This window comes from Macaca mulatta, chromosome 4, assembly GCF_049350105.2.
Source record: "Macaca mulatta isolate MMU2019108-1 chromosome 4, T2T-MMU8v2.0, whole genome shotgun sequence".
Classification (NCBI taxonomy): Eukaryota; Metazoa; Chordata; class Mammalia; order Primates; family Cercopithecidae; genus Macaca; species Macaca mulatta.
In genome coordinates, this window is record NC_133409.1 from 75,299,165 (window position 1) to 75,371,253 (window position 72,089).

General features: G+C 39.8%; 1 long non-coding RNA gene across 2 annotated transcripts; it reads right to left on the reverse strand.

The window, feature by feature from the left end:
* Positions 1-33,036: 33,036 nt before the first annotated feature.
* LOC144340655 (uncharacterized) lies at positions 33,037-44,436 on the reverse strand. 2 transcript variants are annotated; one of them, XR_013416900.1, is made up of 6 exons: positions 44,397-44,436; positions 41,735-41,801; positions 40,551-40,651; positions 39,208-39,316; positions 38,310-38,501; positions 33,037-33,338 (listed from the first exon to the last, which is right to left on the reverse strand). It is a non-coding gene; the product is annotated as an uncharacterized LOC144340655 (long non-coding RNA). The 2 variants fall into 2 exon arrangements; XR_013416901.1 differs by lacking the exon at positions 33,037-33,338 and adding an exon at positions 37,521-37,798.
* Positions 44,437-72,089: the final 27,653 nt, after the last annotated feature.

Consider the following 72,089-nt stretch of genomic DNA (forward strand, 5'->3'; position numbering starts at 1 on the left):
CAGACAGAGTCCATACGTGTAAACTTAAATATGTTTTATTTTCTCGATTAAAATCCCCCTGAGTTTTTTCTCTCTTTATTAGTGTTGCTTTGATGTATTTCCAAGCCAAAATGTGGGAAAGTCTAAAAGGCATAAAGGATATTGGACTTTTTTCCTTCGCTTTCTTTTTCTTCTTTATCACCACTTTTCAACTAATAAGCAGTTGACCAGACCTGATTGCTGGTAAGGCTGTGTCTCCCCGCTTGACCAGGTGCTCCGAATTCTCATAGGCATTTATCTGAGAAATGCCCATGTACCCTAAAATCTGGGTCACCGTGAGCATCCGTTCATGGAGTTGGTCAAAAGCATGCTCCTCTTCAATAATATTCAAGAGAGATGGTTAAGTCCGTACAGTTTAATTATAACATTCAGGATTTTTTTTTATTCTTTCTCAGCTCCTGAAGTCTTTCAAGTCTCTCTTAAAAGGCCCTCTACACAAAAGGTAACTTCATCCTGGAGAGAAAGAAACTCAGACTTGGCCATACCACTTCCACTTGGGCATTGATTAGATGTCTTTTTTTTTTTTTTTTTTTAACAAATTCAAAAAGAAAGGGGACACGATTTAAAACTAAAATAGAACCAGGCACATTGTACAAAGGATTATTTCAAGTAATTCTCCTTGAAACTATAACAAAGGAATGTTTCCTGGGGATTAAATGGACTGTCAGGTAATCAGAAAAGTTCTTTTAGGTTTTTCCTCAGGAAGAAAAAGAGCACTTTGGATGGATTTTGTTCCTGGCATTTTGTGACACTTTACAGCTTATTCCCTGGTGTCACACCGATTTATTTTATTATTCATGAGCTCCGTGAAGGAAGGAATGATCTTAGAGGTCCGCAGCTGGACCACACTAATAGATCCTTTTCCTATCCTCATCTACTGTTACTTTAATATGGATAAGATTGTTTTATTAATGAGAGCAAATGGGTTTCCTGAATATCAGCCTCTCCTTTGGTCACTCTGGAACCTGATATACTTGATTAATTTATTTTCAACTTTTTGAGCACCCACACTATTTTTGACACTGTACTTTTAAAAAATTTCAGACATAAATGAGCAAAAGCTGTACCTCCAGGAAGTTACATTCTAATGAAACAAGACTGACCTCCATTACTAATTGATGATGCCACAGTCAACTGTCAATTATTCATGTAAAGATTATCCATGACACACTGTGTAGAGCACCCATCGTGAATTTCTAAATCCCAGGCTTTTCCACCTCTCAACTACACAGACTTAGGGGTTGCCATGAGAATCACCTCACCACACTATACATTTAGTTACAGAGCAAAGGAAGCCGACTCCCTCAACCTCCTATAGATCGAAATTTTCATTTAGTAGGCAGGCATGGAGTACTTCAAATAAGGTGCTATGCTAAGCACTACAGAAACAGATGGATTAAGTGTGTATAAGGTGTACCAGATACCCATAGATAAGAGTAGCTAATTCTATCAGTGAAAAGAAACAGGAAAGGTTTCAACGGGAAGATGACACTTGATTTGAGTATTGAAAACCGAGAGTGTGTTGAGAGGCAGACAGAAAGAGAAGACATTCTCAGTGCAGCATAAGCAAAGGCATAGAATTCTGAAATAGTGCAATGCACTATGAAATCTGCAACGTTGGCCAAGCGCAGTGGCTCACGCCTGTAATCCCAGCACTTTGGGAGGCTGAGGCAGGTGGATCACCCGAGGTCGGGAGTTCGAGACCAGCCTGTCCAACATGGAGAAACCCCGTCTCTACTAAAAATACAAAATTAGCTGGGCGTGGTGGCACATGCCTGTAATCCCAGCTACTCGGGAGGCTGAGGCAGAAGAATTGCTTGAACCCGAGAGGTGGAGGTTGTATTGGGCCAAGATTGCACCATTGCACTCCAGCCTGGGCAACAAGAGTGAAACTCCGTCTCAAATAAAAAAAAAAAAAAAAAAGAAAGAAATCTGCAACGTTGTTTAGTGCGACCATGAGGCTGACAGGTGGGAGGAGGATAATGTGGTTTCTAACAAGACATGTAGCTGAAAAGATAAGCAGAGAAGTAGCCTCAACAGCACTTCAATACTTTTCTATTTGAAGGGAAAGGGAGGAATCTAATATGACCCCCTCTTCCCGTAGAATCTGACTTAGACAAAATACTAGTTAGGTGCCATCGCTAAGATTGGAAATATTGGACAAGAAACATTTTCAGGCAGAAGGTAATGAGTTCAGTTTTGGACATTTCTCTCACTTTCATGCTGAGAGTCATGAATGGGTTATAACACTTAATACCAACACCTGGGTTCCACGGTTAATTGCTGCTGAGCTAACAGTCAACTAAGACCAACAGATTATTCTCTCTCACACCTCCATTACCTGAGACAGGTCTCTGTATTCTGTGTGGTTTCTTTAGCCTAATGCTAAAGGGTGTACCAATTCAGACAGAAAAATAAATCCCAAAACCAAGGATTGGTTATCTATATTGTCCAATCTCATTTTTTTTTAATTTAATATACATATTCTTCAGTTTTGCCTTGACGCTGCATAGGCTATATTGTGAGACAACTTGTCAGGTCCAAAACACAGTCTCGCAATTCACCTTAAAATTGGCCTAGTTGACCACAGGGGGAAATAGTGCCAAAATGTCTAGCAAATGTCACCGGGAAGGTAATATATTCGTTCATCGATTAGTTCGTTCGTTCATTCAACAAATATATATCGAGGGCTTGCCACAAGCCAGGCCAGGAAACGCCACAGTGAACAAGGGAGGCTACTATGGGGTTTAGATTCTAGTGGGTGAACAGACCCCAGACAAGCGTTTTGTGCTGTGAAGAAATGAAATGGGGCGAGATAACTGGAGTTGATGGTAGATTCAGACATGCTGGTCAGGGAAGGATCCACTGAGTAGATGACATTGGACTGAGAGCCAGAAAATGAGGGGAAAAAAAAACAGAAGCCATGATTGGAGGAAAAAACACTCCAGAAAGAAGGACAGCAGGGAAACGAAGGCTGGAACCAGCCTGGTAGGTTCAAGAAACAGACAAAAACAACACAGTGTGGTTGGAGCACAGTCAGTAGAGGGCTAGGTGAAAGAAGCTGAAGGGGAAAACAAACCCAGCAGGTCATGGAGGGACACGTGGAGAGGAAGGAGGAAGTGCCTCAGTCACGTGACTTGGCCTCTCAGGAACTTTTCTTTCCTTCTGAAAACTGCAGTCGTAATATTTTTATCACTTGAGAAGAGTAAAGGAGATCGGGTAGGCAACGTGACTGGCACATAGGAAGTGCCTAACAAATGTGGGGTTCTGCCTCTCCTCTTCTTTAATAGCAGTCAAGGAAGACAATGTGGGCTGTGCAAGATTTAGAAAAATAAGGAGCCTTTTCTGGTCTTAACGTGTCAGGTTTTCTTCCATGCAGCTCTCATTTCTGGGGCTGACCTTCAGTGAGCCTGACTTTCAGGAACCCCAAGGGCCAGAGTCAAGGTTGCTGAGATGGATCAGGCCATGTGATGGTGAAAAATGTCCCCCTTCCAGCCAGGAGACTTTCAAATTAATTTCCTATGTCATCCTGGTATACGTGAGCCGAGGTCTCAAAAGATGAAAATAAAACAATAGCTAACTCTGCAAGATAAATGCTTTTAAAAGTCAACAATTACTTTGAGGTTCTTAGAGAAGGGTACTTTCAAATGCAGGTTCTTCTGCTTGAGCACCACCTATACCCTGTCTCCTGGGGCTTGGGGAACAGAGATGGCAAGAAATATGAAATATTCCTGACTTGTCAACTTCCCTCACCGAGCTACCTGGGATGGCCATCTAAGTAGGATCTTAAGATCTTTAAGAACCTATTTTCTTTCTAGCCACCTCCCCATCATCTCTCCATCTTTCTGACATCCCTAGAAGTCTAGCTCTGGCCCCACAGCTTCCAGCCCCTCTGCTTTTAACTTCTCCTGTCAAAAATAGAGACATTGCCTTTTCTCCATGGCCAATGCCTTACAATTTCATCTATTCCCATACATACAAGGAGCTCTCACCCAAGGGACAGATGTCAAAGTTTGCAGCCCTATGCTCTCTTGCTGCCTGCATTTTGGCCGGGCACCCCTGCTGAAGAAGAGGCTGGAAAAAAAAAATTAATAACTAACTCACTCACTGTCACAAGGGATTAGTGGATCAAAATGCTTGCTGGCTTTCTTTAAACATCGGCCAAAAAAAAAAAAAAAAGTCAATTTACATATAACCTTTATCTCCATTCTCATGAACACCCAAGTCTTGGTTTTGCTTTAAAATTTGCTCGGACCAGGTGCAGTGGCTCGCACCTGTAATCCCAGCACTTTGGGAAGCCAAGGCGGGCAGATCACGAGGTCAGGAGTTTGAGACCAGCCTGGCCAACATGGTAAAATTCCATCTCTACTAAAAATACAAAAATTAGCTGGGCGTGGTGGCAGGCACCTGTAATTCCAGCTCCCTGGGAGGCTGAGGCAGGAGAATCGCTTGGACCCAGGAGGCAGAGGTTGTAGTAAGCCAAGATCGTGCCACTGCACTCCTGCTTGGGCGACAAGAACAAGAGTCCATCTGAAAAAATAAATAAATAAATTGCTCAATAAAAGACTCTTGTGGGATTTCATTATACAAAGTTAATTGTTCTTCATAAAATCTCTTCAAAAATTGTGAGTAGTGCATGAAATGGTGTCCCCAAAAATATATATATACCCACATCCTAATATTTGGAAACTATGGATATGACCTTATTTGGAAAAAGAGTCTTTGCAGGTATAATTAAGTAACGGATCTTACGATATCATCCTGTGTAATCTGAGTGGACCCGAAATCCTGTAACAGACATCCTTAGGAGAGTGAGGCAAAGGGAGATTATGCAGAGACAGAAGACGCAGAGGCCGCGTGACCATGGAGCACTGGTGGGATGCTGCAGCCCCAAGCCAAGGCATGTCAGCAGCCACAGATGCTAGATGAGACCAAGAGTTGATTCTCCCTTCACACTCCTGGGGCAAGTGTGGCCCTGCCAACACCTCGATTTCAGACTTCTGGCCTCTAGAACTGTGAAAGAATAAACTTCTCTTCTTTTAGGCCATCCAGTTTGTGGTCTTCTTTTACAGCAGCCACAGAAACTAACACACTATGTTTAAAGGAAGCAGCTAAGATATCTATGATGATTTCTTATGGATGAGGTGCTTTATGGAATGGCACTTCCTGCCAGTGGACATCTAAACTTGGTCCTCAAAAGCACACACCCTAGCATCCAAACAATTATTCACCTTCGGACAAAGGAACGATGCTGCAGAAAGCCTAAGAAAGAAATCATTGTAATACACTTCAATCTCAGCCATCAGAAGACTGAGAAATTAGTCATTGAAAAGACCTGAGAACTAACTCATTAAATGCCAAAGCATTTCATTTTAACACTGTTGAAGAGATCCTTCCAAAATGAACCTTAAATTTGCCTGCTAATTAAAGATTAAATAAAATATAATTAAACTTTTCTTAATGAAAAAAATTGAATAAATTTAAAGTAAATATTTGTTGCTGTGATATGCCATGGATTGGCTATAGAGGTAACAGGTATTTATATGGTAAATGGCCCTTCCTTTCCCCATTATCTCACTGTCCCAGGTTTCTAAACTCTAGTAATTCACACTGATACCTTTGAAGGTGGTTGAACCACAACACCTCTCTCTTTCCCTCTCGTTCTTTTTTCCCCACCCCACCATCTTATACACCACACACACACACACACACACACACACACACGCATACACACACTCCATTCTTTCTATGAACCTATAATCAATTACTGGTATTCACAGAAAACCACTGAGTAGAAGGGAGTATACTGTGATACAATGTAGTCTGGTAGGTGATGTCTCAACTGTCAAATCCTATAGGTAAGGGCATATAACAAAAATACGGCTTGATTGTGCACACTGGCAATGACTGCTGTTATCTGCTAGGTTGTTTTGGTATACCTAAGAGCAGGAATAAAGTGGAGGAGAGCAATTGCCCTGTGTAGAGCAGAGGTGTCTAGGCAGAAGACTGCTGTCCATACACATCAGACAGAGACGTGCCCAGCCATCCCCTTGTTACAGTCCTGAAAGGAGGATTCAAATATTAAGTCTCATGAAAGCAGAGAAGAGATGAAGGACAACCCAGGCCTCATCTGTGGACAAAAACAGGGTCTGGACAGTCTGAGGATGAATAAAGAGGGAAAAACATCAACATGCAGAACAAAGGAGAAGGACCCACACCAGAGACACTCAGCAGAAGAGCAATACTTTGCAAATGATCTACTGCAGGCTCGTGAAAAATTTTAGAAAATTATTTTTGCACTAACGGAGTACAAATAAAACAGTCTTCTATGTACAGTAAAGAATAATACCAGCAAGAGGAATCTTAATGTTTAGAATAAAATAAAATAAATGGAACAAAAACTAATAGAGGTAAGAGAAAAGAGGGTATTTCAGCATTGACCATGATACTTACAGAAACCTGTTGGATAATGCTTCTGAAAAACTTGAATGAAAACAGCAAATACTAGTAGAATTATGAACCAAATGCATTTGTTTTTCCATGATGTTTGCTGCGTGCATAGCATGATGCCAGGCTGGAAAAACAGGAACACTCACAAACTTTGGAAGAAAGAAAACATAGTTTGTGTCCAAAATATAAAAATCAAAGAAGCATAAAATAAAAAGAAACCAAATGCATTACATATAATAATAGTTTAAATGGATTAAACTCCCCAATGGATTAAGAACTGACAGTTTAAGAAAAATGAGGAGAAGAAAAAAGCAGAAGAGAAAGACAGAAAGGAGGAAGGGAAGGTAACACAAAGCAAAGTGTCCCCCAAAGAAGTTAAAGAATAGGACAAGAGGTAGCAGGAACAAAAAAACTACTAAGAACTTTCAGAGGAACAATTCCATTTCCAAGAATCCACCTTAAGTAAGTTATTATTTATGGAATCATTGAGGAATCATTGAGGTTCACAAGGATCTAGAACTAGAAATACCATTTGACCCAGCCATCCCATTACTGGGTACATACCCAAAGGATTATAAATCATGCTGTTATAAAGACACATGCACATGTATGTTCATTGCGGCACTATTCACAATAGCAAAGACTTGGAACCAACCCAAATGTCTATCAATGACAGACTGGATTAAGAAAATGTGGCACATATACACCATGGAATACTATGCAGCCATAAAAAAAGGATGAGTTCATGTCCTTTGTAGGGACATGGATAAGCTGGAAACCATCATTCTCAGAAAACTATCACAAGAACAGAAAACCAAATACCGCATGTTCTCACTCATAGGTGGGAATTGAACAATGAGAACACTTGGACACAGGAAGGGGAACATCACACACCAGGGCCTGTCATGGGGTGGGGGTACGGGGGAGGGAAAGCATTAGGGGATATACCTAATGTAAATGACAAGTTAATGGGTACAGCACACCAACATGGCACATGCATACATATGTAACAAACCTGCACGTTGTGCACATGTACCCTAGAACTTAAAGCGTAATAAAAAATTTAAAAAATAAATAAATGAATGAATGAATAGGATGGCGTGGGAAAGAACAAAGAAGAAAAACTGAAGGAAGCTGAAAGAGGAGCAAGAGAGAAGACAGTTATAAACATGGTGCAAGACTTGATCCATTGTCGGCAGAAAGTGCCACGGGACAGTGTTAAATATTCAGTTTCACATTTGCAGCAATATCGACCTAGACCGTCTGTCCAGAGCATCGGTAAAGTCAGCAATGCCAGCAAAGGCCTTCTGTGAATAGGGTGTGTGTGTGTGTGTGTGTGAATAAGGAAACCTCTGGAGTCGGAATTTGAGTAAACAATGTTTGGAACAGTGCTAATATATTCTTTGTATTAACTTAGTAGAAGCAAGAGTTTGAAAATAAAGATGGCTATGGCAATGACAAAAAAAAGTTATTATTTATGAATTCAAAGAAAAAACTCTAAAAGAAGTCATTGGTTTCTATAACAGAGGGAAAATGAAAATAATCTAAATGACTAATAATTAATTAAATAAAATATTGCATATCCACAAACCAAGATACTATATAGCTATTAAAACTATGTTTTACACCAAAATAGAATAGTATCGGCATAAGAGTAGACATGTAGACCAATGAAATGGAATAGAGAACCCAGAAGTAAATCCACGTATTTTACAGCCAAGTGATCATCAACAAAGGTGCCAAGAACATACACTGGGGAAAGGGTGCCCTCTTTAATAAATGGTGCTGGGAAAACTGGCTATCCATATGCAGAAGAAAAAAACTAAGCCCCTAACTCTGACCATATATAAAAATCAATGCAAAATGGATTCAAAGACTTAAATGTAAGACCTAAAACTATAAAACTAGTAGAAGAGAACAGGGGAAAGGCTTCAGGACCTTGGCCTAGGCAAAGATTTTTTTACTAAAACCTCAAAAACACAGACAACAAAAACAAAAATAGACAAATTGGACTATATTAAACTAAAAGTTTCTGCACAGCAAAGGAAGCAATCCACAGAGTGAAGAGACAACCTATAGAATGGGAGAAAATATTTGCAAACTATTCATCCAACAAGGGCCTAATATCCAGAATATATAAGTAACTCAAACAACTCAACAGTAATCCCATTAAAAAATGAGCAAAGGACATGAATAGACATTTCTCAAAACAAGACATACAAATGGCCGACAGGTATATAGGAAAATGCTCAACATCACTAATTATCAGGGAAATGCAAAGCAAAACCACAATGAAATATCATCTCATTCCAGTTAGAATGGCTAGTATCAAAAAGACAAAAAACTAATAAATGCTAGTGAGGACACAGAGAAAAGAGAACTCATACACTGTTGGTGGGAATATAAATTAGTACCGCCATTATGGAAAGTAGTATGGAGATTTCTCAACAAACTGAAAATAGAAATACCATACAATCCAACAATCCCACTACTGGGTGTTTATCCAAAGGAAAGAAAATCAGTATATCAAAATGGGACTTGCACCTCTATGTTTATTGCAGCATTATTCACCATAGCCAAGATATGGAATAAACCAAGCGTTCATAAACAGATGAATAGATAAAGAAAAGGGGTCTATATAGACAGTGAAATATTATTCAACCATAAAAAAATGAAATCCTGGCATTTCCTGAAGCATGGATGGAATTGGAGGTCATTATGTTAAGTGAAATAAGCCAGGCACAGAAAAACAAATGTCACACATTCTCATTCATATATGGGAGCTTAAAAAAGTGTATTTTATGGAGTAGAGAGTCCAAAGATAGATACCAGAGGCTAGAAAATGCTGTGAGGAAGGGATGAAGAGGGGTTGCTTAATGGGTACAAGCATACGCTTAGATGGCAGGAGTAAGTTCTAGTGTTCAGTAGCACAATAGAGACTATAGGTGACAACGATGTATTGTATACTTCATCGTAGCTAGATTTGAAAAGTTTCCAACACAAATAAATAATAAATGTTTGACGTTACGGATATTTTCAATACCTTTATTTGGTCACTACACATTGTATGCATGTATCAAAATATCACTTGTATCCCGTAAATATGTAAAAATATTATGTATCAATCACAAACACTTTAAATACATTTTAAGTATAATTAGTGATGTAAGAAAATGCCCTTGATATATTTTACAGGGATTTAAAAACAGGCTACCCATCAGACTACCTTATATGATCTGATTTTTTTTTCAAAAAACAGTCTATTCCATAAACACCAAAAAGTGCAATCCCAGCAAATTACATGCATTCTTTGATACCTCTTTCCTTGCTGCATTTTCTGTTTCCTGCTCTGTTTGTTACCTGTACTTTTGTCAGCAAATAATTTTAAGTTGGCCTACATCTAAATCCTTTTAAAACTAAATACTGTCTTTACTTGTTTATTGGAGAAAATATGGAATACAATAGAAAAATGAAAGGAAGAAAATGTGCCTCCTGACCCGCTGCTCTCCTCTCAGGCCCATGAATGTTGGGGCCTCCAGCTACTCACCGACTCAAGAGAAAAGTGTGGACACCAGCCTGAGCCCTCTCCTCCCCCTGATACCACATCTCCAAGCCTCACTGCTTCTTCCTTCAAAATGTCTGGCATCTTTTCTCTTCCAGCATCACCGCTGTCACCACCCTGAGCCATCTCACCTCCATTGCCTCTACCTCCCGCCCTTCCCAGCCCAGTGCCTCCTTCCAACTCCAATCCCTCACCCTCATCTCCAAGGCCACATGCACTATAGAACTGGAGTGATCCTCAAAAGGAAATCAGACCACAGCCCTCCCTTGCTGAGACCCCTCCAGAGGCTCCTCGTGGCCCTGGGATAAATGCCACCAGACACCTCCTCCCCTCCATCAGGCCTGTCCTACAGTTCCCCTTTCTCTGAGCCCTTGGCTCTCTGGACTCCAGCACCCTAGCCCTGCCCCACCTCCCCTGTACCCAGCTCTCAGCCTCCCAGGGCTTTCACAGATATGCCACTCCTCTCCACATCCAACGTAACTCATATTTCAAATCCTAGATTGAATGCCACTTCTGCCTAGAGGCATGCTTTGACTCTACGGTCTAACAAGGTTCTTCCCCCAATTATTCCGTCTAAAAACACCATATTGTTTTTCTTCACAGCATTGATCATGCTTTTTCATTACTGATCTATGTGATTATTTGGGGAATATTGGTTTCCCCCTCCAGACTATGAGTTTTCTACAGACAAGACCTGGCCTTTTCCATTATCAACGTATACCCAGCACTTAGCACTGTGCTGAACACATAAAAATAATAATAGTGATAAAATTTATGTAGCATTTCTTATGCACCAAGCAGGTTTAAAAGACTTTAAACATGGTAACTCATTTAACCCTCACAACAGCCTCGTAGTGTAAATGACATTAGTTCCCATTTTACAGGTGAGAAAACTGAGGCAAAGAGAATTACATAATTTGTTCAAGGTCTTATTCATAATGAATGGTTGAGCCACACAGTTTGGCTGCAAACTCCACGCTCTTTATCATTACACTGTACTGTTCCTCATGCTCAATAATTTTTTTCAATAAATCCTGCCACCCTAAGGAACTACTGTTATTCCAATCTTTTTCCCATGCATACGAAGACAGAGAGTGCTTTTTTCCCATAGGGGTCGCATTCTGTACAACTTAGAGTTCCACTACTTTTAATTAATACTGTGTAAGTATCAGGATTTTAATGGTGACATATTATTCCATGGTACTAATCTAAATTTATTTCATCATTATCTTATTTTTTGAGCAGAGGGTACTTTTTCAATTTATTTCTATTTTATTGCTATGTTAAATGACTCTGTAATGACATCCTTAAACATAAATATTGTGCAATGCCTTTCAATAAATGCCATAAAGTCATTCAAAATATTTGAATTTCAAGGATTTTTGAGGTGTATTGACAAATTGCCTTCCCAAAACGATGTGGCAGGAGACCCATTTCCCCAGTTAGGCCAAATGAGGCCAGTAGAAGCATGAGTGTTCCCCAAAACACCTGTGGGCAGAAGGTATTTACAGCATATTTGGGGTTTCTCCAAATTTAGGTTCTGATTTGAATCCTATTAAAATTAACTTACATTCCTTGATTAACTGGTTTAAGGAAATGACAACATAAGAGTTTACACAGATAACTAAAGAACTGACTCTACACTAGTACTTGAATAGTACTTATGTTATTAATGATTATAGCTGCCATCTTTGGGGAGGGTTATCAATTTAGATTTAAACTAAAATTCAAGTTTAAAAGTATAATCCAAAATCTGATCTGTTATTCTTTCCTTTTTCCTGTAAAAAACAAAATATACATTTTTACCACCTGCTGCTAGTTCTATACTCTCTCTAAAATTAAGCATTTTTTAGAAAGAATTTCCAAAATAGAGACCCAAACAGAAAAACAAGCTGTGTATGTAGGCTAGACCACAGCAATGACACTAATAGAAAGGTATAATTAGACTGCATTTAGAGGGTCTACTTGCTTTTCTTCTGTATTTCTTTGCTTCTGCAAACAACATGAGGAATGTTCCTTGATTGCATTTAAGAAACTGCACCTTTTTATTGCATTGCATTCCTGATGGACTACAGTGACATCTTGGATCTGACAAGACAGACAGCATATCCCAGCATCAGAAAGTTTTAAGAAAGTCACCTAAATTCAATATATCTCATAGTAAGAGACAATATAAAAACCACAAATGGGCCGGGTGCGGTGACTCCCGCCTGTGAACCCAGCACTTTGGGAGGCTGAGGTGGGCGGATCACTTGAGGTCAGGAGTTCGAGACCTGCTGGGCCAACATGGTAAAACCCCGTCTCTACTAAAAATACAAAAATTAGCCAGACATGGTGGCATGCACTTATAATCCTAGCTGCTGGGGAGCTGTAGCATGAGAATCACTTGAACCCACGAGGCAGAGGTTGCAGCAGCCTGGGTGACAGAGCAAGATTCTGTCTCAAAATACACACACACACACACACACACACACACACACACACACAAATGGAGCAAATTGGAACATAATCAATTAGTGAGGAAGGAAAGAACCCAGAAAAGTTAAGAACTTGACTATTTAAAGGAAACATAAACCAGAAAAATGGAACACCATGAAAAATGGCATACCTGTTACATAACATGTTACTTATTTAAATAAAACTTAGTTGCACAAATGATGTTTTATTATTTGGAATGCTCAACAGCTAGGTTATAAATACCAATCCATTTATATGATGAAGAAATACATTACTTATAATACACATGGATTCTATCTATATAGACTTTGTAGGATTTCTAATCAATGAAATCTTGATAGTTTCTGAATTCTTAGAAAGATTTTATTTTAAATGTGCACACCAGCAAAAGAAGCTCCCTATCACCCCTTGACATATATTATGACTTCTCGTTCAACTACTCTGTCCAAATGGCAGCAACTTGCAAGTGAGTTGTACAAATAGAAGGTGCAGGTTAAATCATCCAGAATAGAATAAAGATCTGCTTTCTGGGTATGAAAAAGCACTATGTTTAAAAAAAAAAAAAAAAAAAAAAAAAAACTGTGTGTTAAGAATGATTAAAAAGTTGAATCCTTTTTTAAGAAAAAAAGTCTATATATGAAAGAGTTGTCAGCAGAAATTTGGAAAACCCTAGGAACTGAAGCCTAGAGAGATTTAACTGGATGCTTAAACTCTATGAGTCATAATGGATGTAGATAAATCCCCCGTGTCTATAACAGTCATTCAGGTAAAACCGTCTAAAAAAAAAAAAAAGGCGAGGACAAGGAAGAGATGAAGGGAAAGGAAAAGCCGTGGTCTCCCTGAGATCATATTTTAGTGCCTCTATTTCTGACCACGTAATTTTAAAAAGGGGTAGAATGTCAAGGCCCTGGGGAAAACGTGCTTGAAAAAGAAAGACTTCTGAGATGAGTGGGTGCCGCTGAACTCTGTATGGAGGTGGGAGCCAGAAAGTAAGGGCTGTGACTGTGGCTCTAATAACACCTGACCAAAGTATCTTGAAGCCTGCCACGCTGAGCCTGCTGCGAGTGTGAAATGCTAGAAATACTGACACAATAATTGCTTTACAGAGCTTGGAAACTCTGCAGGTGAATTAAAGTTGCAAACAGGAGTTTTTCTTTGACTAAGACAAGCAATAATTGATAACATGGACAATTAGTGAGTGATCTTGCTTAGGCACCTGCCTAAAAACTGTCATGGTGCTCAAACTGGGCTTTCAGATTACATAGTTTAATGTTTTCATTATTTTAACTACAAACATACGTTTTTCAGAAGAAATCTTATTCAGAAAACCATGATAGGTTCACTAATGAAAAAGAAAAAGGCCCAGTCAAGAACGGAAGACCCAGGCTGGGTGTAGAGGCTCATGACTGCAATCCCAGCATTTTGGGAGCCCGGGGCGAGTGGATCACTTGAAGCTAGGAGTTCAAAACCAGACTGGGCAACATGGCGAAACCATGCCTTTACTAAAAATACAAAAATTAGCCTGGCATGGTAGTGGGTGCCTGTAAGCCCAGCTACTAGGGAGGCTGAAGCAGGAGAATCACTTGAACCCAGGAGGCAAACGTTGCAGTGAGCCGAGATAACACCCCTGCACTCCAGCCTGGGCAACAGAGCGAGACTTTGTCTTAATTAATTAATTAATTAATTAATGGAAGACCCGGAGCTCATCCTCTTGGCCCCAACTAATTCAACAGTACCCAACTTTACTCCACAGAACACAGTTTGAAAACCACTAATCTGGTCCAGCACTTTCGTTTTGCGAATGAAGAAAAGTCAGAGAAAGACACGTTCAGTGCCGTGCCCAGGCCCACACAGGTAGAACCAGAGTTGGAAGTTAGTAACTCTAAGCCCTAGCTGAGTGTTTTTCCCTATAACACAATTCTGCTAACAAAGGTATTTCTTCATGTCTTGTTTCAGTTTCTATTTCTCTTCTTATTCATGTGTAGAGTATTCAATTCATATATGGGCAGTATTTTCAATATTTTAATATGGAAACTTCTTTTGAAAAATTTTAGGCAAATACATGACAAATTCTTTGAGTCGCAAACATTTCTGTAACAACTCACCTTGATACTTCATGGAAAAATCCATTGACGAGGTGCCACAGACACAGTGGCAAGAAGAAACTGTGGACCTCAGCAGGGCTTACCTTGCAAACCCAACCTATTTCAGTGTCCAAAATGGTCAAACTTAGTTACTGGGGAGAGTCCTCACTTAGCTAAAGAAATAAACATTTTTTTTCTAAAAGTATACAGTAAAGATAGTGGATTAATATCTTCAATATGCTGAGGGAAGAATAACTGACAACCAAGAGAACTGATACTCATCTGTTATGGTAAATGTGTTGCCTCCAAAATCCAGATGTTGCCACTGTGATGGTATTAAGAGGTGGGGCCTTTAAGAGGTAATTCGGCCATGAGAATTCTTTCCTCCTGAATGTTATTAAGGCCCTAATCAAAGAGGCTTCAGGCAATGTTCAGCTCTCTTGCCCTTTTGCCTTTAGCCACGTGAGACCCTATTTCTCCCCACCTAAGGATGCAGCCCTCACCAGGCAACTGAACTTGCTGGTACTTTGATCTTAGACTTCCCAGCTTCCAGAACTGTAAGAAACAAATTTCTGTCTTGTATAAATTACTCACCCTGTACTATTCTAATAGTACAAATGGACCAAGACATCATCCAAATTATCATTTAAAAGTTAAGACAGCTGGGTGTGGTGGCCCACACCTGTAATGCCAGCACTTTGAGAGGACAAAACAGGATGATTGCTTGAGGCCAGGAGTTCAAGACCAACCTGGGCAAAATAGTTAGACTTCCATCACTACAAACATAAGAAAATTAAAATTAATTACAAAAAAGAGTAAAAACAACATAAAGACGTTTTTAGACATATGAAGACTAGGGGAATGTACCACCCAAGAACCTTGTTTAAAAAAAAAGAATGAAAGAAAGAAGGAGGCTGGGCATAGTGGCTCATGCCTGTAATCCCAGCACTTTGGGAGGCTGAGGTGGGAGAATTGCTTGAGGCCCTGGGAAAGGAAAGGGAAAGGGAAAGGGAATTTAGCAAGAAAAAAAGCCAATGTCGAAAATGTAGTATAAAACTTTGCTTAAAAGTTAATAATTAAATTCAATAGTGGCCATATAAATAACAACTAATAACTCTACATGTGTGAAGCCTGTTATTGTAATTGACAGAAGGAAATAAAGAATAACTGCATCCTATGGTTAAGTAAGTACCTGTACGATTAAGAGTAATCACTAAACACCAGAAATGTACTTTGCAACCTTCAAATCATCTGAAGCAAAAGAAATATTAAAAACTGTATTAATACAAAAAAGGTAGGAAAAGGAGAAGGCAGGCAAAGAAAAAAGATAGTGAACAGGGAAACAGGAATAGGAAAGAGGAAAGAGGAGAGGAGAGGACAGGAGAGGAGAGGAGAGGAGAGGAGAACAAGGAATTCAGCAAGAAAAAAAGCAAACAGGAAAATAAGATGGTATAAATAAATTTGAATATACAAGTAATCATAAAGGTTGTACATGAATTAAGCTCATCAATCAAAGAGGATATTCTATAGATTTTTTTAAAACTGTGATCATATACTGCTTCTAAGAGATATACCTAGAGCAAAACCACACAGAAAAATAAAAATGAGGGACTATAAAAATATATCTCCCTCAAACACCACATGTTCTCACTCATAAGTGGGAGTTGAGAACACATGGACACAGGGAGGGGAACACCACACATCAGGGCCTGTCGGGGATGGGAGGCAAGGGGAGGGAGAGCATTAGGATAAATACCTAATGTATGCGGGACTTAAAACCTAGATGACTGGTTGATGGATGCAGCAAACCACCATGGCACCGTATACCTATGTAACAAACCTGCACGTTCTGCACATGTATCCCAGAACTTAAAGTATAATAACAAAAAATATATATATATACACACACACCCCTCAAATACCAGACAAAATAAAGTTGACATAGCAATGTTAATATCACACAAATAGATCTAAAGTCCAAAAATCACAAGGATAGTGTATAATAACAAATACATAGGGATAGTGTATAATAACAAAAGACGTAATTCAACATGAATATAATAAACATGAAATTATTGTACTTATCATAGCTTTAAAATATATAAAGAAAAATTAGTGAAATTACATGGAAATACTGATGAATGTATAATCACAGAGGGGGAATCAGTACCAGTTAGAATGTAGAAGTTTGGCACAGCAGAATTAACGAGCTTGATCTCATAACTATAAAGAGATTTCTACACCCAAAGACTATATTTTCTTTTTATAAACATGTAGAACATTTACCAATATTAACATGATACTAGGATTAGAAAGAATTTAAGTCATATATATAATCCCTACTGATAGTGATATAATTAAATTAGAAGTCAGTGTTGCAAAGTAACAAAAACATAACTAAAATACATGTTTGTATACCTTAAAATGAACTCTTATATAAAGTCTGAATTAATAAAAAATTACTACCTATTAAAACATGTACAAAGCTAATTTACTATTTAAAAATAAATTCAATAGCATTAAATTCATTTACTAGAAAACAGAAAGATTAAACCCAAGAAGCTAAAAAAAAAACTGAAAAGTAAATCGAAAGATATAAAAGCTAGAAAATAATAAGACTATAATAATTAAAGAAACAGAAACAAGATATACAAAGGATAACATAAATTCCAAAGCTGATTCTTTGAAAAGCTAACAAGCAGACAGATTGCTAGCAAGTCTGATCAAAAATAGAAGATGAAGGTAATACAAAAAGGAGACAAAAATATAGAGTAGATGTTAAGTATTATAGGAGAGCACTATGAACATTATGAAATAAATTTGATACTTAAAAGAAATAGACACATTTCTAGAAAATTTTAAATTTCTAAAATTGACCTCAGAAGGAACGGAAAAGGTGACAAAACAAATAATCATGGAAGAAATTGAATTGGTAATAAAAAGTTCCTCAAATCAAGACTCTGGAGCCAAAATACTTCGTAAGAGAATTTCCCTAACCTTTAAGAAGCAAAGAAACAAACAAAACTTTTATCATTCAGTAGATTCTGAAAACAGAAAAAGAGGGAAATTATCCAATTGATTTTATGAAGTTAATAAAATCAGAATATCAAAACTGGGTAAGTCAGTATAAGAAAAAAAGTTATGCAGCAATCCCTTTGGTAAGCATAAATGGAAAAACTGCAATAAAATATCAGAAAAATTAATTCCAGCAGTGTATAAAATAATTATTAACTTTTAAATATACACCATATTAAGAGCTTTTTAAAACTCATCGTTTCAATAGATGCAAACAAAGAAAGGTAACACAATTCAACCAATTGTCAACAATTGTTGACACACATGCTTAGCAAACTAAAAATAAGTAAGTTGTCTTTCTAGCAGATACACTTTACTGGGAAGTTACACAAGCATTATACCTAATGGTAAGACTTTAACACACATTTCTACCAAAATCAAAAATGATACAAAAGTGGTTATCACCACTTCCATCCACCATTATACTAAAGGTCGCAGAATTTTAGTAAAGCAATGAACTGTATCAAGTTTATTTACAGGTGATATGATTATCAGCCAGGCTCGGTGGCTCACACCAGTAATCCCAGCACTTTGGGACGCCAAGTTGTGTGGATCACCTGAGGTTGGGAGTTCAAGGCCAGCTTGGCCAACATGGTGAAACCCCATCTCTACTAAAAATACAAAAATTAGCCATGCGTGGTGGCGGGTGCCTGTAATCTCATCTAGTGTGGAGGCTGAAGCAGGAAAATTTCTTGAACCTGGAAGGCAGAGGTTGCAATGAGCCGAGATCTCACCACTGCACTCCAGCAAGGGCGACAGAGGGAAACTCTATCTCAAAAGAAAAAAAAATAAAATAAATCTGAAGAATTTCAAGATTAAATACATCAGTTATTTCTATCTTCCTCCAAATAAATCTATAAATTCAAAATTAAAGTACCAAGCAAGGTTTATCATGGAACACTATAGAAGATGCTTACATTTGTTTCTGGAGAAAACTGAAAGGCCTTAAATAGGCAAGAGAGTGTTGAAGGCTAACAAAGTTGGGAGACTTCCTTACCATATATCAAGAATTATTACAAAACCATAATGATTAGGAAACTTGGATATTTGTGTAGGAACAGACAAGTGATATTATGGAAAAGAATAAAAAGCCTACATAGAGAAACTTGCCTATGTGGAAACCGGATTATTGCAGAGGTGGCAGCACAACTCAATCAGGGAAGGATAAACTAGTTACTAAAAGGTACTGGGATAATTGATTACAACTGGAAGGATAACAAGTCAATCCACAGCTCATACTAAACACTAAGTTCAATTCAAGACGATTACAGATCTAAATGGGAAAAGCAAAACTCCAAAAAGTTTTAGAAGAAAATATAGAAATACACATATGTGGACTTGGAGTAGAAAAGAATTTCTTAGACAAGATAAAAAACATAAAATTAAAAAGAAAAGATTCATATCAGATCATATTGAAATAAAAATGTCAGTTCAACAAAAAACATAATAAATTTAAAAACGAGCTGCCCTCTGAGAGAAAATATTTGCAACATACAATTGACAAATAATTATAAATGAAAAAATATAAAGAACTCCTAAGAAAGTCTTTTCCAGAAAGAAAAAAAAAAAGGCAACCTAATGGAATGTGAGGAACAGTGAATAAGCAAATAATATGAAGAGTTAATTCATAGAAGAAGACAACCAAAAGTTCAATAAATATGTGTAATGATGCTAAACTCACTAGCAATCAGGGAGACATACATTAAAACAAGGTATTATTTCACACACATATAATTGGCAAACATTTTATAGTCGGAGAAACAAAATTCTGGTGAGAAAATGGAAAAATAAAGCTCTCCTATTCTATAAGTGAGAATGTATATTATCAATATTCAAAGAGCAATTTGAGCATATCTACATCCATGGCCCAGCAATTCCACTCCTATGGCTATTCCCTAAAACACTAGTTCCAAATCTTTCTTATCTCAGGAATCTTTTACATTCTTAAAAATTATTGAGAGTCCCAAAGAGCTTTTATTTGTGTGGGTTATATCTGATACTGCAATATCAGAAAATAGGAATGAGAAATTTTCAAATATTAATGAATTTGAAAATACCAGTAATATACCTATTACATGTTAAGATAAGTAACATTTTTATGAAAAATAACTATATTTTTCAAAACCAAAAAATTTAGTGAGATTTTTGCCAACCTCTTTAAATCTGGCTTAATTAAATATACCTGACTAGAGACCTACAAAGAGACTTAGACTCCCACACAATAATAATGGGAGACTTTAACACCCCACTGTCAACATTAGACAGATCAACGAGACAAAAAGTTAACAAGGATATCCAGGAATTGAATTCAGCTCTGCACCGAGTGGACCTAATAGACATCTACAGAATTCTCCACCCCAAATCAACAGAATAGACACTCTTCTCAGCACAACATCGTACTTATTCTAAAATTGACCACATAGTTGGAAGTAAAGCACTCCTCAACAAATATAAAAGAACAGAAATTATAATAAACTGTCTCTCAGACCACAGTGCAATCAAACTAGAACTCAGGACTAAGAAACTCACTCAAAACCGCTCAACTACATGGAAAGTGAACAACCTGCTCCTGAATGACTACTGGGTACATAACGAAATGAAGGCAGAAACACAGATGTTCTTTGAAACCAGTGAGAAAAAAGACACAACATATCAGAATCTCTGGGACACATTTAAAGTAGTGTGTAGAGGGAATTTTATAGCACTAAATGCCCACAAGAGAAAGCAGGAAAGATCTAAAATTGACACCCTAACATCACAATTAAAAGAACTAGAGAAGCAAGAGCAAACACATTCAAAAGCTAGCAGAAGGCAAGAAATGACGAAGATCAGAGCAGAACTGAAGGAGATAGAGACACAAAAAAACCCTTCAAGAAATCAATGAATCCAGGATCTGGTGTTTTGAAAAGATCAACAAAATTGATAGACCACTAGCAAGACTAATAAAGAAGAAAAGAGAGAAGAATCAAACAGATGCAATAAAAAATGATAAACGGGATATCACCACCAATCCCACAGACATACAAACTAACATCAGAGAATACTATAAACACCTCTACGCAAATAAACTAGAAAATCTAGAAGAAATGGATAAATTCCTAGACACATACACTCTCCCAAGACTAAACCAGGAAGAAGTTGAATCCCTGAATAGACCGATAACAGGCTCTGAAATTAAGGCAATAATTAATAGCTTACAACCAAAAACAGTTCAGGACCAGACGGATTCATAGCCGAATTCTACCAGAGGTACAAGGAGGAGCTGGTACCATTTCTTCTGAAACTATTCCAATCAATAGAAAAAGAGGGAATCCTCTCTAACTCATTTTATGAGGCCAGCATCATCCTGATACCAAAGCATGGCAGAGACACAACAAAAGAAGAGAATTTTAGACCAATATCCCTGATGAACACTGATGCAAAAATCCTCAATAAAATACTGGCAAACCGAATCCAGCAGCACATCAAAAAGCTTATCCACCATGATGAAGTGGGCTTCATCCCCTGGATGCAAGGCTGGTTCAACATATGCAAATTAATAAACATAATCCAGCATATAAACAGAACCAAAAACAAAAACCACATGATTATCTCAATAGATGCAGAAAAGGCCTTCGATAAAATTCAACAGCCCTTCATGCTAAAAACTCTCAATAAATTAGGTATTGATGGGACGTATCTCAAAATAATAAGAGCTATTTATGACAACCACACAGCCAATATCATACCGAATGGGCAAAAGTTGGAAGCATTCCCTTTGAAAACTGGCAAAAGACAGCGATGCCCTCTCTCACCATTCCTATTCAACATAGTGTTAGAAGTTCTGGCCAGGGCAATCAGGCAAGAGAAAGAAATAAAGGGTATTCAATTAGGAAAAGAAGAAGTCAAATTATCCCAATGATATGATTGTATATTTAGAAAACCCCATCATCTCAGCCCAAAATCTCCTTAACCTGATAAGTAACTTCAGCAAAGTCTCAGGATACAAAATCAATGTACAAAAATCACAAGCATTCCTGTACACCAGTAACAGACTAACAGAGAGCCAAGTCATGAATGAACTCCCATTCACAATTGCTTCAAAGAGAATAAAATACCTAGGAATCCAACTTACAAGGGATGCGAAGGACCTCTTCAAGGAGAACTACAAACCACTGCTCATCGAAATAAAAGAGGATACAAACAAATGGAAGAACATTCCCACGCTCATGAATAGGAAGAATCAGTATCATGAAAATGGCCATACTGCCCAAGATAATATACAGATTCAATGCCATCCCCATTAAGCTACCAATGACTTTCTTCACAGAATTGGAAAAAACTACTTTAAAGTTCATATGGAATCAAAAAAGAGCCCACATTGCCAAGACAATCCTAAACCAAAACAGCAAAGCTGGAGGTATCACGTTACCTGACTTCAAAGTATACTACAAGGCTACAGTAACCAAAACAGCATGGTACTGGTACCAAAACAGAGATACAGCCCAATGGAACAGAACAGAGCCCTCAGAAATAATACCACACCTCTACAACCATCTGATCTTTGACAAACCTGACAAAAACAAGAAATGGGGAAAGGATTCCCTATTTAATAAATGGTGCTGGGAAAACTGGCTAGCCATATGTAGAAAGCTGAAACTGGATCCCTTCCTTACACCTTATACAAAAATTAATTCAAGATGGATTAAAGACTTAAATGTCAGACCAAAAACCATAAAAACCCTAGAAGAAAACCTGGGCAATACCATTCAGGACATAGGCATGGGCAAGTATTTCATGACTAAAACACCAAAAGCAATGGCAACAAAAGCCAAAATTGACAAATGGGATCTAATTAAACTAAGGAACTTCTGCACAGCAAAAGAAACTACCATCAGAGTGAACAGGCAACCTACAGAATGGGAGAAAATTTTTGCAATCTACTCATCTGACAACGGGCTAATATCCAGAACCTACAAAGAACTCAAACAAATTTACAAGAAAAAATCAAACAACCTCATCAAAAAGTGGACAAAGGATATGAACAGACACTTCTTAAAAGAAGACATTTATGCAGCCAACAGACACATGAGAAAATGCTCATCATCACTGGCCATCAGAGAAATGCAAATCAAAACCACAATGAGATACCATCTCATACCAGTTAGAATGGCGATCATTAAAAAGTCAGGAAACAACAGGTGCAGGAGAGGATGTGGAGAAATAGGAACACTTTTACACTGTTGGTGGGACTGTAAACTAGTTCAACTATAAACTAGTTCAACCATTGTGGAAGACAGTGTGGCGATTCCTCAAGGATCTAGAACTAGAAATACCATTTGACCCAGCCATCCCATTACTGGGTATATATCCAAAGGATTATAAAGCATGCTGCTATAAAAACACATGCAAATATATGTTTATTGTGGCACTATTCACAATAACAGCGACTTGGAACCAACCCAAATGTCCATCAATGATAGACCAAATTAAGAAAATGTGGCACATATACACCATGGAATACTATGCAGCCATAAAAAAGGATGAGTTCATATCCTTTGTAGGGACATGGATGCAGCTGGAAACCATCATTCTCAGCAAACTATCACAAGGACAAAAAACCAAACACTGCATGTTCTCACTCATAGGTGGGAACTGAGCAATGAGAACACTTGGACACAGGAAGGGGAACATCACAGACTGGGGCCTGTCATGGGGTGGGGGGAGGGGGGAGGGATAGCATTAGGAGATGTACCTAATGTAAATGACGAGTTAAAGGGTACAGCACACCAACATGGCACATGTATACATATGTAACAAATCTGCACGTTGTGCACATGTACCCTAGAACTTAAAGTATAAATATATATATATATAAAATATATAGCTGAATTATCAGATCTTCTCCTGCATTTAGTCTATTAAATTATGTTGTTTTGGTTGAAGTAGATGAAGAAAATTTAGTCTTGTATTTGGAATCGATCTTTTACCCACATGGATTGGTCATTTAGGAAATATTGGTTTATCGAGTTACACAAATCCTCCAAGTGTGGACATACTTTATCATATGATATCAGAAAGTAATATTCTTTGTTAATATTATCACTGATCTCATCTGAAAAAGTCGTTAAGTACTAGGAAGCCATCAGTCTATGGTGGCAGGTTTTACCAAAACTCTAATGTTTTTCTTGAGAGCTCAAATTTTACCACTGGAAACAAACATTGCCAATTTTCCTTGAAGTGAAACTCTCACTTCACTCATTTTTGAGAAAATGTCTGTGATACAGTCTGAATGTGTTTCCCAAAATACATGTGTTAAAACTTAATGCCAATGTGATAGTATTAAGGGGTAGGCCCTTTAGAAGGTGATTAAGTAATTAGAGTGCAAGAATGTAAATAAGAAAACTTACCTTGAGTAGGGAAATATATGACTCTTAGTAACAACATGGGAAGTTTCATGATTACAATTCAGTCACAGGAAGAAAAGCCAACAGTACAGAAGCAAGTTATATGAGAGGAAGACATTGTTTTTCTAGGCCTTCAATATAAACATTTCAGGGTTGGGCACAGTGGCTCATGCCTATAATCCCAATGTTTTGGGAGGCCAAGGCAGAAAGATCACTTGAAGCCAGGAGTTTGAGACCAGGCTGGACAATGGAGTGAGACTCTATCTCTACTACATATTTTTAAAACACGAGTTGGGCGTGGTGGAAAGCGCTCTAGTCCTAGCTGCTGAGGAGGGTGAGGTGGGAGGATTGCTTGAGCTCAGGAGTTTGGGGTTACAATGAGCCGCACTCTAGCCTGGCAACAGAGAGAGACTCTATCTCTATTTAAAAAAACAAAAAACAATGTAGCATCAGGCCATAACAGCAGAGTTAGAACCAGAGAAAAAGATACAGAAACTGACAAAAAGGTTAAAAGTGAGAATTATCACCCTAGCCAATCAAAAAGATATGCCTTTTAAGGGGAGAAAGCAGAGCTGAAGGCAATGATGCATGCCCTGCCCTGCAAGTCATGTGCAGCAAGGTACAGCAAGTGGTGAACCCCTGAGATATGAATGCTAGAAGTCTCTAAAAGAAAAATTTTACCTTGAAAAACTAAATTACCATTCTGAATGGAAAAGACAGCATTTCCAACCTGAAACTAGGGAAATCAAATAAGATCTCAGGAAATGTGGCAGAAATAGAAACTCTGCAGTTTAGAAGGTGGCTGTTAAAGAAACACATTTCAGCGGCCAGGCACAGTGGCTCACACTTGTAATCCCAGCACTTTGGGAGGCCAAGGCAGGTGGATCATTTGAGGTCAGTTCAAGACCAGCTTGGCCAACATTGTGAAACCCACCTCTATTAAAAATAAAAATGAGCAGGGCATGGTGATGGGTGGCTGTAATCCCAGCTACTCAGGAAGCTGAGGCAGGAGAATCACTTGAACCCAGGAGGTAGAAGTTGCCAAGATTGTGCCACTGCACTCCAGCCTGGGTGGCAGTGAGTGAGACTCCATTTCAAAAAAAAACACACATTTCAGAATTTAAAAACCTCTTGCAATCTTACTAATAGCACATCAATACTTTAAAAAAAAAAAAAAAACTTATTCTAACATAAAGCACCAAATTTTTATTTTTGTATTAGTGTATTTTTAATATCAAAACTGCCTTTAGAAAGACATAAATAATTCCCTTATAATTATAGCTAACTTAATCACACACACAATTCCTTACACAAAGTTTCCTTCATGAACCTTTTTATGACACTCAGACCTCAACAACATGCTTGGACTTCCTGCTTTGTCCTATATTTCTTCTCTTTTAAATAACCAGTCATTTGACATTAGAACAAAAACTTATCATGCAAAATTTTCTCCTCCTATAAAATGATTTTCTTTTCTTTTTTACCTTCCATACCAAAAATACATCTTTATACCCATAACTTTCTTCACATCTTTCCTACTTACTGGTTCCTATTTTGTTTATTTTTTTAAAAAATTCATATTTTGAAGAAACTTTTAAATAACCTCCAGATTTGAAAAATATTTATTTTTTTCAATAAAGAACATATTTCATGCCCTTCTTATACTGTTTGTTATCAAAAACATCTTTTGGGATATATTTTATATAGAGTGTTATATATATTAATTAGAACTTTAGCACTTAGGAGCCTTAATTTTTAGCAAGCAATTTAGAACTATTTGTCACATAGTAGTATTTTATAGATAAGAACCACTTCATAAATTTTAAAAACATGTTTTCACAGAGCATAATTTTTATGCATATTAATAGATGCAAATATAATCTTTTTATAAAATGTAAGAAGCCCAGAACAAACATATTTATGTTCAGTAATTCATTTTAGTTATTTTTATCTGATTTGGAAATGACCCAGGCAGTTAATGGTATCTATTATTTAATTTAACATAACTTTAATATTTTAAATTATATGAAAAGCTATAGGTATTCATGCCATTTACATTTATCCAATTTATTTAATTTTTAACAGCTTACCTAGATTATATATGAAAACTGAGATATTAGACAAGCTAATCATCATTTCAAGTTATTTCCCGTTAACCATTTTTATAGCTTATGAATATCAATTGTTCACCTAAGTAAGAACCTTAAAGTTAAATATATGAGTATTTTGTCAATAATTTAGAAGATACAGTTGTTTTCCTTATACCAACAATATTAAATTAGTCTTATGCATTAAAGAATTACACAAACAAAGATCATTCTCTTTTAGGCTAGGTTCATAGTTTTATTATCTTTGTGTCAAACCCTGACATCTTAAAACATCTAACAGAGACAAATACAAAATTGACTGACCAGTAAATCCAGGCAAAAATGTATGCTGACAATTCTGAAGACATTTATCTTTTTTTATTTTAAAAATAATTTTACTTTGAAACAATTTCAAACGAAAGTTTCAAGAAGAATACAAAGAACTTCCTTATATCCTTTGCCCAGATTCAACTATTGTTAATGTTTTGCAACATTTGCTCTATTATCTTTCTCTCTGAATCATTTAAAAGTTAGCTTCAAACATCAAGCCCCTTCATTTTGTCAAAGATGAAAAAGGTTCCTCTATCCTCTTAGGTATTTTCCTTGGAGGCCTGCAAATTAACCTGATAAAGGACAGATTAGCAAGAAAAAGAAATATTCAATGATGTTGGTAGGCATGGGAATTCACAAGGAAATGTGAGTCAAGGAGGTGATTAGAATTTTGGACTAAATTAACACCTTTTATTTATTTATTTTTGAGACAGGGTCTCACTCTGTCAGCCAGGCTGGAGTGCAGTGGTGCAATCTTGGGCTCAAGTGATTCATGCACCTCAGCCTCCCAAGTAGCTGAGACTACAAGTGTGGGCCACCACAGCCAGCTAATTTTTGTGTATTTTGCAGAGACAAAGTTTCACTATGTTTCCCAGGCTGGTCTCAAACTCCTTAGCTCAACCAACCCACCCATCTCAGCCTCCCAAAGTCCTGGGATTCAGATGTGAGCCACCATGCCCAGCCCTTATATACCATTTGATGGGGAGGGTCAGAGGACACTTCTGGGAGAACCAATAACTTCTTAGAAAGGGTTTGGGGAAAGGGCACTTATGGAAAAACAAATGATTTTTTTGAAATATAAATGGGCCCTTACGAGAGTAGATGGGTGATATGATAATTTGATGACAACGTCTACTTGGGTGTGGTGCCAATTTCTCATCTCCATCTAAGTCACTCTTGGGGAGGGGATTTATGGCAACTGAGTTTTTTGTTGGGGTTCTGCTTTTAGACAGATAAGAGATTTCAGGAACTCAAATGCCTTCAGGCCCAAATAATTAATGACACAATGGCTTATTCTGGACCCCTTCAACTTCCATACTTCAGCCTGCATTGCCTGAGAACTTAGGTAAACACAGAATATTGTCAAAATCAGGATATTCAGTGCTATTAGCAAAGAGCTGAGCACCCTGTGCCTGTTGCTCAAATGCCTCTCTGCTGACATTTTTTGTTTAAAAATGAGGTTGGCTAAACTTCTTGCAGCTGTGTGAGAACTCCGTCTTAGTAAAGATTTCTAAGGTGTCTACTCTGTGCCAAATCAATTGCTCACTTAAGTAAGAACCTTAAAGTTATATGGGTACTTTGTCAGAACTCTGTTCTAGACACATGACTCAAGTGATGTTTGATAGTCACATGAGGTTCTCCATCAAACCCACAGACCTAATATTTATTTTACCAATAACTTTTAAATCAGTTATTTATTGTAGATTTACTTAAGTCACATGAACCAAAAAGCATTTGGGTTAATTACTATATATATTATGTTCGATATGAGTGTTCATTTATTTAAGCCAATCTGCATAAAATTTCTTAAGGCCTTTTTGGCTGACTATGCCAGATTTTATCATGTAGAAACAACATACAATATAATACATGTACATATGCATAAACACACCTAAACATATATAAACACACGAAGATCTTATGGCTTTCCTTTCAGAATTTTGTCATAATATAGTAATATAAACTCACCAGTTTACAAAAAACAATTGGATCCAAATTATATTTCTCATAAAATTGAGACTTGTTCACATGTTTAACTATTTTATTTTATTTTATTTTATTTTATTTATTTATTTTTTTTGAGTCTGGCTCTGTCGCCCAGGCTGCAGTACAGTGGCCTGATCCTGGTTCACTGCAACCTCTACCTCCCAGGTTCAGTCAATTCTCCTGATAGCCTCCTGAGCAGCTGGGATTACAGGCACATGACACCACAATTTTTGTATTTTTAGTAGAGATAAGGTTTCTCCATGTTGGTCAGGCTGGTCTTGAACTCCTGACCCCAAGTGATCCACCCACCTCGGCCTCCCAAAGTGTGGGATTACAGGTGTTAGCCACTGTGCATCACATGGCTAAACTTTATTTGTCCTGATAGGTAATCTAATGAAGGCTATAGAGCAAAATTTTGGGTAAAGCAGTTTCTGAGGCAGGCGGGGGAAAATTTTGTAGCAGTTTTTGTTTGTTTTCTGGCTTTTTTCTTTTGCTTCCTGCATGGCAAATATAGTGAAATTTTTACGCCATATAGACATACTTTATATTATTGCTCTGACTTCAATATTTTGACCAACTTGATCTGAGACCCTAACTTTTATAAACATTTATCTAGTTCTTTTTTATTAGCCATCATCCGAGGCAATCGTTAGTCAAGCAAACCTAAATTTATATTCCTTAAAGGTGTCTTTAAGTTGTTGGTTACCATGGAACTTTTGTAATTTGTAAAGCCATTGATTTGGAAGCCCTTTAAGATTTTTATTTTATCTTGGCTGGAGTACCATAAGCAGTGAGTTTTCTCTCACCATTAGAAAAGTCAACATATTCAAAGTAGACAGGTAAAAAAATAGAGAGGTAGACAAAGAACTTAGAAGGCTCTACATATTAAGTCTATAGTTGCAGGGTTTTTTGAGAGTTTGAATGATGATCACCGAACTCTGAATTTTTATTTATGTGATTTTGCCCATCAGTTTAAAAATATGTACAGGAACAGGCCATAATATGCAGCCAGCTGTAATCCTAAAAAATCTGGCATGCCTTAATGTTTGAAAATCCCATACCATTTCTTATTAGCTTCTTGATAGGTTAATAAGATAATGATAATCTCATCTTGAATTGTGGCTCCCATAATTCCCACATGTGGTGGGAGGACCTGGTGGTAGCTAATATAATCATGGGGTTGGTTTCCTCAATGCTCTTCTTGTGAGAGTAAGTTCTCATGAGATCCGATGGTTTTATAAGGAACTTCCCCCTTTGCTCGGTTCTCATTCTCCTTCCTGCCGTCATGTGAAGAATGACGTGTTTTCTTCCCCTTCCGCCATGATTGTAAGTTTCCCGAGGTCTCCCCAGCCATGTTGAACTGTAAATCAATTAAAACTCTTTCCTTTATAAATTACCCAGTCTTATGTATGTCTTTATTAGCAGCATGAGAACAGACTAATACTGCAGAGAGTAGGGTGCTGCTATAAAGATACCTGAAAATGTGGAAGACACTTTGGAACTGGGTAACAGGCAGAGGTTGGAACAGTTTGAAGGGATCAGAAGAAGACAGGAAAATGTGGGAAAGTTTGGAATTTCCTAAAGAATTGTTAAATGGCTTTGAACAAAATGCTGATAGTGATGTGGACAATGAAATCCAGGCTGAGGTGGTCTCAGATGGAGATGAGGAACTTGTTAGGAACTGGAGCAAAGGTGACTCATGTTATGCTTTAGCAAAGAGACTGGTGGCATTTTGCCCCTGCCCTAGAGATCTGTAGAACTCTGAACTTGAGAGAGATGATTTAGGGTATCTGACAGAAGAAATTTCTAAGCAGTAAAACATTCAGGAAAAAACAGAGCATAAAAGTTTGGAAATTTTGCAGCCTGACAATACAATTTAAAAGAAAAAAAAAAAAAAAAACGTTTTGGAGAGAAATTCAAGCCAGCTTCAAAAATTTGTATAAATAATGAGGATCCCAATGTTAATCACCAAGACAATGGGGAAAATGTCTCCAGGACATGTCAGAGACCTTGATGGCACCCCCTCCCATCACAGGCCTAGAAGACTGGAAGGAAAATAATGGTTTCATGGGCTGAGCCCAGGGCCTCCATGCTATGTGCAGCCTAGGAACTTGGTGCCCTGAGTCCTAGATGCTCCAGCCATGGCTAAAAGGGGCCAAGGTACAGCTCAGCCCATGGCTTCAGAGGATGCAAGCCCCAAACATTGGCAGCTTTCACATGGTGTTGAGCCTGTGGGTACACAGAAGTCAAGAATTAATATTTAGGAACCTCCACTTAAATTTAAGAGGAAGTATTGAAATGCCTGGATGTCCAGGCAGAAGTTTGCTGCAGGGGCAGAGCTCTCATGGAGAACCTCTGCTAGGGCACTGCAGAAGGGAAATGTGGGTTCAGTGCCCCCACACAGAGTCTCCACTGGGGCACTGCCTAGTGGAGCTGTGAGAAGAGGGCCACTGTCCTCCAGACCCCAGAATGGTAGATTCACCAACAGCTTGCACCGTGCACCTGGAAAAGTCACAGACACTCAACGTCAGCCATGAAAGCAGCTGTGAGGGGGGTATACCCTGCACAGCCACAGAGGCAGAGCTTCCCAAGGCCATGGTAGCCCACCTCTCACATTAGCATGACCTGGATATGAGACATGGAGTCAAAGGAGATCATTTTGGAACTCTAAGGTTTAATGACTGCCCTGTTGGATTTCGGACTTGCATGGGGCCTGTAGCCCCTTTGTTTTGGCCAATTTTTCCTATCTGGAATGGTTGTATTTACCCAATGCCTGTACCTTCATTGTATCTAGAAAGTAACTAACTTGCTTTTGATTTTACAGGCTCATAGGTGGAAGGGCCTTGCCTTTTCTCAGATGACTCTTTGGATTCGGACTTTTGGGTTAATGCTGGAATGAGTTAGACTTTGGGGGACTGTTGGGACAGCATGATTGTGTTTTGAAGTGTGAGGACATGAGATTTGGGAGGGGTAAGGGGTGGAATTATATGGTTTGGCTATGTCCCCACCCAAATCTCATCTTGAATTTTAGTTCCCGTAATCCCCACATGTGGTAGAAGGGACCCAGTGGCAGGTAATTGAATCGTGGAGGCGGTTTCCTCCATGCTGATAGTGAGTGAATTCTCATGAGATCTGATCATTTTATAAGGGGCTTTTCCCCCTGTTGCTGTGCACTTCTCCTTCCTGCCACCATGTGAAGAACAACATGTTTGCTTCCCCTTCTGCCATGATTATAAGTTTCCTGAGGTCTCCCCAGCCCTGCAGAACTGTGAGTCAGTTAAACCTCTTATGCTTTTGTACAAGCAGATGTAATCAATTCAGTATTATTTCTATAAGAACAAATTGGAAACAATCCAAACGTCCATCAACAGGAGAATGAATAAATAAAATAGTGTACATTTATTCAAGGGCACACTAAATGCATTTAAGGCTGAATGCACTAAAGTTGTATCCATCAACACGAATAATTTTCAACACCATAATGTTGAATCAAAAAACAGCTAAAGAATAAGTATAGTATTATGCCACTAATAGAAAGTTTTAAATTTAAAAAAAACTGTATCATACACTATCATATATTTTATAATTGTATTATAGTAAAAGTACAAAACCATACCTGGGAAGGATAAATATTGAATTCATCATAATAGTGGGAGAAAAATTGAGATCAAGGAGAAGTTTGTAAGGGCAATTAATTGCCTCAATGTTTTATACCACCAAAAAATATCTAAAGCAAATATGGAATCATGTTAAGACTTAATAAAGATGTGTGGTAGATATATATGTCTACTTTACATTAACAACTATTCATGTGGGGGTACTTGAAATCTTTCATAATTTAAAAAACATTTTCTAAAATAAATTAAGTTTATGATTTTTTAAATGAAGAGTCTTCTCTAGTTTTTAAAATCACATTAATAAACATAAAATATAATTAAATTGATATTTCTTAAATTTAGATGTGGAGAAGAATAAAACTTTTAAAAACAGAAAAATTGTATTGATAGAAGGATTCTCTTCAGAGATTGAGGCAGAGGAACAGGCATTTCTCCGACATCACCAGAAACATCCCAGAGAAATACTCTGGGATGGTTACCAACATTGACACTGTTCCATTATTGATCCCAGCCCACATCTTATTTGTTTATTAGTGAAATTCACCATGGTTAACTCACATTGATGACTTTGGAAAAAAAGAGAAGCATCCTGGGGGAGGGAGATGGAACAGGGATGAGAAAAAGGTGCCTCATTGTGAATGAGGACCCAGTGGCATGGTAGGAAAACCACCATGCTATGTTTAAGCTCTGAAAACTTTCACAAAATATTAATAGGTATTAATCTTCTTTCCTACTATAATTTAAATTCAGTGAACTTTAATCTTTTTTTTATTATACTTTAAGTTCTAGGGTACATGTGCACAATGTACAGGTTTGTTACATGTGTATACATGTGCCATGTTGGTGTGCTGCACCCGTTAACTTGTCATTTACATTAGGTGTATTTCCTAATGCTATCCCTCCCCCCTACCCCCTCCCCACAATAGGACCTGGTGTGTGATGCAGTGAACTTTAATCTTAAGTGTAAAGTCTAAACTCTTTCCTATTTAAGAAGTTTTTGCATATATTGATTTGCCACACATATATCTAATTTTTTGTTATTAAAGAGATAGTATTATGTTCTTCAAATATAGCTAATGATTCCTTGATTAATCAAGAAAAGAAAAAGCAACCCTTTTGATTCCCTTGCTTATTTTTTTATCTAGCTCTCATTTCATTATTAATAGGACAGTTCCCAGAATGTGGGCAGAAAAAGGGAAAGGATATTAAACATAATTACAGGAATTTTGACATGAGTAGAAATTGAAACTATTAAATATTTTAATTTTATGGTAACATACTGATTTTATGTATTCATTTTCTGTATTTTATTCTATCCCAGCAATGAACTTATAGTTAATTTTGGTATTAAGTATCCCATCATATTTATAAATGCCCTGCATATTATTTACAAACACCTTATGCCAAAAATGGAGCATTTAAGATGTGGATCAGTTGATGAGTTCTATAATCTGGCTCAAACTATATCATCCTGATACTGCAATCAGTGTTGTCCTCCTGTTAGTGAAGCTCAGTCCCATCAGGATGTTTATCACCTGCAGCAACTCAAGAAGAATCAGAGAGTAAATGAGATTAAGACAGAGTACTGCACTTGGTCTAGTGGGAATATGTATAATAAATAAGTAATTGTCAAAGTAACAGGATATTTAAAGTGACCTTTTTCCTGGGACTCAAATCTAAGGTCACACATACACACACACAGCTGAAAGTAGACCAGATAAGTCCTCAGGGCTTATTAAGAATCATCCAATCTAGTTTTACAAAAGAAAAGATTACTGAGAGTAAAGAAGGCTGAGAAAGACCCTGGGAATTTACGCAGGGAGGGGTGAGTACCATGACTTCTCCCTCCAGAAGTAAGCAGGGATTCCATGAGAATGTCTCCTAGATGTTGGGAAACAGGCATCTCCACACCTTGGCTGGGCATCTGCTTAGGCAAAGGGCTGCTGATCTGCCCTCTGTGGGCTGGAGGTAGGAGAGAAAAGAACTGGGAAGACAACAGCAAGGCAGGTTCCCCACTATTGTGTGCACCAAAGACGCATGACTCTTCCTTGCATGGCATCCAGGAAGGGGTCCCACCTGAGCCATGTTGCATATGTGCCATGCTGGGGGCTGGCCTGGCCACCCAGACCACTTTCACACACAGCAGGAGACTGTGGGGTGGTCCACAGAGGAGGGAGCTGAAAGAAGGTTCTAAGAGGTCACAAAGAGATGATCTCCCATAAAGAAAACTGCACAGTGGAGTCAGAGTCCGCTGAAGAATTCACAGCACTAGAGAGAGCCCACAGTTGTGTGTGTGTGTGTGTGTGTGTGTGTGTGTGTGTGTGTGTGTGTTAACGCTAGCATTAGCCAGTGGAACCAGCATTAGCCCAGAGACGAACTTCAGCTGGAGCCAGAAATTCCAAAACTTCAGGAGAGCCTCATTGCTCTCCTGGCCCTTTTTTCCCTCCCCAACCCAATGAAACTAGGGCCAGAGGACAGGGGAAGAGATGTGAAAGAGGAGGGGCCCCTGCTGAAAACCTCAGGCCCCAGCTGGGGATGAGGGTTGGGTGGAGGAGAGTAGAGAACACGTTTTAAATTGAACTGGTATGGATTTTTAATAACTGAAAAGGATTACAGACCTAAGAAATCTGCCTGAGATGTAATTAAGGGATGAAACTGATAGAGTTAAGAAAAAAATGATTAAGGTGATAACTAAAATAAATAAAACAAAACCATGTGCTGTTCATCCCTGTACCAAGTTCAGACTATACAATAAATGAATTGCATAGATTGGCTGGGTATTGGGCAGGAAGCAAGGGTGATGTGGGAGCATGTAGAAATGGCCAGTGCAAGGGAAAAATTGTAGGATGAGAAGGAATTAACCAGGCAAAGGTTGGGAACAGCCTGAAGCCAGGAGAGAGGAGTAAATCCAAGGAATCATGGTCATGGCTGATATGGCTGTATTGCTCCATTGATCCATTAATTCAACCACATTCAACAGATAAACCAACTGTTTGCTCAGTTATTTTTTCTTCCTATATTCCTCTGCACTCTACCTTCACCCTCAAAGAAGTCAACCACATTCAGTGCCAATTTTTAAAATGAGCCCAAGTTGGAGGAATTGTAGGTAATGATTAAAAGCACAAGCTGTAGAGGCAAAATGCCCAAGTTCAAACCCTGCCAATGCCACTTAGTAACTAGGTCCTCCAGTTTCCTCATCTGCAAAATGGGATAACAGTTGTATCTTCCTTTTGGCATAGTTGGAAAGATTAAATGAGGTAGCTAGTATAATGCCTGTCATTTGGCAAAAGTACAAATAAATGACATTACATGATGAACTGATTAATGTATGGCAAAGCCCTTTAAAATGTAAATTACAGATGTCTAAGTCATTATCATGCTTGAGTTTTGACTGTATTTAAAGCCATGAGACAATTCTCTCGTGGACATAAACTTTCTGAAGAAAAACATTAAGTATTTGTGTGCAGGTGCTGCACAAAACTCATAGAGCAGAGAGAACTCAAGAAAAATTCCTATTTGCTTGACAAGAAATTTATTCTTACATGGCTATTTGAAACATTTTCAATATATGAAGCATAATCAAACACATAAATACATATATAATGGCCAATAACCTATAAGCAGGTACAAATAATACACTTTGAAGTATACATAATGAATATATTTCACAAATGGAACTTCATTTTAACATTCTAACAAAATCATTCTATTGCTAAACTGGTGTCAGGGTTACTTGAATCATAACTATGCACATAGTAGGTGCTCAATAAATCTTTGAAGATAATGGCAATGTAATGACTCCTGTATATTCAAGGAGTTTTTGTTTTTTGGTTTTTGTTTTTTGCCTCAATAAATGACTTCTTTCAAACTGGTTTCCAAGTGTGTTTACATCTTACATGAATTTCATTAGTACAGGGCCACACTGAATCACTGTCATGAGTAACCTAAGGACAAAAATCAGAATCACCATTTATTTTTTCCTGACTCTTATTAAAAATAAAACTGCACCATGAATTTTGAACAAATCTAATGCATAAATACATATTTTGGGTGATTCAATGCCAGTATATCCAATTCAAATGTCATCGTATTATAAAACCAACTGATGGCCATCATTCGTGTACACTCTCAATACCTGTGAGTTACTTCACATCCCTTTCCATTTTTCCTTAAATGGAAGAAACTGAAATCCAATAATCAATACTTCCTTCTACCCACCCTAAAGGAAAACCACTCTGAGCCTGCAAGCCAACAGTCACAAAGTTGCCATCATTTTATGAGCTCTGTTGCCTTGTTTAGGCATTCAGTCTTGGTGACCCGGAATTAGTACCTTGATGCCCTCCTCAAACAACTGGAAGTATTTCCTGCAGAAAGCCCGCGATCTGCCTAAGAAGGGATCGTCACCAGATAAGCTATGATGCATATTTCGTCAGTGAAAACAGTTGAATAAAAGCAAACTTCAACCTTCAAGAAAAAAACAAAATTGGAAGCAACATATGTTTTGTTTTGTTTTGAGACGGAGTCTCGCTCTGTGGCCCAGGCTAGAGTGCAGTGGCACGATCTCGGCTCACTGCAAGCTCCACCTCCCGGGTTCACGCCATTCTCCTGCCTCAGCCTCCTGAGTAGCTGGGACCACAGGCTCCCGCCACCACGCCCGGCTAATTTTTTTGTATTTTTAGTAGACACAGGGTTTCACTGTGTTAGCCAGGATGGTCTCAATCTCCTGACCTCATGATCCGCCCGCCTCAGCCTTCCAAAGTGCTGGGATTACAGGTGTGAGCCACCGCACCTGGCCGGAAGCAACCTACGTTAACCAGCAGAAGTGTACACTTGTCATCTATCTACTGCACACTTATAAGTTCTTGCCATTTTTGACACATGGAAGTATGCTATTTTATAGAAATAGAATGGCCCCAGTCTAGAAAAGAAATGGAGGTGGGGAATTAGAATAACAGAACTTCACAGTGACATGCAGTTTGGTCTGCACAATTGCAGATAATGAAAGAGAGAGAGAAAATATATAGAAACTTTTTTTTTTATTTTTATGGATTTAGTGGTGCAAGTGTAGCTGTGTTACATGGATATATTGCATAGTGGTGAATTCTACGCTTCTGGTATACCCATCGCCTGAATAGTGTACATTGTACCCAGAAGGTAATATTTTATCCCTCACCCCCTTCCGACCCTCACACTTTTTGGAGTCTCCAGTGTCTATTTTTCCACTCTATATGTTCATACCCACTGTAGAAACATACTGAGATGGAATTAACAGATGGGCCACAAGGCTAAAAGATGGGTCGAAAAGCTCGATTATAGTACAAGTCAACTCAAAAGTACTGATCGAGTTCTTGGGTCATCAGAATGTGCCAGATAATGACACTGCTCATTTCCTAAGGGTTTACTCTGCTGCAGGCACTGAGTCAAGCACCACACCTCGGCTCTTGGTGTAAATTATCCCTCTGAATCTTCGGAACCTTTTCATCAGCACAGACGCTCAAAGCAGTTCAGAGGGAAGAGGGACGCTTAGAGGCATAAGCTGACACACCCTGGTAAATGGGGTCCAGGGGACAAGCTCCAGACTCCTTCCCCCAAGAAAGGTATCAGGGCTTCATGATTTGTGGGATTGGGATTGAGGCAGAATCAGTGTTGTGTACCCATGAAACATTGGGACAATTTTTCTCCACAATCTTTGATTGACAAGATGCCTAATTTCAAAACCACTACCATGAATTTAGAAAATACTTTAATGAAATCTTATTTTCTTAATGTATATTTGAGATTGGTAATAGACATACAGTGTCATACATGTAGTGACTCAGGGGACAGACAATGCCTGATACATGCAGAGTGCCCATCTAGCCAAGCAATAGGGCCCAAGGGTGCTGGTGGATAACAGAGTGGAGACAGAAGTCCCAGACTCCACGTTCTGGCTGGGTATTCTTGATCACTCTGAGCCTCAGTTTTCTTCTTCTGGAAAATGAGGGTGGTAATACCTCATAAGTTACTTCAAAGATGAAGTAAGATGGCGTGTATTAGGTGAATCATGGAAAATTGCTTAGATACAACCATTTTTTACCTACAAGAATGGCAGTTGCTATGGTTCAACCTGTTACACATACAGTACTCCACACAGTCTGACACATTGGAAGGATTTGTTAAATCCTAGTGGGATGGAATAATGAGGAGTTACAGGTTCATGGACCCTCAGCAATAACTCCTTCCCACTCGTTCTGCCCACCCAAGAGTCTATGGCCATCAGTAGAGAACAGGAAGCTGAAGAATCCATTAGAAAAGAATTTATACAATTGGTTTTGCTACCACAGATGACATTGTTGGTTAGGTGGAAAGTTGAAGTGGTTAATAAGGGCTCAGGGTTGATTGAATGTATTGCCTGGATCCCCTCTGCCTTGTGGCTGTGCAGCTAGGGGTTGGCACCATCAACTAAGCACATTTCTATTGCACTTGAAACTCGGGTGGGTGAGAGGAGGACTAAAGCAGGGAAAGGGTGGTAATACCTCTATATGGCGTCACATGGAAAAAGCCAGCCAAGGATGGGCATAGAAGTTCAAGATTTCACAGCCTGCAGAGCTCATGCAGGACACATTCTTGGGATACTTTGGTTGTAATCAAATCTGTCCTCTCTTTCCTCCTTCATAGCAAAAACTGTCAATTGGTGGATCACTATTGGATTCTATTCCAGATGGCAACTTAGTGAAGGGAGAGAAAGAAGGAGGGCATCATGCAGGATGGCAGGTAGCCAGGTTCTAGGCTATTGATTGACATGGCTCCTGTTATTTTATTCTAAGGTTGGAAGGTTGTTTTGTCCCACTTTTTTAATATTATCACAAGTACAAATTCAGGATTTGTATCAGTCAGGCACCACCTGCCAGGACTCAGTACAGCTTATTCACTGACAAATACACAAATCCCTTGATTTCTTCCTTTCCCTTCTACATAGAAAATGCATTTGTCAACATAAAAAATGCTGGGAAGCAAATCTTCATGAATAGAAGACTTTTGCATTAGTCTAAGATTTATTTATGTTTAATAGTCATCAAGGTCTTACAGTATATTCTTAATAAGCTTCATAATTTTCTGATATTTTAAAAACCCACAAAGTGACATTTACATAATAATCCTAAAACTTGCAGAAAATTATAGTTGCTAGTATAAAATCATTTAAATATCATAACCTTATAATTTACCTTATTGTTCACTTGGTGCAGTAATAATTAAGAGATTCATTCTACATATACAGTACTTTTTTGAGAGCCTGATATAAAAACAAATATCTAATTCATGTCATTAAACAGCTTATAGTTTAATTGGTTATTATAGTTATTTTCAAACAATGATACATGAGAAAATATAGAGTCCATGGCCCTACCCACCAAAAGTTCTGATTTAGCGTACCTGGGAGATGGGTGCAGTGCAGAAATCAGCATTGACAAGGAGGGTGCAGGGTTCATGACACTCTTGGAGAAGTGCTGATTTATAAGCTAGAGAAAGTTGACTGAAAAGTCTTGGGTTACACAGACACATCACTGTTAGTGCTTTCAGCTTTTCCCTGAGTTCTCTTACATCATGCAAAGTAACACTAAGTCATAGATACTAACAGCAAAAAACCCTCTCTAAGAGGCTCCTACTTGATTATGGAACAAATGCTGTATTAGGACTTACTCATAGCAAAGCTCCAGTTCAGCAATTCTATCTAACACGAATAGATATACTTTAAGTCCGTTTGATTTAAGCCCTTTTCATTTCACACTCTCCTTTGGTAGACACCAACAAGAGCCACAAACCAATGCCTACACAGACCTTCACATTCCGGAAGACCAATATGAATTCACTGTCTGACATTCTCTTTCCTAGCTCTCTAACCCTATTCCTTTAGCATCTTCTAAGGTTTTGACAAGGTTTGGTTCTGTGTCCCCAACAAAATCTCACCTTGAATTGTAATAATCCCCAAATGTCATGGGAAAAACCCAGTGGAAGGTGATTGAATCATGGAGGCAGATTTTTCCCATGTTGCCCTTGTGATAGTGAATAAGTCTCATGAGATCTGATGGTTTTATAAAGGGAATTCCCCTGTACATGTGCTCTTGCTTGCCGCCATGTAAGACATCCCTTTGCCCTTCCTTCATCTTCTGCCATGATTATGAGGCCTTCCCAGCCATGTGGAGCTGTGACGCCATTAAACCTCTTTTTTTAATAAATTACCCAGTCTCAGGTATGTCTTTATTGCAGTGTGAGAACGGACTAATACTGGTTTATTTCCCAAACCATTGATTTCCCACGTGATTTCCCAAATCATTTCCACTGCTCCTCTCTGGATCCAGACCACATTCTCTAAATCTTAAGGTAACTGACAACCAGCGCTACCATTAGCCCATATAGCAACTTTATGTGAATTAGAAAATGGTGCCCATTCCTAAGACACTTCACTTCTTGTCATAAATTCTGATTTTGTCAGGACAGGTAACTGCTCTCTGCTAGAAGTTTGTCCTAATAAGTATGCAAATATTAAATGCCTCTAGTTTGCCATGCTCTGCCTGCACACCACATAGGGTGGCCCTGGAAATGCCTCCAGTTTGCCATGCTCTGCCTGTGCACCATAGGGTGGCCCTGGAACGTGAGCTTTGGGGTCATTTCTGTTGTTTGTTGAAAATTTTCCACTCTAGGTTCAAACACTGATTATTTCTCCCTATCAATGAAAGGGAGGTAGAATAGATCTTTGGGTGGTGATTATGACTTACATCTTCAAGCAGAATTCTATTTTTTACTTCACTTGCTGCCTTGTGGGTGGAGTGTTTGGAATAAGTTGGATTACTGGGAGATTAGTCTTTTTGTAGGCATCCTATTTATGGGAAAAAAAGGATAGTGTCAGTTCAAGTTCTCACCATTTAACTGGAGAAAAACGTAGGGTGGGTAAAATCTGCATATACACAATGGCAAAGAAATATTTTGTCAAGAAGTAAACTACGGTACACAGGGATGAGTAATAACGTCTATAGATGTGCCTTAATCTACAAAATGAAGTGGAGAATTAACGCAATCAAGCTTTCTTTCTTTTCTCCCTCTCGTTCTCTCCCACTCTCCTCACTTTCAAAGAAAAGTACCCATATGAATAATTGAGGCAAGAGGAGTTTTTTTCCTTGAATAATTCAGGAAATTGCCTCAATTTTCCTCTTCACTTTTCACTACATTTACTTATGTAGACTCAGACCATATCTACATAATGAGACTCTATTGCTACAGTACAATGAACAAGGTATTTTTTCTTTTGCCTTAGTTTTTCAATTGTTGACGTGATACTTAACTGTATCAACCATACATTGATCTGATTTCTTAAGAGAAAAAAAAAAGGATTAGCCTGGCCATCGTGGCCTTGCCTGCCCCACCCACCTTAGCTCTAGGTGCCTGCACCAGGTGGTTGGTGATTTCAAAGCAATGAGCAGTATTCTGTCTAGTAGTGTATGTTATGATGTTATTCACAAGGTTGACTTGTTCATTTGTAAATAAGTAGGATCTCGATTTTAATTCTGGGAAACTGGAAAGGAGATGATGTAAGAATGTCTGCAAGTTTCTTTTGAAAGCCAACAGAAAGTTGATTGTCATAAGAACCATTGTGGATTCTGTAATAGAAATTTGGTTTTGAATTCAGAAATGGCTTCGGGTCACCACCAGACCCATGTCTCAATTTAGGGAGCCTGGCTTATATCAGTAATTTTTCTGAAGCCAGACCTAACAGACTTATAGATTTCTGTTTATTTAGATGTTTTTTCATTATTTCAAGTGTTTCGACATGTTTGATGCATTTACAAATATTTTAATGTTTTTTCACTCTTGTTGCTATACTCTTCGTGGGAACTTTCCCATTTTATTGTTTCTGAATAATCTTTTCTTGCTAACAAAGTGCTTACAAGACATAAACCCAAACCTTGCTTGATCCAGAGGTTTCCTCTGGACAACACGTCCATAGCTGCTGGCTCCAAAGGCAGCATTTCCTGCAGAAAATCAAGTACGTTTCTCCCAGAGCCAGAGTGTGGCTTCATGTCCCATCCCTGGCTTTATTAAACGTGGCATGAGCCCTGGATGAAAATCAAGCCTGGCCCAGCAGGCAGCTGAGTCATTAAATATCACCACTGTTAACATCCACATGGCATTTGTGGGCTTACTCTGAAACAATCGATTCTCTGTCCTTGGGTTCGAATTGAGCCCTTTGCCTTCCTCTCATTATCTATTCCTCCCTCCAGCTCTGTTTTTCCCTTAATTCAATTTCTTTTTTTCTTTTTTTGTCTTTCCTTTCTCCACCTTTCTTTTTTTTTTTGTTGTTATAAACACATTTTTTCTCTTTCAGTCTTTACCTTTTTATATCTTCAATATATTCTTTTCCTTTAATTTTCTTGTAAAAATATTTTTTGCCCTTGGCCCAACCCCAGTACACATAGGAATGCTCTCCAGCCTCTTGCTTTCCTATTGGAAAAGTTTATCTAGCCAGGAAGGCTTCTCCTTCAACCCAAACTCATCTCTCTCCCTGCCAACTGAGGAAGCCCTTTCTCACCTTCTAGGCTCTCACCTCAGCTCTCAGAGGGCAGCAGTCTTCCTCTATGTCATGTGGATTGTTAAGGGCATGGACTTGAGGGGGAGATAGACCTGCACTGGAGCCCCAGCTTTTTGATCACCAGCAAGTTACATAAATCCCCAGGCCCTCAGTTTCCTCCTCTATAAAATGGGGTAATCCCAAGTATTGCTGCTGTGAAGATTAAATGAAGCAATGAATGAGAGCACTTAGCATGATCCTGACCTGCAAGCTAAGGCTGAGTGAACACTTCAACAGGCCAGGCAGTGGGCTAAGCTCAGTGCTGGAATTACGGCATCTCACAGCAATGCTATGGGTTACGTATTCCTTATCCACATCCTCTCAATAAGATTGACGAAAACCAAAGGAAGTGTTCTAGTGAAGATCTCCATGATAATTACAACCATAAGGGCTGGCCCCTGGTGAACAATGGCTGTGGACCAAGCTCACTTGTAATGGACAAGAAGTGAGCCTCATGGTTACTAATCTGCATCCCAGGGCAGTGTCTGTCTCAGCTACTTGGCAGACTCCTCTACCTGCTTCAACCCTTGGAAACTAGATTTGGGTGCAATGAGGAGGGGCACAGCAGCCTCACATGTGCTGACAGAAATGTGGCACCAGACTGAGTGCGATGGCTCATACCTGTAATGCCAACACTTTGGGAAGCTAAGGCGGGTGGATCACTTGAAGTCAGGAGTTTGAGACCAGCCTGGCCAACATGGTGAAAACCTGTGTCTGCTGAAAATACAAAAATTAGCCAAGTGTGGTGGCAGGCACCCGTAATCCCAGCTACTCAGAAGGCTGAGGCAGGAGCATTGCTTGAATCCAGGAGGTGGAGGTTGCAGTGAGCCAAGATCGTGCCACTGCCACTGTACTCCAGCCTGGGCGACAGAGTGAGACTCTCCAAAAAAAAAAAAGAAGGAGAAAGAGAGAAAGAAAGAGAAGGAAGGAAGGAAAGAAATTATAATATCAAAAAAAAAAAAAAAAGAAACATGGCAGCACACTAGGAGCAGCAGGGGAAGTCACCAAAAGTCTCAAAACTTGCAGAACAAAGAAAATGCAAGTGTAATTGAGGCTTAACCAGGTGCTGCTGCTCTTCTGGACTGCCCTGTCACTGTACTCACCTTCTATGGGGGCCACCTCTGGTAGACCCCCAAGGACTTAGCAGGACATGGTTTGCAGACTTCAGCTACAGGCAAATGAAGACATTTTCGACATCATTCACAGTAAGATGTCTTTGAAAGTTTAACCTCTGGTCCACTATGGCCTATCCTAAATGGGTAATCAGACCTGCAGGTATTAATTAAACTTATGGTTCCATTTATTGTAGGACTCTGGGGATTGAGCAGACAGCAAATAGCAATAAGTACTTCTGAATGTTCTCTTTGGTTTAATTACTGTACCACAGTTAGTCCATCAAACTGATGTACAATCAACAAGGTTGTATTTACTCTATACTGCTCATTTAGTGTGAGAATACTCGGGAGCTGCCAACACCTTTCTCTGATTTCGTCTGAGTCCACTGGGGAATCAAAGCAGGACCAGCCTGTGGAGGCTTTAATCTAACCTATCACAGATCAGTTCAGCAGGGAGTGCCTCTTCTTCCAGCATCTTTCTTTTTAGACATAACCTTGATTGTTGCTGGATGTTCTTCTGTTCTAACCCCGTCATCAGATGCAGCCCCAGCAGAACAAAGAGAAGAGTAGGTTTTCCCAGCATCCTCTGGTTTCCAAGGCTTCATATACCACTAACAGGGAACATTAAAAGTATAGATTCCTAAAACCCAAAGGGACCTTAGAGGTTATCTAATTCAATGGCCTCACTTTATACAAGATGAAACTGAGACCAGAGAAACAAAATGGCTCAACTAAGGTCACACGATGTCGGAGTAAGGGAATTTGAAGTTGCAACAGAGACCCACTCAAGCTAGCTGAGTTTAGTAAAGGAAGATTCATTATAAGAGTACAGGGGACTCTCAAAGGATTCAGTGGGACCTTGCAAGAAGTGGAATGCCACCAACCTCTCCCCTCTGCTTCCTCCTGAGTGTCTCCCAAGCTCTTCATTCTTGTCCCTCGTGACTTCAGATTGCATGTGGCTCTGAGTTGCCATGGTACCAAAATCTGATCCCATCTTCCAGCTTCAGTGCCTAGCACACAGGTCTCATGTCTCTTTAAATTTTGCAAATTGTTTGATTGGCTTATCTTGGGACTAAATTTCAAGTATGATGATGCAATTAATTACAGCCGAGAGCATGTACCACCTAGGCTCCCTCTTCACCATGGACTGGGGGTGGGGGAGTTCCAACAAAGCATTAAGATATAAACGGACACCCAGAATAGTAGTAGAGCCCACACCAATATCCAGATTTTCCAACTCTGCATCCAGGACCCTTCCTACCACATTACGCCTACTCTAAATATCAGACCAAGTATTGCCCTTCACTAGAAGATAAACGGAGTTTGCAGCTAGGATTACTTTGGAAACAGTGGCTCTGTAACGGAGGCCTTCCAGTGGCTGCCTATGAAACATCAAGAAACCATTGCAGCAGTTACCTTATATTTTGATTCCCTATCCATAATACAATTAGAGAGAGAGAAACAGAGAGACAGAGAGAGAGAGACAGAACATCAAGAACAAATAAGAATAATCAAAACACAAACGTTGGGCTTCCTTCTCAATAATCCCATGAAAACCACATCTTAGGGGCCTTAGCAGAGCCCTTACCTGGGTAAGTAATTGAACAGATGAGAAAAATGCCTTCACATCACCTTTCTCTCCTAGAATAATCCAAACATAATTTTCACATTTGATCCTCTAGTATCTAAACTACTTCAATTTGCTATTATTGTTAAGGAAGGAACAAACCGTGCCATTTTAAATTGAGATTTCAATTCTCTTTCTATTTCCTCCTTCTCATCAGACTAGATTTCCTTCTTAGTGAATGAAGCCAGGTACAACACATTCATTCATATTTCTCTCTTGACCTAACTCTTCCTGGACTTCCTGATTCCAGAAGGCAGTCTTATCTTACAGGTAAAATAAGAGACAACTTAAATGAACCCATGCAGATAGTAAAAGCAAAATATGTATTGGGTGAGATCTTGTGTTGCTATCTTCAAAAGGAAAATCATGTCACTGGGAAAGGTACTGAGCTGGTGGTTGGGAGAACTGAGCTGTAGTCCTGGGTGTGGAGCAAACTAGTTGTGGGAAAAAGACAACGTTGCTTTGGGAGCTGAGTGTGGTATTGTGCAGAGTGAAATCAGTGATCTCTTTTTTCAGACATGCCCAGCTACACCGTCATGAGCCCTGGTCACTCTAGAAGGTGCTGTTCACTCCCCAGGCCACACCACTGGGAATGACCAGTATGTGGCCAAGGCAGCCTGAACCAGAAAGCAGAAACTCTTATTCGGCTCCCAACTCTGGGATCCGCTACCTTGCACAGGCCATTTGCCCTCTCACCCTTTTCCTCACTGAGAAACAGGGAATTTGGAACAGAACAGTAGATCTTGGCCTTTCCAGATTTTAGGCTCCTTTGAAAAATGTGGTAGATGCTATGAATCCTCTCTCCAGAGAAACCCACACACACCTTAAGGGTTATGCATGATTTCAGGAGGCTCATTTAACCACCTAAAGCCTGTCTTTGAACTTGATTTGTTTATTCATTTGTTTCTTTGTTAGTTACTCTGTTGCCCAGGCTGGAATGCAGTGGTGCAATGACAGTTCATTGCAGCCTCAACTCCTGGGCTCAAGCGACCCCCCTTCCTCAGCCTCCGGAGTAGCTAGGACTATGGGCACATGTCACCACACCCAGCTAATTTTGCTTATTTACTTTTTTAAAGACAGGGTCTTGCTATGTTGTCCAGGCTTGTCTTGAACTCCTGGACCCAAGCAATCCTCCCATCTCGGCCTCCCAACATGCTGGGTTAACAGGCATGAGCCACCACACATGGACTTGAACTTGGTACTGACTCATAAACCCTAAGTTAATTTCCATTGAACTAGACAACCTTTAAGGCATGTCCAGCTCTGGGAGTCTGTGAATACCAATTATCCCCAAGTCTGCCTATGGCATAAAAGAATTTCAGCACTTTGTGCAACGTGAGAGATCATCAACTCTATTCTCTCCTTTTGCAGATGAAGAAACTGAGGGCTAGAGAGCCTGAACTGGTTGTCTATGATCACAGAGCCTATAGAGCTGGGACTAGAGCCTCCATCATCTGGTGTAGGTTGCATGGCATTCTGAGGTGGGTGCTGCAAAGCATTAGCAATGTCTGACTACTGGAGGATCATGAAGATACGGCTCTTCCTCTGGCAGTTCTCTACTTGCCAGGCCCTTGTGGCTGTGATCTCCTGATTTAAGAGAGCTGATCAGACATTGTCCTGGAGTTCCCTGCATTGCAATAAAAGACCAGATACCACCTTGAGACATTTTGGTTGCAATATCACCCAGCACTGGACGTCAGTGAGCAGCCAAACCTGGTTTCATTTCAAAAGGCAGACGGAAGCAGTGCTCATGTGTGGTTCCTAATGGCACCGTCTGAATTCCACTGATGCCAGCCAATCCGGGATAAGAAAATGCACATCATCTCTTATTAGTGAGATCTGTAGCTTGAGAAAATAACAGAAAGTTCGGTTATGCCCTGTCTCACCTGAAACCTCAGCTTTTTGATAATCGCACTCCAGAGTTGTGTCACATTCCATAAATCACACGTATAGAGGAAGGCTTGAAGCATTTTCTCAAGTGTGTATAAAATCCGGAGTTCTTTTTTTTTTTTTTTTTCTTTTTTGCCAGTCTCGACGAGCAGTGGGTGTCTGGGTGGGCGGATTGAGTGACACGTTAGTGAGAAAGTTCCCTCCCCTTGAAGAGCTCCTCGAAAAAGGAGTCAGAGAGATATCATTTGAGAAAGTGACAGGCAGATCATGTAGCCTCGGCGCCGAGGAAAAAGGGTTTAAATCTGTCAGAATCCTGAATTCAGAACAGCGCTGGTATCGAGAAGGGAGTGAACCGAACCTCACTAACCTCTCTGTCAGCGCCGGTTTTTTATTTCATGCAAACCCCTGGAGGAGCATCTCAAATCGCTCCTTCTTCTCTTTCAACATCCTGCAGCTAAAAACGAGATCCCAGCAGCTACACAGCAAGAGGGGCATTCTTCACCTCCCATTTGTTCCCAAGGAAGTCTCCCCCCATTCCTCGCCCTCCCTGCACTGGCTGCAAAGGTCTCCCAATTATCTCCTCTACCTGCCACATTAGAAAGTAAAGTACGTGAGTTGCCAGAAATCCAGCGAGTCTGAGGACATGCCACAGTGGCACAGCCATGACATGAGAACAGATGGAAAACTTCTCAGGAACAAAATGTGCACACAAAAAAATGGATTCTGGCTTTGAAGTGGATATTCACGGTGCAGCTTTCAAGTCTTCTGAAAAACCCAAACTCAAACCTGACCTACTTAGGCAGTGTTCTTATTTATGTCTCAGACGAAGGAGCTGCATATGTAGCAAATGAGAACTATTCATCCCCCACGCCCATTTCTTTATGTTTATAGAGCAGAGCAAATTTTGCTTTTTAATTTCTCCCCAGATTGTCTCCATGAAAGTGGATATCTACGTTAAACTCTGGTCAAAATCTGTACGTTCCCGTCCGCATAAATGCATTCACATTTTCATTGAGTGTGTGGGTTAATACCGTTTAAAAGAAAAAGAATGAGACTACAGTTGATCCATGTTTGTCATCTTAGTTGGCAAACCAGCTGCATGGCGTCTCTATTATTAATGCTGCAGTTCAGATTTACTGATGTTCCAACATGCAAACAGTGTAAATTTCTGCTAGAGAGCCTACATGAGCAAAGCAAAGTATAGAATTGAGGCTATTACCTAGTTGTCTCAAGCCAAAATAGACATTAGTTTCAATTATCTGGGTTTCCAGGAGAAAGCCTTTTAACCTTCATTATCAGGATAATTACTTCAACTCTCACCCTTTGTACATGCAATCAAAACCGTAAAGTTTTAATCCCAGTGGCAGACAGTCACCTCAAATCTGTCTTACCATACACATGCAAAGTGCACACCTTCTAAAGAGGACGTGCATTCTTGTAGCTCTGTTTAAAGGTGTCCTCCAAAGAGGAACTGCTCTTTAGCAAAGCGGTTGACACAGGATGTCGCATCACTCAGCAGTGAGTCAGACCCCCTTGGATTTTGTCAGAAACAGAGAAAGCCAGCTTTAGGAATCCAGGGCCGAATGTTTCCATGCACGCTGAAACATATTCTTTTTCTTCCTGATGAATGTGTTAATCCTGCCCCTTCTTCTTTTTCTAATGTGTCAAGTTTTTTGTCTCTCACTATGTTGCCCAGGCTGGTCTCGGACTCCTGACCTCAAGCGATCCTCCCATCTTGGCCTTCCAAAGTGCTGGGAATACAGGTGTGAACCACCTTGCCCAGCCCCACCTCCTCTTATTGAATAGGGAAGGGTTGGATGAATAGCAGCTGAGAATAAAGAAATAATGTATGGAGTCTTATTATATGACGTACTTTCTCTTTCAATTCTCAAAACGAGTTTATGTTCAGTGTTTAACAGTACATTTTTATCAGTCCAACTCTCATCTTTTCAATTAAGCAAATGAGTATTGCAGCCCTGGGGCATGGTCCTGGCTGTGACTCCCAGCACCTGCATTCTCCTGAGCTGCAGTCACCGGAGCCAGAGTCTCCTGCACATGGTACTCTGGCATCAACATCATCATCACCATCACCCTCACCACGAGGACCCTCAGCAATGATCTCACCTGAAACTGTGACTTCAGTGTACACACCTTCCTGTCCCCTCACTCCTGGCCTGGACCACATCCCCTTCCTAAGAAGTTGCTCTAACCTGAACAGAAAGCCCTCCTCCCTCCTCTCAGGAAAAGACGAGCTCCATTTCTAGGTAACACTGCTGAGTCTGTGCCTGCAAAGTGGGCATCCCCTACTCAGCCTACTTAGCCCAGCAACGTTAGATGAAAATAAATGCAGGTATCAGAGTATTTCTCTTACCTGCAGCTGGCTCCCAGGTCATGCTGTGTCAGAGCTGGCACCCTGATATTGGACTTCCCAGCCTCCACACTGAAAGAAATAAATTTCTGTTGTTTAAGCCATCTCATCTATGGGATTCTGTTATGGCAGCCGGAGGAGACTATGGAAAACACCCTCTGAGTTGCTCCACCCACCTTACCCCTTCTGAGCCCCACATTTCCCTTCTCCCAGTTATCGCCCCATCTGAGTATCTGGACTTGCTCTGAACTCAAAGATTGACCAGGAACCTACTATGTGCTTGATGTTTTGGGGCCAATTCTTGTAAGACCCTGTGCCCTCCAGTTAAACAACTGATATTGGCATCCCTGTGAGATGCTTATGGTCCGGCTAACATCAGCTGCGACTCTGGGTTCAGAGAGCAAAGTAAATGAAATACAGCTATGTTGGCTTCTGCCCCATTAGGAAAGGGAAAAATCAATGTTTGCCAAATGTAGAAGGACAAAATCAATAACGAAAGAAATTTTATTTTCAACCTTCTAAGGGAGTATTACGAAGAAGAGAGAGTGAAAATTATTATTATTTATTGATGTATATAGCACCTTCTGAAAGCCTCAAAGTGTTTTATAGAATTACAAAGTGCCTTCGCCCTTTTCTGCGCACAGATCGCTTTGTTCTGCTCCTGCGAAGCCCTCGCTAGAGGGGCAAGTGTAGGAAGCATTAGAGCAACATGATGCCACAGCAACAGGGGGAATTACTTAAAGTTGGCATCCTATTTATTTAGGGGAAAAAAACAGAAAGAAATAATTAGTAGCGCAGTGAGGTCAGCACACCCTCGTCTTGCAGAAAGTTCCTGAGGAAGACACCTCCTCTTCTGATATTTAGATGGCATCATAATATATGTTGTTTGACAGAAAGAGAAAAACCTCTCTCCACCCTTCTCCAATGTTCCTTCATTGGAACAAGCAGCACATTTGGGGAGAATCAGCCACCTGCTGCCAACATCTTAATGCAGTTCCTGGCAGAGGAGTTTTGATAGATAGATTCAAAGCCATGAGTGTAAACGACTGAACAAAACTTTCAGGGGGATAAGACGTCAAAGGAACGAGGCTACAGCAAGCAAGGCCTTCCGAGGTTGGCAGCTGTCTGAAAAATTCACAAAGGGAATAGTCAGAATGAAATCCTATAAGGGCAGAGCGATTTCAACTTTTCAAGTTCCTCTCACTTTGAACTTTGTAATGATCCGTTGAGAAAGAGAGGGCAGGAATCATTAACCCCATGTTACAGAGGCTCATAGAGTGTGGGTGACTTACCCCAATTCATTCAGCTATTTACTGGCAGAGCTAAGAATGAAACCTGGTCTCCAAGATTCTTAGAGCCAGAAAGAAGACGAGAGATCAAGAAGCTCAACTCTTTACCCCAAACAGGAATCCCTTCCACAGCACCCCTGAGAATCAGCAAATCTGGAATACTGAATTCATCACTTTGCAAGAATTGCATTTACTCTTTAAATTATTATTTGATCTTTTAATTATTAAAACACAAAAATGTACCTCCGTATGCTGTCCCCTGATTTCTCCTAATTCTGCCATCTAGTCTTATCCAATCTGTCTCACTTCCAGGTAAGGACCCTGCAGATGAGGAAGGCTGGAAGATGAGCACCCCTGTCCACTCTTTGACAAACATCTCCAGTTCCCTCAAGGGTTGTTCCTATATTGCTGTTTTCAGATATTTCCCTCTCCTACCCTGGACAGTTCCAATCTGTCTCTATTACACATTAAAATACTATGCTAAGAACTCCACAGAAATTCCAAATATCGTCTGACATCATGAGACAGTAAGAGTATTTCCTCTAGTTTTCTGGATACTACAAGACATGCTTTGAAGGGAATCTTCATTCACACTGTTGACTTCAAGTGATCTACTCAAAATCCAAGGTCTTTTCAGAGGAACTGCCAGATTTTCCAACCACCAGCACCCCATCCTGTATCTTTGCAGTCAATCTCTAAACTTCAGTGGAGGACTTTACATTTAGAAGTATTGAACTGTCTCTTATTCATGCCCATTAGTTCAACCTGTTGAGCTCTTGCAACTCCTGATTCCGTCTTCCAGCACACTGTCCTGTGTAGTTTGTGGATCAGCCCTTCTACAACTTCTTTCAAGTTAGTAATAAATCAATTCAGTGAAAGAGAGCCCAGAGTTGAGCTCTATGACAGGCATTAGTGAGTTCATTATTGGTTGGCATTAGCTCATGAATCCACACACTGGTTATCCAACGAGCAATTAACTTTCCCAACTAGTGTTCCCTGCACGTACTTCTTGTTAGGCATTGCTCTAGGGTCAGTCACAGGTAAAAGCTACTTTAAGAATAAGAGGGATGAAGTATGCAAAATCTCCCTGAATTCACTGTTGCTACCCGCTTTGCTTTCTGTCCCTAGCTCCATTGCCACTCCAGCTTCTCCCCAAGCCTGATGTCCCCGCTTCTGCTCCTGTAATCACTTTTCCTTAGGGTTTTGATGTTCCTGTGTCACTATCCCAATGAACCACCTTGCCCAGTGTAGACTTCAGCTTCTACTTGAAAGCTCTCCCTTGAAGCCAGCTGGCCTTACTCCGTCACTCCTTTTGTCTCTTATGGTGTCCCTTGTTCCTGCAGCTCACACAGCTTCATCTTGTCTACACAAACATTATAAGAAACTAAGTCAAAATCTCTAATAAAATCCAAATATATCATACTGTAGCATTCAGTTATCTATTAAGTTTGGTTACCTTATCAGGAAAAAATGTTCACCTCTATATGGATTGCTGGACCATAGTTTCTGTATGTGGAGTTCACCTCCGTGTGACCTTGGCTCCCCTTCTTCTGGAAGCTTCCACTGTCCTTCACATGCCGTCGACATGGTTTCCACATAGCACAGTGTGATCCACACCCAGGTTCGGTTGATTGGTCGAGGTGGCCAACTGCCCCAAATTGAGCCAATTACATTTCTTTTATAGAAATAAACACTGAAACTGAAGCAAAGAAGCTAATTTCTCCTGCGTTACCAGACTCAAGGTGTGGTGCTTGGAAGCCGCTGGCTGCCATGTTTACTGTCCTGTGGACCAAGAAGAAGTCCCCTACCTGTGACTGGAGAGAAGACAGACATGGAAGGGTTGGGAGGCACAGAGATAGCTGACCATGCAAATCCTAAAAACTCAGAGCCTGGTTACTGTTCTTTCTGACATGAACCGCGTTCTTCTCCTTGGATCCTAAGAGACACCCAATATTTTTAAAACAAAATCCCTTTTTATTTTAGTAGCTTGAGTTGAGTTTCTGTAATTTGCACCAAAGAGTCCTAAGGGATAATAGTGACAAGCACGACCCCCACCCCCAGAGCCACCCCACTGCTCCAACCTTTCTGGACTGTACCAGTGGAGTCCTCCAAACACAGTCAACCTCAAAGAGCTCTGGGGCTGTAGGAAAAGAAAGATCACTGAATAAATGTATCTCACTTCATTCTCTCTGGGCCATTGGTAACAACAGATAAACAAAGCCTTATGTTCTTTCACATTCTTGAGCAGCACAATTCCTTTTTATCATGCTGTTTATTTCACAGTCTACTTTTTTTTTCCTTTTTCTTTCTTGATGGCCTCCTATTTACAGCACAGGAAAGTCCCTCTACCAGGCCACAGTCCAAATCATGGACTATTATAGGCCACAGGGAGAGAAAGCCTGGCAAGATAGAGGCAGCTGAGAGTATCTGCTTATTTTGGTGACTTCAAGTTGAACAGTGAAGGGAATTTCCAGTTGAATAGCCCTTCTGAGCACAGCTCAAATGTTTCATGAGTCTTCTGTTCATAGCCCAGTCACGTCCCCTGGTAAATACCTGAGACAGCCTCTTTTTTAATTATACCTCTTGGTTAAAACCAAACAACTTCTATGAGCGAGAAAGGAAAAAAAAATGAATGAACTGTGCACAGTCCTAAATTCAGTCAACTTCACAAACATAGACACAACAACTAGATAGAGAAGGGCTTCGGCCAGGCGCAGTGGCTCACGCCTGTAATCCCAGCGCTTTGGGAGGCCAAGGCGGGTGGATCACCTGAGGCCAGGAGTCTGAGATCAGACTGACCAACATGGAGAAACACCATCTCTACTAAAAATACAAAATTACCCGGGCATGGTGGCACATGCCTGTAATTCCAGCTACTAGGGAGGCTGAGGCAGGAGAATCGCTTGAACCCAGGAGATGGAGGTTGCAGTGAGCTGAGATCATGCCATTGCACTCCACCCTGGGCAACAAGAGAGAAACCCCATCTTGAAAGAGACGCTTCATCATTCGAGGTCAACCAAGCGTGTCTGAGTTCTGCTCGTGGAATCTCCACATCACGTGGGAGTCACCAGCCTTCCAGTTCAGGAGGAAGAAAGTCTCCCTCCAGCCCAATTTGTGCATCACTAGACAATATGAACATGAAGACCATCAGACTCAGGGGCCATGACAATGTCCCTACAATGTTCTTGAGAATATGTCAGAAGAGACAACAACAGGGCTTAGGTTCTAAGTAACTAGAACAAATACATATTATAAGTTCCCTAGGGTCATGATCCCTGTTTAGTTTACTATTTTTCACCTCTCATAGCTCCTAAAATGGGGAGCAGCTACATAATTTGCAGAGCCCACTGCAGAATACAAATGCAGCACGCCTTGCTCAAAAATGAAGAATTTCAAGACAAAGACAGCAGAGCATTTAAACAAAGGATGGGGGCCTATGTGACTGCATAGGTTGCATATCCACGAACCCAGCCTTGTCCATAATACCTTGGCCATGCGTTATGTAGAATAAATGCTTATTAATGAATCAATGAATCGAATGACCAGGACCAGAGGCAGAAGGGAACCAAAGGGAAAGAGCATACTCCTCCTTGAAGCAAGCAACCCGTTTGTATCTCTTTTGGGCTTCTGCTTGGAATCCTTGTAACAAAGGTTTCCAGTATTACAGAAAAACGCTGTTCCGTGAAAGTATTTTTTTGTAGAATTTAGGGCACAGTGTCACTCATAACTAGGTTCTTACTAAATCAAATCAGGTATGGATTGAATAGGCGAAGCCGTCAAGACAGAGCATCATGGAAAAGACACAATCCGACATGCAGAATTTAAATCTTTTTTAGAGCACACTGCTCCTTATAAATAATCCGTGAGTCCATGGCTTTGCTCTGCCCACTCCCCTGCGCTAAACAGCATCTTACCAATGCCGTTTCATACCACTTCCCCAATTCGTTCCTTTAAATTCTCATTTCTACCTAAGGCCTCAGTCCCTGTTATTGGCACCTCATATCAAAGTACCTGTCTGTAGGACTGTTGCAACAAAGTGTTCAGTCCTTGGAGAAGCTGCATGTTGCAGTAACCTTGGTCTGCTCTTTAAAAGCAAAGGATGGGGATGCTGACCAAGCGTTTTCTGAGAAATGAGTGTAAATTACAGGAAACAGTGTATAAATTAAAGGAACTGCCTAATATAATTAGCCACACAGGAAATGTAACAGGTCTGGAAAACAAAAGTGTAATTTATGAGGAAATATCAATTGGAATAATGTAAATAATGGGGTTTTTCACTGTGGTTTCTAGTTACTTATGGAACTAAGGTTGTAATTAGGTGAGGAAGTGCTTATCGAAATCTAGGAAGATTCTCTAAAGGTTCTGCTTTAGAATATCACCCCACCTTCAGGAAAGATCCTTAATTAACGGTATGATTTTGGTAAGATCCATAACGGGCCCAGGTGAGTCTCCCCACTCCTCACACTGTACTTACCAGGCCTAACAAACACAGCCTAGCTCTTAGCCGGGATTCTCGGGGGAAAACTCTCTAATATGATTTCATTTGACACTTAATTCCCACCCATCTTTGCCTCACTCACATTTCTCACTGTTTCCCTCTGAAGTGGTCAGATACTGGCAACATCTGCTTGTTTAATATCATACATATAAATAAAAACCATTATTGGTGTTCTTGTATGCCTCTCCATGTATTAATTTCACCAACTTCCTCTTCAGCCTCACCTTTTCTGTCTTACAAAGCAGTTAGGCTCTCGACACGAAAAAAAATACATATATATTTAATAAGCCCAGGGACTCACTACATAAATGGAAACATAACACAAACCTCTAAGCAATGATGAACCACATCAGCTTTAACTGGAGCTCAGGCTCAGACACAGATCCTTTTTAATTAAAGAAAAACAACTTGTGTTTGTTAATGTATATATTTTTTTTACTATAAAAACCTGATGGTTACTTACCCTGAGACCTTAACTCTGCCCTAGTGTATTGCAAAGGAATTGACTAGGGTAACACAGAAAAACAATGGCGGTGAATGCAAACACACTCAACGCCAGTGCTTCTTGAGTTCTCTAGGCCCAGATCACTAACGACAGCAAATTGACAAAATGACTAACGGAGCAGAAAACAAAAACTATGCTTCACATCTGTTTCTGCTCCACTGCTGTTTCTTAAATAGGAGACCTGCCACCCGTCCGGCGGTCCAGCGGCAGCCACAGACTGACCCTCCTCTCTTCTCTTTCTCTTCTTGTCTCCTGGGATGGGTCCTTCAGTCTGTGCACTCCACACACACACGCTGTGCCAGCCCACAAAAGCCCTCTCCCACCTTGGTGCCCTCCACCGCCCCATGTACCCTTTTCTCTAGAGGCAGAGGCCACAGAGATGCTCCCCCTCCTCCTACATGGGGAACAGCCTCCTTCCCCACCCTGCCCCTGTCCACACCTGGTGGCCTAAGAGGTCAGGAAAATGATCCTGCCTCCCCAAAACACTGTAAATCTACACCCCAAATAAGCACTTTTTCATTTTGAACAACTCTGAGGAAGAGAATGAGAAAGTAGATTCTAGATTGTTTTTTTAATTCCTTGGTGAACATATGGTTGAAGGTTAAAAACTGAGCTCACCAAATTTTTCTGATCTCATCTATGGGTCTTTTATGACCCTGATAACAAGGGGCGATTGGCTTCTTGGTATTCACAGTGTTTTAAAGGTAGAGATAGTGACATATATTTCGACACAAAGAAAAAAATATAGCCTCTTCCTTATTCTTACTTCTGGCCATCACAGAGATCCTTCTTTATAATTACTTGGGCTATTGCTATTACGGCCATCATTTTCGCTGTTTACTATTATGGGTATTTAGAGGCTCATAAAAATGTGAGCTTCCTCAACGCTTAGACAGCACGAGAGATAAATCAGAACACTGGCTGACTGGATGAAACCTGACTGGAAACAGCTGGATTGCTCTCTTGACTAAATATTTACAAAAGGCATGATTATATCACTGAGTGACACTGTGCGAATATAACAATTTATCAATCATCTTGTTTAACGCCAATCCCCGCAGGAAGGGCTGCATTCCCACTTAACAATAAAAATCTGCTGTATGCTAATTAATTTCCTTATTTTCACTTAAGGTTATTTCAGACACGTATGCCCCTGTGCTTTTATAACAGCACATTTCACACCGAGACCAAACAAGTGTTTTATAGGTCAAAAAGTGGGTGGGGGGTGTCAGGTTAACTATTAATCTCGGCTCACATGCAGTCTTTCGGGATGATGGTCAGGAAGAGTGGACACGTGAAGGGGTTGTCTGGGGATCTGGTTACGGAAGATGCTGCTAATTCTGAAGAATTTAAGAAAAATTAAATGGCAGACACTGGTAGCCTCGTGAATTTTAATAAAGAAATGTGAGCCAGTGGTGATTTGCCATACAAGTAGCCATGGTGAAGCAGGTCCATTGTTACCATGCAGAGCACTGCCCAGTAATGAGCTTTAGCAGAAGCAGAGGGACGCATGGTCCCTGTTCTCCAGCACCCGTCAGCCTCACGGGAGCAGCTGGATAGACCCAGGCTGCCTTGCACAACATCATAAATGCAAACCTCTACAAAACCAGTTAGCAGAGGAATTCTGGGAAGATGGCTGTGGTATTAACAGAACAATTTTTGATCTTCCAGAATTGTCACGTAAAACAGAGCAGGTAGATAGCAAAACCAACAAAACACATGGACAACACCTGTAACAAAACTAGATGACAAGGTTTTGGCCGGGCATGGTGGCTCACACCTGTAATCCCAGCACTTTGGGAGGCCGAGGCGGATGGATCACCTGAGGTCAGGAGGTGGAGACCAGCCTGGCCAACATGGTCAAACACTGTCTCTCCTAAAAATACAAAAATTAGCCGTGCATGGTGGCAGGGACCTGTAATCCCAGCTACTTGGGAAGCTGAGGCAGGAGAATCACTTGAACTCGGGAGGCGGAGGTTGCAGTGAGGCAAGATCGTGCCACTGCAGCTCTCCAGCCTAGGCAACAAGAGTGAAACTCCGTCTCAAAAACAAACAACAAAAAAACTAGATGACAAAGTTTCTATGCAAATCCCAAAATACAAGTGGGCGTCCTAAAGTCCCAACTGCCCAATGCCAACATGTCATTGGAGTCTGTGAGGAAGAAAACAGAGACAAGGAACAGGACAAGCTTGTGAGCAGAACCCCAAACGAACAGCAAGCATTCCCAGGGAAGTGTGCTGGGCTGATCTGAGAGGAGCCACTGTGTCCAGAAAGAGTTTTCGTCTGCATCATGGGCCAGCACAGGGGCCTGTGGCTACCAGATCAGAGGGGCTCAAGTCATCTAGCTCCTCTAAACCCTCCAAACTGACCACCCAAGTCTCCCTTCCAGGAAGGGGCCCACACTGAGGAGACACTGTCAGGAATGCAACCACAATCTTGCAGCAGAGGGACAATAGAGGCAAAGGAAGGAGAAGATGCAGATGAAAGCGGGGCACGGCGGAAGGAAAACAGTCAGGAAATAGCAAGGTGGTTGCCCCTTGTTTCCTATCACTATACAAAAACAACCTAAGAGGGAGAGGCACAAAGTTAGCAACTCTAAGAGCTTATTCTTCTAAAAAAATGGGAAAACTAAATCCACATAAAAGCGAGCAACAGAAAAACATACAGGTCAATTCCAATACAAATTGACTGTAAGAAAAAATTAGTATCAGAATGACATCCCTAAAGACAATGAAAACATGCCAGAAAAATATACTGAAAAACAAAAGAAGATCAAAACTATAATATACTTTTTCAAAATAAGCTAAAAGCCATTAAGAAAATGATATGATGTGACAGACCAATGTCTATCAGAGTTAGAAAAACTCAAACGAGGGGATAAAACTCAAGAAAAAATTATACATAAAGGAAAAAATTATTTTAGAAATAAGACAGAAGTATTAGGAACACAGGCAAACAAACACAATAAATAATGCCTTCTTGAGGTATAAAGGAGGGGATTTAAAAAAAAAAAGAAAAAGACATTTTCAAAAAAAATGTTTGAGTTTCAAGACATGACAAATACTGGAGATAACCAAAGAAATCTAAATGTGAATAATAAAAGTCCCTGAAAAAAAGAAAATCAAAGCAAGAGAGCAGAACAAATAATAATAATTCACAAAAACTGTCCTCAACTTAAAAAAGTATGAGATCACATATTGAAAGAGCTCTGTGTATACTTGAGAAAATCAGCCCAGAATGACTAATACCAAGACATATTCTAATAAAACTGCTGGACTTTAAAGAAAAAAAATCATTTGGACATTGAACAAATGAGATTATGATTTATCAGATGAAATTAGTTTTTCATTAGATAATTAAATATCAACTCTTGTGCCAAGAGAAAATAGAAAAACATATTTAAGATACTCAAGGAAAGAAAATATGAGTGAGAGATTTTATACCCAGCAAACCTGACCTTCAAGTAAAGAAGGTTCAAACTCTTACTGACACTCAAAGCTCAGGAAATATTCTGTCCATGAGCCCTTCCTAAGGAATCTATTAGAAAACAAGATTTAGAAAAATAAAATGACTAGAAGGGCTTTCACAAAAAGACTTGTGATGAACATTAAATATGTAATTACTTGTAGAATCAAGAGTAAATGGGAACCAACAGACAGTGACTGTAATGTGTAGTAGCTGAATGACCTGACACAGTAGATATAGAACTGTAGATATAATAGAACAGCCATTTTTTTTTTAGTGGGAGAACAGTAAGTATAACATATTTCCTGTAAATTAGCAAAAACTTACAAGTCTCTGCATTCAGAGACTTGATCAGACTCAGATTTTATTCCTTTAAAAAAAATTATACCTTTATGTTCTTTCATCAATAACCAACATGATGTCAGGTTCTCATTATTTTTCAATAAAAACCCTATGTAACTATTTTTAGTAATTCTATTAAACTGTTTTCAGTAATTAAAATTTGTGGTAGTACTATCGGTATTGCTATTCCTAGGTCTTTTTTAATATGTAATTTGAAATTAAACAAATGATAATCTAACACCATCATTTCCTGTGTCCTTCTTGATGTGGAAGAAAAAGATACAGCGATAAGGTAGAAGAGTTTACATAAAACATAACAAATCCTGCAGTCCTGAATTTGAATTAGAGGTATTAGTCTGAACATAAGAGGTATTTTAAATCAAAATACAAGCACCCACATACAGGTTTACTGCCTAGCTCTGTTCACTTGAAAAGCCTAAAAAGAATAAGCAATCCAGGAACAATGAGTATTTTTGGTTCCTAGGCTGTGGTCTTGAAATATGATTTTCCAATTTTTTTTAAATTTTTTTTTAATTATTTTTTATTATTATACTTTAAGTTCTAGGGTACATGTGCATAACATGCAGGTTTGTTACATATGTCTACTTGTGCCATGTTGCTGTGCTGCACCCATCAACTCGTCAGCACCCATCAACTCGTCATTTACATCAGGTATAACTCCCAATGCAATCCCTCCCCCCTCCCCGCTCCCCATGATAGGCCCCGGTGTGTGATGTTCCCCTTCCCGAGTCCAAGTGATCTCATTGTTCAGTTCCCACCTATGAGTGAGAACATGCAGTGTTTGGTTTTCTGTTCTTCTGATAGTTTGCTAAGAATGATGGTTTCCAGCTGCATCCATGTCCCTACAAAGGACACAAACTCATCCTTTTTTATGGCTGCATAGTATTCCATGGTGTATATGTGCCACATTTTCTTAATCCAGTCTGTCACTGATGGACATTTGGGTTGATTCCAAGTCTTTGCTATTGTGAATAGTGCCGCAATAAACATACGTGTGCATGTGTCTTTATAGCAGCATGATTTATAATCCTATAATCCTTTGGGTATATACCCAGTAATGGGATGGCTGGGTCATATGGTACATCTAGTTCTAGATCCTTGAGGAATCGCCATACTGTTTTCCATAATGGTTGAACTAGTTTACAATCCCACCAACAGTGTAAAAGTGTTCCTATTTCTCCACATCCTCTCCTGCACCTGTTGTTTCCTGACTCTTTAATGATCACCATTCTAACTGGTGTGATATGGTATCTCATTGTGGTTTTGATTTGCATTTCTCTGATGGCCAGTGATGATGAGCATTTTTTCATGTGTCTGTTGGCTGTATGAATGTCTTCTTTTGAGAAATGTCTGTTCATATCCTTTGCCCACTTTTTGATGGGGTTGTTTGTTTTTTTCTTGTAAATTTGTTTGAGTTCTTTGTAGATTCTGGATATTAGCCCTTTGTCAGATGAGTAGATTGCAAAAATTTTCTCCCATTCTCTAGGTTGCCTGTTCACTCTGATGGTAGTTTCTTTTGCAGTGCAGAAGCTCTTTAGTTTAATGAGATCCCATTTGTCAATTTTGGCTTTTGCTGCTGTTGCTTTTGGTGTTTTAGACATGAAGTCTTTGCCCATGCCTATGTCCTGAATGGTACTACCTAGGTTTTCCTCTGGGGTTTTTATGGCATTAGGTCTAACATTTAAGTCTCTAATCCATCTTGAATTAATTTTCATATAAGGAGTAAGGAAAGGATCCAGTTTCAGCTTCCTACATATGGCTAGCCAATTTTCCCAGCACCATTTATTAAATAGGGAATCCTTTCCCCATTTCTTGTTTCTCTCAGGTTTGTCAAAGATCAGATGGCTGTAGATGTGTGGTATTATTTCTGAGGACTCTGTTCTGTGCCATTGGTCTATATCTCTGTTTTGGTACCAGTACCATGCTGTTTTGGTTACTGTAGCCTTGTAGTATAGTTTGAAGTCAGGTAGCGTGATGCCTCCAGCTTTGTTCTTTTGACTTAGGATTGTCTTGGAGATGCGGGCTCTTTTTTGGTTCCATATGAACTTTAAAGCAAGTTTTTCCAATTCTGTGAAGAAACTCGTTGGTAGCTTGATGGGGATGGCATTGAATCTATAAATAACCTTGGGCAGTATGGCCATTTTCACAATATTGATTCTTCCTATCCATGAGCATGGTATGTTCTTCCATTTGTTTGTGTCCTCTTTTATTTCACTGAGCAGTGGTTTGTAGTTCTCCTTGAAGAGGTCCTTTACATCCCTTGTAAGTTGGATTCCTAGGTATTTTATTCTCTTTGAAGCAATTGTTAATGGAAGTTCATTCATGATTTGGCTCTCTGTTTGTCTGTTACTGGTGTATAAGAATGCTTGTGATTTTTGCACATTAATTTTGTATCTGAGGCGGGTGGATAACCTGAGATCAGGGGTTCGAGACCAGCCTGGCCAACATGGTGAAACCATGTCTCTACTAAAAATACAAAAATTACCTGGGCATGGTGGTGGGTGCCTGTAATTCCAACTACTCAGGAGGCTGAGGCAGGAGAATCACTTGAATTTGGGAGACGGAGGTTGCAGTGAACTGAGATTGCGCCATTGCACTGCAGCCTGGGCGACAAGAGCGAAATTCCATCTTGAAAAAATAAAAATTTTGTATCTTTTTTTTTTTTTTTTTACAAAATGTTTTACAAAATTTTTATTTTTTCAAGATGGAATTTCGCTCTTGTCGCCCAGGCTGCAGTGCAATGGCGCAATCTCAGTCCACTGCAACCTCCGTCTCCCAAATTCAAGTGATTCTCCTGCCTCAGCCTCCTGAATAGTTGGAATTACAGGCGCCCACCACCATGCCCAGGTAATTTTTGTATTTTTAGTAGAGACATGGTTTCACCATGTTGGCCAGGCTGGTCTCGAACCCCTGATCTCAGGTTATCCACCCGCCTCAGCCTCCCAAAGTGCTGGGATTACAGGCATGAGCCACCGCACCTGGCAGTCATCCATTTCTTGGAGAATAGGTGGGGTAAGAGATGTAAACATAAGAAGATGAGCCCAGTACACCTGGACACAGCAGATAGCAAGAAAGCCATCAGGCATATTGAACTTCAATCAAGATGACAGTTGCCATGGACTGAAACTCAACATATGTATGTATATCCATGGCAATTTTAATGATTTATTTTATATACTTTTAATCATTTATTTAAGTGGCTTTTTTTAAAGTGATCACCTTCTGAAGATGACAGAGAACCAATGAATTCTTCAAAAAATAGGTAAATAAAAATAGAGAATCAAGAACTTATCCTGCCTTTCCTATATGAATTTCATCACTGGGTAACCAATAGTAGATGAGGATAAATATTACCTTACAAAATTATTCCAGCTAGTAAATAAAAATAAAAAGATAGAATTAGAACATCACCATTTTGCAACCATACAAATTAATGGACTTAGGCATTGAGGATCAACATTTGCTAACATCAAAACAGAGCAGAAGCAGGCATTATGTTTCTCCAGATGAAAAACACAAGGCCATCTATAATCTTGCCAAAGTGATGAAATCTGAGTCTAATCCAGCCTCTGAATTGAGTTGGCAATTTATAGGGAACACAGAGGACAAAAAGATGTATCAAAATGTCCCATGCCATATTTATTCATGTTTACATTGCTCCTTGTTTAAATGAATGCTCATCCTCACTGGATTTTTTTCTCTTTTCACTTTTACGTTCAGAGGTACATGTACAGTTTTGTTATATAGGTAAACTTGTGTCATGGGGATTTGTTGTACAGATTATTTTATCACCCAGGTATTAAGCCTAGTAACCAAGAGTTATTTTTCTTGATCTTCTCTGATATGCTTTGGCTCTGCGTCCCCGCCCAAATCTCACCTTGAATTATAATCCCCACATGTCAGTGGAAGGACCTGATGTGAGGTGATTGGATCATGGAGGCAGTTTCCCCCATGTTGCTCTCATAATAGTGAGTGAACTCTCACAAGATCTGATGGTTTAAAAGTGAATGGCATTTCCCTCCTCTCTCTCTCTCTCTCCTGCCACCATGTAAGACATGCCTTGCTTCCCCTTCACCATCTGCCATGATTGTAAGTTTCCTGAGGCCTCCCCAGCCCTGCAGAACTGTGAGTCAATTAAACCTCTTTTCTTTATAAATTGCCCAGTCTCAGGTAGGTCTTTATAGCAGCATGAAAATGGACCAATATACTCTCCCTCCTTCTATCCCCAGTGTGTGTTGTTCCCCTCTATGTATCCATGTGTTCTCATCATGTAGCTCCCACTTGTAAGTTAGAACATGTAGTATTTGGTTTTCTGTTTCTGCGTTAGTTTGCTAAGGTTAATGGCCTTGCCTATACAAGCAGAAAAACCTTGACTCCAGGAAACTCAATAGCATAGTTCTTTAATATATCAATTTTAAGGAAAAGAAATGGGTGATCTATAGATTATAAAAGGCTTTTCAAATAAATGGTATCTAGGATGCATAACTGAGTGGCAAGACCATTCTTAAAATGCAAGGGAGTGATGATGCCAGGAAGGCCAGGTAGTGATTACTTTTCGTGGGAGTGGGCAATGGTGGGGACGCGGCATATGGAGGCCCTCCTAGGGTGTCTGGCAAAGCTCTATTTCCTGACTTGCATGGCATTTACAAGGATATTTGTTTCACCTTATAAAACTCCACTAAGCTACGTATTTGTTTTATGTGGTTTTCCATATCTATGTTTTATTTTACAATAAGCAAGTTTAAAATAAAACAATAATCTCAACAAAAAGATACAAATACTATTACTGTGTAAAGAATACTAACCTTTGAGTGAGACGGGTATAGATTTAAGACCTGATTTCTCACACACACACACACACACACACAGTGGGACCCTTGACTTCCCTGAGTCTCAGCTTCTAGTTTGAAAAATGGTAATAATAGAACGTAATATGTATGGAGTACCTATTAGATGGCTATTAGCCATCTTATACATACATACATAATATATATATTAGCTTTACTATTTTTCCCTTTCTTTTCAAGTGTTTCCAGGAATGTTTAGCATGGTTGAAACCAGGTAGGGTTAGTTAGCAAAGAATGTGAGAGGATTCATGGAGGAGTCCTGAGCAGGATTGCTAAACGACAGAGATGGGCTATTCACCAAAGGATGTGGTGGTAACCCAGTGGGGAGGGAGGAGAGCATGTGGAAAGAGCTGCTGAGCTACACATATTGAGCTCTGTGAGTGAGTTTGCCTGGAGGAGGTCACTGAGGGGCAGTTTGCCAACCCAAATGCCCACAGAGTACGGGAAGTAACACAAAGGAGGGAAGCAGTTTCCATGCACATAAAGTCCATCGTCATGAGTACAGTGAGAAATGGTGACTGCCCCTTGGCCTCAGTGACCCAAGAGGGAGTGGGTGTGGCTTATGATGCTTCTAAACCCATGTTTGGGCATGGTTTCCAAAAGCCCACTAACTACCAGAACGTACATCCTATAAGTTTCCCACTAGCCCTTCAAATCCTTGACAGGGAAAATAGCAATTTATTCCTGCATTAGAAATAGGTTGTTCACTCTAGGATCACTCCTGACAGGGGAGCCTTCTTTCACAGAACATGGACACGTTACAAAGAAATCTTCACTTCACACACAAGGCCCACCACACCAGAGACAGGACATACATGCACTGCGACCCTAATCCAAGCTACAAAAGCTACAAAATATTCAGGCCCACTGGAAAAGAAACACAGACCCGTGCAATAATATTTATTCACAGTTACATGGCTGCTTATTTAAATGAATGCTCATCCTCACTGGGTTTCTTTTATTAATGGCAAAAACCACAATTACTTTTGCACCAACCTGACAGAATGTTACACCCTTCCTGGCAATTCCTATATCCTATAAGTAATCGATGAATAAGCTTGATATACGGCGCATGAACGAAGAAATCAGGGCTGAAATTTGCCCTTTTAGACATCAATGGCAAGAGAAAAACCAAACCAACCAACCCAAGTGAAGAGGCAATTAGGGAAAGCCAGATCTGTTGAATTAATTTAATTCATTATTTGGAATAATAACACCTAACTCCACTTAGCTTTTTTTGTGCACTAGGCGCTGTGCTAAGTGCTTATTTGCATTAATTCCTTTGACCTTCACCAACAACCCTTTGAGGTACAAACTCTTATAGGCCCCATTTCACTGAAAGGAAACTGAATTCAGAGAGATTGAGTAGCTTGCCCAAGGTCACACCGCTAGTAAATGGCGAGACAGGATGAAACCCGTGTTCTCTGACACCGAAGCCATATACTCAGTTCTCTCTCTGATATCTCTGCTAAGGAAACCTGTGTGATGCTAATTCAGGTTGTTACTCTGGTTCTTCTCATTGGTTTTTTTTTTTTTGGTTTTTTTTTTTGGTTTTTTTTTTAGAGTCTCGAGATTAAAAAAAACGCCATTTAGATGTTATTCAGTGGAGGCATCTGAACCTGAGTGGACCCAACCAACCACCCACCCCAAATCCAACCGAGATACTAAAGTGGGGTGGCAGCAGACGGCATCTCCCAGGCCACTGGCTGCACCACTCACTTCCTGGAAGGAAGAGGGCGCAGAATGGGGAGCTTAAGGACTGGTTCAGAGTCCAGTTCCAGCACTGACCTGCCGTGACTTGGACAAGTGGCTGAACCTCTCTGATTCTGCTTTCTCATGCATAAAATAGAATTCTAAAATATTCTGCCTCAAGGAAAATTGTTGTTCAATGGATATAAGGTTATGATTACACGAGATGAGTATGTTCCAGAGAGATGCTAGACAACATAGTACCTAGAGTTCGTAATGAGGAATTGTATACTTAAATATGTGTTAAGAGGATTTCATGGTGGATTTCCTGCTGTGTTAGTACCATTAAAAAAAAGAAGGGACATAAACAATTTGAAGAGGTGATAGATGTATATTTATTATCTGCATTGGGGAGAGAGTAACATGAGTTGTCTACATTTGTCCAAACTCACCAAATTAGATACTTTATTATGTGCAGTTTTTTGGTATACCAATTATACTTCAATAAAGTGGAGGAAAAAATTAATGAAAAATAATACAGTCCACTCCACACTGGTTGTTGGAAAGATTAAAAAAGATCGTGAGTACACAGCAACCTGCAAATGTTCAAAGCTTGTCTTCCTGCTCCTTTACCCTGCACCGCCATGAACTTCACCCTCATATACTGCATGCCCATCTGTGATTGGAACACTGTCTGAGTAAAAGGCTGGTATTACGTTTTGTTTGGTTTTGCTCCTCTTAAAGTATCCACACACCATCCCAAGTTCCGCACATCTGAGAACGTTTATCCCTACAGCATTTTCAAAATTGGTCCAAAATCTCCATCAGAATCTGTTCTGGAAATAGTGTCATTCCTCAAATAAGCTGTGGTCATGAGAAGACACAGAATGTTACAGACAGACTTCCCCCAGTGCCGTCTGGAGACTGTTCCTTTGAACAAGAAAACTGCTAACTCAAAAAGAGTGCCCTGCCTGCCACGGCGGAATGTAAAAGAGAGGCACCAGCCACTCCTGTTTCCTTCAGCTTCCTTTCTGTCCAGTCTGGGGGAAAGAGGGATTCTGGAGAGCAAAGCATTTCTTGTTTCTTTTTTTTTAAGTTCCGGGGTACATGTGCAGGATACACAGGTTTGTTACATAGGTAAACGTGTGCCATGGTGATTTGCTGCACCTGTCAACCCATCACCTAGGCATTAAGCCCAGCAAGTCCAGATTTTTCCTGATGCTCTTCCTCTCCCTGCCCGGCCCCCCGACAGGCCCCAGAGTGTGTTGTTCTCCTCCCTGTGTCCATGTGTTCACATTGTTCAGCTCCCACTTATAAGTGAGAACAAGAGCAAAGCATTTCTTTGTTCTGCACCCAGCACCCAGCTGAAAAGGAGGAGCAGGGGGCACTGAGAAGGGGCATGTCCCACCCTGCCAGGGTCTCCAGCTGGCACACACTTCCTAGTGATGGGCCAATACCTGCCCCTCCAAGACCTGGTGTCCTCAGATTTCACCAACCTCAAGAAAAGAAAGAGGAAATGTTAAATGCTGTCTAAGATGTCTGCTTTACCTTACTAAAAGCCTTTGTAGGAGATTCTTGACTTCAAAAGAAAACTAAACTTGTCCTGACTTCTTTCCCTCCCAAACCCAGAGAAGGCCCACGCTGAGCCTGTCTGCGTCATCAGGGGCCCCTGGGAAGGTGGCCAGGCCTTGTGGGCTCCCATGCCTAGGTGTTAACTGACTCTTACACCCACTCTAGAAAATGAAAGGGGTTTTTTCCTCCCCCAGAAGCACATGGCTTCTCTGGGTAAAAATAAAATTACTATAGACTTAAAGGTAAAGAATTGGAATAAAAGAAGTAGAATATAAGAAACTACAGTGCAAATATGTTAGCTTCTTAAGGGTATCCAAACCACCAAACTTTACCCTTAATGAGAAAATCCTGAACCCAGACAAAACTTCTCCAGTTCTTACTACTCGTTACCAATAAAGTACATTTTTCAACATTTAGATGATAATATACAATGATTCCTACACAGATTTAACTGAGAAAAGGGCATTTTTTCCATCCCTCCATTTGCATGTATAAATTTAATTGATGTGCATAAATATTATTTTTAAATTGTATATTTACTATCAATGTATTGGTTTGGAGACTCTTTTACCTTAAATGGAGTTTTCAGTCTTTGCCCCTCCAGATTTCATGTCTAAGCCGTAGTCACCAGAGGATTCTCATGCCAGTGTCTCACACCTCCCAACCCTTCTCTCTAAAAACCGCCATTTTCATCACATTCTCACATCTCCCCTCATCGCTCTTGGACTTTGCTGTTTCTCATAGATGTCACCTCAAAATGGCCTTAGCTGCATTGCTATGGTTCTGTGACCTTCCCTGACCAAAGCTTGGGACTCAGGCCTCTGCCTAAGGTGGTCACTAGACGTTATATGTCCCAGTGCACCCCTGGCCTGGCAGAAATCTGAGGGGCCTATTCCTCAGGCTCTCATAGGCCTGTCCTGAAGAATTCCAGTATTGGAGGGGGTGTGGTGTGGGCATATTGTAGCCCACAAAGAATCCTGGCAGAGGAGGGGGTGTGGTGTGGGCATGTTGTACCCCACAAAGAATCCTGGCAGAGAGACAAATCCAGGAGGGCACCGCTGTGGAGACGCCATGCAGACTCAGCTCCAGCTGGTCCTGAAGCGGTGTGCACTCTCTGCCCCCGGCCTTGTCACTGGAGAGAAGGAACCTGTCATAGGCCTGTCAAGAGACCCTTTGTGGCCCTCCCAAGACCTAAGAGTGTTCACATGAATAAGTGCATTGAAGCCTCTCCAGTCCCTTCTCACAGTCAGCCTTCGGGAATGGCTCCTGTGCCCTCCTGCCCTCTCACAGCCTGGCCTGTTGGTCTCCTTCATTCTCAGGAACCCTCTGGTCATTGGTCGTGCTTGAATCTTGCTCTCCTGCCTGAACAAGCTCTCCTGCCCTGTTTCCCCAGCTGCCGTTAGCAGCGTTTTCCAGTTATGTCATAGGAAAGGAGATTTTGAGGCTGGCTTTGATTGGAACTGTCAGCTTCTGCCCAAAGTCCGAGCAAACTGCCCTGAGGACCGGGCCCATCCTGTGTGAGACCGTAAGACACTCCCGGCGGCCCCAGCCTTCGTCATTTAGTCAGGGCCTGTGATTAACACCACAGAGGCTGCTTGTATAGATTCTTTAAAACAAGCCAGCAAGATGCTGAATTACAGGGCAATCCACCCCATCTCTCTGCTCCTTGACATTGCTATACTCTAAATTAATGAGGTGTGTCCAATTGAAAATTCAAAACCAAATATATTCGTTAACAATCTAAAAATAGACGATTCCCTATGTGATTTTAAAGCCCGTGGGCTCTTCGTCCAATGTTGATTGTCTTGGTTTTGCTATAATAAAAACAAGAAAATAATCTTTTAAGGTTAATAGCTCTGAACAATTAGTATAAATAATCACACACTTGATATTTTCTGCAATATTAATTTCAGAACTGAGCCTCTATTTTGCTGAGCCACAGTATTCAGCTAACTAAGATTTATTTTTCATTCTCATTTCATCCATGGAAGTGAATCATGATGTTTACCATCTTAAATCAATGCTCCTACAGCCATCTTGACTCTACTGGCCTGACTTTCAGTGGTCATGTCTATAGGAGACCACGGAGTCTAGCTGTGCTTTACCATCTGGACAAGAAATAACTTTCCCCTCCTTAAGGCTGTGCAGAAGTCACTCAACAAGTGCTCACTGGGCACACAAGTGGAGCACGACAGTGTTTCGGGTGCTTTAAGAACACTGGCACCCTGATTTTCTTAGCCTCAGGACCTAGCACAGTACCTGGTCCACAGGAGGTATTCAATACTTAATTGTGGGTGTTAGAGTAGACATAGGCAGCACCTACACCAAAAAATAGTCCCAGGTTAGTGACTATTCCTGCCCACCCTAGCCACGACTTACATTTACAGTTTCCTGTGGAAGCAGGATGAAGTCCATGGACTTAGGTATTGGTCCTGTTCATGGGGTCATAAAAAAACCCCAGACTAAGGACTAAGGCCCAGTGCTTTCGTCAGATTCCCTTATCCTTTATCTTTGCAAGGTAAAGGAATCCTGTAAACCTCAGAAGAAATAAAATCTGACCAGATGAGTTTTATCCTGAGAATGGAAGGGTAGTTTAATATTAGTGAATCTGTCATTGTAATCCATCGCATTGAGAGGTCACTTAAGAAAAACTTCACCAAATGCTTTCAATGACAAAAAAATCATCTGGCAATATGCTGCCCAGTTTCTATTAGAAAGATGAAGAAAAGAAAGAAGAAAAGAAGGAAGGATGGACTAGTGGACACACAGACACATCTTCAATGCAGTCAAGATGATCTACCTTATACTACCAGTTACCATTAATTGCAAACATTAGAACTCCGAGGAGAACGCTTGCTATCACAGTAACTATGTAACATTCTGCTATAAATTCCAATTAAACAATAAGACATGAAACAAAAATATACAGAATATAATAGATATTTTATATAACATATGTTATCGTTATATTTTATATTATATACATGAATAGATACATTACAGTGATTTATAAATATTACACACCTGAAAATACCAAGATGTTTTTGTAAACTTTGAAACTCACTAACTGCATTCAAGAGCTGTTAATGTAGGTCAGACGCAGTGGCTCACACCTGTAATCCCAGCACTTTGGGAGGCTGAGGCAGGCGGATCGCCTGAGGTCAGGAGTTTGAGACCAGCCTAGGCAACATTTTTGTATTTTTAGTACAAAAAATTTTTACTAAAAATACAAAAATTAGCCAGGCATGGTGGCATGTGCCTGTAGTCCCTGCTACTCAGGAGGCTGATGCAGGAGAATCACTTGAACCCAGGAGGGAGAGGTTGCAGTGAGCCAAGATATGCACTCCAGAGCCTGGGCAATAGAATGAGACTCCATCTCAAAAAAAAAAAAAAAAAAAAAAAGAGTTGTTAATATAACATAAAGATTCAATTCAATAATCAGTAGCTTTTGTGAATCTCAGTAATAAACAGAGCTTATAAAGAAAATTAAAAAAAAAATATTCACAAACTGTTAATGCCACTGGACTCCAGCCTGGGTGAAAAAGCAAGACTCTGACCCAACACTGTATATATATATATATATATATTCACAGAAAAATCCTAAAAATAATCTTAACAATAAATGTGTGGTATTTATGAGAAGAAAATTTAAGACTTCCCTGATAGACATAAAAGAATTGAATGAGTAGAGTGACACAGCATGTTCCTGCATGAGAAGACTGAGGGCTGTAAAAATACCAATGCTTCTGAAATTAATCTTTACCTCTATGAGAATCAAAACCAAAACATCAAATGGGAAGCAGGAAACGGGAAAGTGGGAGAAGTGAAAAATACATCTGAAGCAATGAAACATGCCAATGGCTGGGTAAATTAGGAAGAAGAGTAATAAGCGGAATCTTACTCTGCCAAATACGAAATCATAAAGCCAATTAAAACAATATGATCCTGGCACAATAATCACTCTGCAGTGACGATTCATTTATTACCAACAGAGAAAAAAAATGGAGAGCCATGAAACAGCCCTCGTACATATATGAAATTAATGATAAATAAACTGTCACAAATAATGAGACGGGGAGAAAGACTATTCAAAAATCTGTACTGAGAGGATTGGCTATTTTCAAAGAGATCAAGTATGAGCTAGAGTTCACCCATTGCACCAACATAAAATCCAGATGCATAAAAAAGAGTTAAATGTTAAAGACAGAGAGAAAAACAAAGAGAGCAAGGAGGAATGAAGGAAAAGAAAAGTAAGGGAAAGGGAGAGAAGAGAAAACAAAAGTCACAAACTCAAACTCAAGGACTGTCTAAGCATAAAAGCAAGGGAAGAAATATTTCTAAAAAAGACAAATAGATCTGACCACATAATATTTTCAGCATATTTTTTAAACAAAATCATTGGAGACCAAAAAACCAAACAAAATAATTGCCACCAGTCTGATAAAAGTTATAGATCTCTTATAA